The following is a 71774-nucleotide window of genomic DNA, read 5'->3' on the forward strand; positions in this document are numbered from 1 at the left end:
CATGCACTCCCTGTCTGGTCCTCTGTCACTTCAGAAATGGAGGCACACAGTCTCCACTCTTGCTGAACACAAGAGGCCTGAGGTCTGATTTTGACTAGGGAGGTTGTACAGTTTTTGGTTTTTCTTTTTATTTAATTTTCCCTTTTATTGCTCTTGTTGTTGTAGTTGTTGTTGTTATTGATGTCGTCGTTAGATAGGACAGAGAGAAATGGAGAGAAGAGGGGAAGACAGAGAGGGGGAGAGAAAGACACACACCTGCAGACCTGCTTCACTGCCTATGAAGGGACTCCCCTGCAGGTGGGGATCCGGGGGCTCGAACTGGGATCTTTATGCCAGTCCTTGCGCTTTGCACCATGTGTACTTAACCCACTGCACTGCCGCCTGGCCCCCTACACCCAATTCTGATGACTTGTTTCCTATGCTAGTTATCCAGCACCAGGTGAGTGTCCTCCAAGTCAAGTCAGTTCAGACACTACCTGCCTGGAGTTAGCACCAGACCCCACAGGTGAAGTGATTAGAGCTAAATTCTGTGATTCCTCTACCCCTACCCCTTTGGACACCCATCTTACATTCAGCCTGTTACCTGTGTTTCTGAACTACGGGCTAGAATGGAGGTTCCCAAGATCCTTGCGTGGGGACTGGTAGGTAGAGTGCACACATTACCATACACATGTGAGCCCTGGGCTGCCACATGGGGGCGCCTGCCGTGGGGAGGTTTCACAAGCAATAGAGAAGGTTGCACCTCTTTCCCACTTTCTAACTAGAGGAAAGAAAAAAAAAGGAAAGAAAAAAAAAAGCCACCAGGAATGATGGAGTCATGCAGGCATTGAGACTGATAACCCTGGCGGGGGGGGGGGGTGTCATTTTGGCCCTGCAGGTAATACATTAGGTAAAGTGTTGGGCTCTAAGAGGTCTAGGTCCTGGTTCCATCTCTGATGACACACGTCAGAATGGATACTCTGGTTTTCTCTCTTCTCTCTCATAAATAAGCAAATAATCAGATTCACACTTAGGCTCTCACAATTTGCTGGAGAAGCTCAAAGAACTCAAATATTGTTCTTAGCAGATTCCCACTTTACTATAAATGGATATGATCCAGGAATAAGCAGGTGGAAGAGAAGATCCCAGACTCAGGTGAGGCTAGAGGGATGACGACATGGTGTTCCTGGGAATTTTTTTTCTTGCCTCCAGGGTTATCACTGGAACTGCACTATGAATCTACTGCCCCTGGCAGCCACTTTTTCCATTTTTGCTGATGATGTTATGATTGTTGTTACTGCCATTGTTGTTGCACAGGACAGAGAAACTGAGAGATGGGGAAGACAGATGGGAAGAGAGACACCTGCAGACTTGCTTCACCGCTTGTGAATAGAGCCTCCTGCAGGTGGGGAACCAGGGGCTCAAACCAGGATCCAGGATCCTTGTGCGATCCTTGCGCTTCACGCCATGTGGGCTTAACCCAGTGCATTACCACCCAGCCCCCCATGACGTGGTGTACCTATATGCTCAAAAGTGTTCTGATCTCCCCAAACCACCACTGTGTGCTAACCAGAAGCTCTGTGAACTCTGCCCTTTGGGCTTCAAGCACCTGTTTAAAAAAAAAAACAGGAGTAAAAAGGGAGGTCTTGGCACAAAGGGTTAACCTCAGAGAATCCATCTGTTTTATTGGAGAAAAAGTCGCAAAAAACTCACTTGATTACACACCCAAAGGGAAGACCTCATCCAAAGCACTCACTCATGATATATATAAATATATAAATATATAAATATATATATATATATGGCCTCCAGGGCTCCAGGGTTATTGCTGGGGCTTGGTGCCTGCACTACAAATCCACTGCTCCTGGAGGCTATTTTTTCCCATTTTGTTGCCCTTGTTGTAGCTGTTATTGTTGTCATAGCTGCTGTTGTTGGAGAGGACAGAGAGAAATGGAGAGAGGAGGGGAAGATAAAGAGGGGGAGAGATAGACAGCTGCAGACCTGCTTCATCCCTTACTAAGCGACCTCCTATAGGTAGGGAGCCCAGGACTCAAACCGGGATCCTTATGCTAGCCCTTGCGCTTTGCACCATGTGCGCTTAACCCGCTGTGTTACATGTGTGCTGCCCAACTCCCTCACTCATGTTTTAACTCAGGTTAAAAGGTGCATATTAGACCCAGGAAGAAAAGGGAGAAAGGCAGTAAAGCTGAGAGTATGAAGGGGACACTTGAGAATCCGCTTCTGCACACAGGAGCATCTATAATACAATATAGCCTCAATATAAATAAAAAAAAAAAGGAGGTCCATCCAGCTCAGCTTATTTGCATGCAAGCTATAGTGATTGGTGTGTGAGGACAGGGAGGCCCTTTCGAGCAGACAGACAAGATTAGGATTGAATATGGCCAGAAGGTAGTTTGAGCCACATCTGAGGGGAGATGCTGGTGGACTGAGGCCGAGGCAGTAGCACAAGGAAGATGATGGTGGGGGGCAAAGAAAACTGAGAGAAACTGACATTTCCTCAGGACTTATGAGGAATGAGGCTGAGCAAGAAAGAAAGTCTGTAACATGACAGGGTGGGGACGAGAACATGCCAGCAGGTGACTGGTGGGTCCCTCACTGTCCTCATCCTCCATCATTAAGGACTGGGATCTAGTTCTTACCGTCACAGGGGCTCGCAATTGACATGGGAAAGCAAGAACTAAAGGAATGAGAAGTAAACCACTTTTAATATTTTATTGTTATTTTATTAGATAGAGGCAGAGAGAAATTAAGAGGGAAAAGGCAGGTAAGAGGGAGAGATACCTGCAGCACTAGTTCACTTGTGAAGCTTTCTTCCTGCAGGAGGGGCCAGGAGCTTGAATCCAGGTCCTTGCACATGGTAACATGTGAACTTCACCTGGTCCTATAAGGCATTTACTTATGTATATATTTAATGAGAGGGACAGGAGAAGGGAGAAAGAGCCAGACATCACTCTGGTCCATGTGCTGCCAGGGATCAAACTCAGGACCTCAAGCTTGCGAGTCTAATGCTTTATCCACTGCGCCACCTATTGAACCACATATAAGGCACATTTTTTATTAATTTTTTAAAAATTTATTTATTTATTCCCTTTTGTCGCCCTTGTTGTTTTATTGTTGTAGTTATTGTTGTTGTTATTGATGTCACTCTTGTTGGACAGGACAGAGAGAAATGGAGAGAAGGGAAGATAGAGAGGGAGAGAGAAAGATAAGACAACTGCAGACCTGCTTCACCTCCTGTGAAGCGACTCCCCCGCAGGTGGGGAGCTGGGGGCTCAAACAGGGATCCTTTCGCCAGTACTTGTGCTTTGTGCCACCTGCGCTTAACCCACTGTGCTACCACCCGACTCCCAAGGTACTTTACTTAAAGTAGGAATATAAGTGGGTGCTCTGTTGAGTGGATGCCAACCTGTAAGAGTATCAGGGAGTGAAGGAGGGATTAAATGTGAACTTGACAGCTGGGTGCCACTTCCATGGAGAGGGACAAATTGGTCTGGACAAGGTGAAGCAAGAACAAAACAAAACAAAAAAACAGGTGGTGTGTTAAAGGGACTATTTCTTCTATTGCTTTGAATTTCGGGGACCCATTCACATACATCACCACTAGAAAATGACTCTGTTGTCCTTCACAAATCCAGTTAATCTAGGGAACAAACGATCTTCAGTTTGAGAGAATTACCTGAACTCCTATTATGTGTAAATCACTGTTAAGAATCACAGGGTGTGCCGAACAGTGTAAAATAGAATCCCTGACTCCAAGGGCAGAAAGGATTTTCCTTCTATCTAATGTCCAGGGAGGGAGATTCTGGGGTGACCGCAGAAGAGAACTATGTCTGAGAAAAGCATTGTGGGGCGGTGGCCAACCTAGCTGGGCGCACATATTACCATGCGCAAGGACTCAGGTTGGAGCACCTGACCCCCACCTTCGGGGGGAGGGGGAGGACACACTTCATCAGCAGTGAAGCAGGTCTGCAGGTGTCTTTCTCCCTATTTCCCTCACCTCCTCTCAGTTTCTCTGTCCTATCAAGTAAAATAGGAAGAAACTTTAAAGAAAAAAAAAAACATATATATAACCACCAAGAGTGGTGGATTCTTGGTGCCAGCACTGAGCCCCAACAATGACCTGGTGGACCTGGGAAGCAGGGGCGAGCCTAAGGGAACCTGGACTCAGGCCAGCGTCTAATCAGAAAGCTCTGAAAGGTCAGCTGGTGAGTGCAGTTCTTCTCTCGGAACTGGTTAGCAAGCTCTGTCAGTCTCTCAGTAAACCTACAACACAACACAGAAGCTGGTCTGCAGCCAGACACCAGCTGGGAGTCAGAAGCCTCAGCAATTGCAGATGCACCCATACATAACTCATCCCTGTCTGGGATGCTGAGTCACACCCTAATCAACTAGAAGTCTGACTCTGCAATTAACCCTGGAGAGGAAGAGGCTCCAGGCCAGGAACCAAGAACCAAAATAAGGCAATGTGTGTGGGGAGCTTTTTAGTTGGTCAGCCTTCAGCAAAGGCATGTCTGGGCATTTTTACTTGGCCTGAGAGGAACAAAGCAGCCTCATTCTGGTCCTTTGTGTGTGCCAGGTAGGGCTGAGTAGGATAAAAAAACAGGAGCTGTGGGAGTTGGGCAGTGGTGCAGCGGGTTAAGCACAGGTGGGGCACAAAGTGCAAGACCAGCGGAAGGATCCCGGTTCGAGCTCCCGCCTCCCCATCTGCAGGGGAGTCGCATCACAGGCGGTGAAGCAGGCCTGCAGGTATTTTTCTTTCTCTCCCCCTCTCTATCTTCCCCTCCTCTCTCCATTTCTCTACCCAACAACAACGATATCAATAACCACAACAATGTTAAACAACCAGGGCAACAAAATGGAAAATAAATTAAAAACCAAAAAAACAGGAGCTGAGCAGTACACAACGAAATACAGACATATTGAAGGCATCCTCAGTTAAACGTGGTTGCTGTCAGATCTACAGAGAAGTTCTGGAACTCCTGGGATTGCAGGGGTGCGCAGAGTTGCTCCTTACGTGACAGAACTGGCAGCTACCTGTCAGTTCACAAGAGGCATAGGATGCAGGGACATTGAGAAGAAAGCCAACGACTTGAGTCAGACAGGGGACATAAGACAGAAGGTTCTGGGCGGTCAACACTCTGCAGCATGTTTGACCTCCTGCCTCCTCAGGTGACTCAAGGCCAAATGCAGGACAAATAGTGAACAAGGGATTTCTGGAGCCTTGAGGTTCTGGGCTCTGCTTTTTTGAGGTGGAAGACCTCTTTTCAAGGCAAAAACATGCCAAAGGGTATTTGGGAGTCTTTGTAAGAATGTGCTTACAAGAGGAAGTTACAGATCTCATTTTAAGACAGCTGCAGCAAAATCCTTGCTGCAGGCTAATTCTAGAAGAAGGGAGTGCATATTCTAGGTCAGAGCAAACTGATTCCTCAAAACTACTAAGTAGTCAAAAAAAAAAAAAAAAAGAAAGAAAGAAAGAAAAAAAAAGTGTATACAATATTTGTTTATTTAAGGTAAACACAGAGAAATTGAGATGGAAGATAGGGGAAGAGAGAGATACGTGCAGCACTGTTTTACCACTTGTGAAGCTTTCGCTCTGCAGATGGGGACCAGGGGTCTGAACCTCGTCCAGTACATCACCAATCAGCCCCCAACTTAAACAATCATAAGATTCTCTATTTGAAAAAACTACCTCTGAGTTAGGGTACTGTCTAATCAAGCAGGAAGATGCGACTGAAACTTGATAGTTTTGCCTAACGTCTTGAGTGTTAGGGGGAAACAAAAAGTTATTAATCAAAGCCACTTAAAAACCCAAGCACCTCATACCCCTCCCTTCATGCTTAACTCAGAAAACTCCCGTTGCATGAACACCAGGCTCTCAGTGAAGAAGTGAGAACAGAGTCTCCCAAGAAAAGGGTATGTGCAAGGACCTGAGTTCAAGCCCCAACTCCCCAACTGCAGGGGGGGAAGCTTCACAAGTGGCAAAGCAAATACTGTAGGTGTCTCCCTCCCTATCTCCCCCTCCTCTTTCAATTTCTCTTTGTCCTATCAAATAAAACATAAAGGAAAAAATGGCTACTGGGAACAGTGGATTCACAGTGCTGGCACCAAGCACCAGTGATAACCCTGGTGGTAAAAAGAAAGGGGAGGGGAGGGGTGGGGTGCCAGGCTAGAGTCGCTGGAGAGAGACTCTGGAGCACGTGGCTGAGCAATGCAATTCTTTTATTGATCAGATACAACGCCTTTTATATATCTCTTTAACCAGAAGTGGCGAGTGGGGAAAGGAAATGGCTAGGAGAGGGGATGGAGCAAAAAGAACTCGAACATAGAAATCTTCCATAGCAGCTGTTGCGAAGGTTCTGACCAATGGGATCAAACCAATACCCTGCAGGCAGGGCGGGTCTCAGGCAAAACAGTGATTATGTAAATAGACCACAGTATCAAGCAATGCAGGGGACCTAGTGTAATGACCAACAGAGGGGAGAGAAGAAGGGAAGGGAAGGGAGAGGAGGGGAGGGGAGGGGGAAGGGGAAGGAGAAGAGAAAAAAGGGGAGGGGAGAGGAGGCAGGAAAGAAAAGAAAAAGAGGGGAGTCGGGCTGTAGCGCAGCGGGTTAAGCGCACGAGGCGCAAAGCACAAGGACGGGCATAAGGATCCCGGTTCGAACCCCAGCTCCCCACCTGCAGGGGAGTCGCTTCACAGGCGGTGAAGCAGGTCTGCAGGTGTCTATCTTTCTCTCCCCTTCTCTGTCTTCCCCTCCTCTCTCCATTTCTCTCTGTCCTATCCAACAACGAATTGCATCAACAAGGGCAATAATAATAACCACAACGAAGCTACAACAAGGGCAACAAAAGGGGTAAAAAATGGCCTCCAGGAGCGGTGGATTCGTGGTGCAGGCACTGAGCCCAGCAATAACCCTGGAGGAGGAAAAAAAAAAAGAAAAAAAAAAAGAAGTCAACAACTTTTGGCTATACCTCCAATAAAAAAAAAAAAATCTATTAGACCGGCATAAGGATCTCGGTTCAAGCCCCCAGCTCCCCACCTGCAAGGGTGTCCCTTCACAGGCAGTGAAGCAGGTGTCTGTCTTTCTCTCCCACTCTCTGTTTTCCCCCCACCTCTCCATTTCTCTTTGTCCTATCCGACAACAATAATAACCATAACAATAAAACAACAAGGGCAACAAAAGGGAATAAATAAATAAATTTAAAAAAATCTATTAATGAGAGAGAATCACTCTGGCATTTGCACTGCTGGGTATGGAACTGGGGACCTCATGCTGAGAGTCTAACCTTTAACCCACTGAAGCACCTCCTAGACTGCAGTATTCCCAATTCTTTCTCTATTCTACTGAGTACTGTTTCTTCCTTTCCCCCTTATTTTTATCCTTCAAAAATTTTATTTGGGGCCCAGAGCTAGATCACATGCAAGGACCTGGGTTCAAGCCCCAGTCCCCACCTTAACTAGCTGAAGCAGTGGTGCAGGTGACTCTCTTTGCCTTCCACAACCCATGAAGCTTCCCAGTGCAGGTGGGGGCCACAGGCTTGAACCCGGATGCTTGTGCACCGTAATGTGCATGCTCTAGATGCATCACTACCCCGACCCTCTCTATCTTTCTTTACCCTCTCAATCTGTCCTATCAAATAAATGAAAAGTTAAAAAAAAAAAAGCACTTGATGCCACTATGTTTCTGTTTATCAATTTTAGGTGTTGGGTCTACAGGAACAAACAAGCAAAATCAAGTTCCTTCCCCAAATATATTCTAGATAGTGGAAACCAACAAACAAGTTCAGATAGAGAGAGCTAGGAATAAACAGAGATGTTCATTTTCAGGCATGGGGTAGGATAGAGAAGAAGGGATGAGATCACGGAGGGGGTGACAACTTGAAGATTTGAGTGACAAGCAAAAGACTTGAGGAAGGAGCTCTCTGAGGTGCTAAAGAGTTGAAAGGCCTGAAGGCAGGTCTGTGCAAAGGAGAGAAGTGGCTAAGAGCGAGGCAGGGGAGGGGACAGCAGCTGGAGAACCAAGAGCACTGCGCATCATGGGGAGGAGTGGAAATGTCAAGGTGGCACGTGAAACCATAGGAGGGTTTTAAGCAGGAGTAAAGCCATCTCCACCACATGGCAGATTTAACGAGGACCAAATGTATGAAGGCTACAAAGCAACCAATGACGAACAGCTCATCTCTAGAAAGGAACCTCAAGGACAAGGGTGAGATGCAGGGCTTACCTCTGGGCCATCTCGGGGCCAATACTCAGCACCTCCTCTTGCCCAGTATGTGCACTTATTATAACCCCTGACGACTACGTTAAGGCTCTTCCTTATACCGAGCCCCGAGATGACTCTCTGAATTCAACCCCCTGCCTCCCACAGACCCTTCCGGTTCTACCATCAGCTATCACAGCTTAATAATTTCCTTAGGTTATCCTAGGGTAGTACCCGTTTCCTTTACTCATTGGACCTTTTTTTTTTTTTTTAATATATTTATCTTGGTCCAGTTGAATATTCTGATAAGACAGAAATTGAGAAGGGGATATGGAGAGGGAGAAGAGACACACCTGCAGTACTGCTTGACTGCTCATGAAGCCCCCCCCCAAGTGGGCTGTTACTCGAACAATTCTTTATTTATCCGTCATTAGCTTCAACAATGATCAACTCTGCTTCCATTTGACATTTCATTTTTCTTTACCAACTTGAGAATTCCAACTGTTTTACAGATGTAATGTGGTCAGCTCAGTCCTAGCAGTTCACTCACTGCTGCGCCCCACTGCTGTGACTAGTCTAGAGGTGCTATTCCATTTGTGGTGGCCATATGGTTACTTCACTGTGTGAGTTTAGTGGATTCCAACTCTCCCAATTGTGCAACAGGGTCCAAGTGAGAGGATTTATGTTTTCCTAACGATCCTCACATTATCAGACTCAGCCCAGTTTGTTCCAATGCTATTCGTATTGTCTAAGTCTAACCCTTCAAGCTCTGGTCATCTTCTTGAACTTTGAATTCTTTAATACTCAGCATTCCTCCTAGCTTTATGTGGCGCCTTTAACATTTTGAAAAGTAATAAAAGCCAGTTTTTATCTTTTGAGGTTAACAAGAGAAAGACTATGAATCAGATCTGAAGGGACTAGAAAAAACTTAGACGACACTAAGGCCCAGAGAACCTGTATCTGGTTCAAGGCAAGTCAGGCTAGAGGCCCAGCCTCATGCTATGCTCTCTGCAGCTGCACCTGCCTCTAGTTCTCAGGATAAAAATGCCAGCTTACCGGCCAAGCTAGTTGTTGTTTCATGATTAGTAACTGATGTCCGTGGGCCAATATAAGCTGATTTTAACCAATTGTCAAACAGTAACCCACTCACTTGGTAAACAATTACCAGGTGTCGCCCTCTCAGGGCCCACTGTCCTAAATTACTTTCTAAGTTTCTCCCTCCCACCTTCACTTCCAATGAGATTACACTGGGAATATTTTTTTCTCTGCTTATACTTAATTTCTGTGGCCTGAAATTCTATGCAACTTAATTAGTGGCATCAAAAGTATTCATAAATAATAAATTCATTAGAAAATAAAAGATCCATATATTACAAATGATATTCTGCTATTCAAAAACCCACAAAATATCTCATTTAGAGAAGACACTTAACAAAATATTACATTTTTCAAAAGTCAGCTCTCAAAAACAACTTTTACAATGTTCTCCATTTCAGAAACAACAAACTCATTTTTCTGGCATTTCTCCTTAGGTCACCTAACCCTTGTACCAGGGAAGGATGAAAGTTCAGTTGTGTACAGTATAAAGAGCCCCCCCCCCCCCAACAAAGTCACAGCACATTTTGGGGTTTCATTCCCTCAATAAGTGACACAGGGAGATGGAGTTGGCACAGAGGAGGGAGCCTGGGAGCTTTACCAAGAAACATACACTCCAGCTTCTACTCCAGGCTGCTGACATCAACTGTCAAACCACTTGCTCCTCTTTGCAAGAGGTGCTCCTTTTGAGGATCCCAATAACTTCTGCTTATATTGTTCCACCAGGTGGTTGAAGCGGACTTCTGTCTTATTTCTCTTGGCTTTCTTCTTAGGTGCCTGTAAATTTAGAAAAGGAAACTTAGGATCGTTTACCTGAGGCATTAAATATCGTCTTACCTTTGGGACTCCAGAGAAAGTAAGGAGGCACAGAGACCATGTCTGTTGTAAAAGGAGATCACTTGCAGAGAGTAGCCTTTTAAAATTCCACAAAGAAACTCACCCACTGGGAAGAAATCAGACCTCCAATGTCTAGGAGGAGGGGCCCACTAATACAACACTGAGGAGTGTCAGAGGCCTTTCCCCACTCTAAATATTCATCAATTCCTTGTCTGTGAGCAGCAGCAGAGTCTGGACATTATTATTTGACCTTTTCTTGCCCCTAAACATTGCCTACAGAACTTCAGAGTTAGACTATTTTAGGTTAATATGGTCTGCATCAGAGACTTCCTGAAAACACAGATTTCTTGGCAGGATGGGCAGGTAATGCTTCTTTTCCTCTTAAAAAGAAGACTGGGGGCTGGTCAGTGGCACACCAGGTTGAGCACACACATTACCATGTGCAAGGAGACAGGCTCGAGCCCCCAACCCCCAACTGCAGGGAGGACACTTCACATGTAGTAAAGCAGGTCTACAGGTGTCTTTCTTTGTCCCTCTTAATCTCCCCATCTTTCTCAATTTCCTTCTATCCTATCCAATAAAACAAAGAAAAAAACAAGGAAAAAGTGGCTACCAGGAACACTGAGCCCCAGTGATAACCCTGTTGGCAAGGAAGAAGGGGGAAGGGGAGAGGAAGAAAAGAAGGAAGGAGAAAGAGACTAGAAAAGGAGAGAAGCAAGCAAGGATACTACTAAGGACAGGGTCATGTCAGAATGACTCAGGAGTCTGAAGGACTGCAAGGGGCTTCTGCTGGCCTGAGCTGGAACAATGCTAATGAATGCATACATCAAATATGTTAAACTCAGAAATTCATAATACTAAAAAAAAATGTTTACTGTTCACTGCAGGAGGCTGGCAGAACACCAACTCATTACTCTGAAAATTAATAAAGAAAAACAAATCAAGCCATTTATTAAACCTTTCCCACATAAGTGATATTTCATGGTAACCAAATATTATAACTGTTAAGAGAAAAATTTTTCCCTATCAAAAAATAAACAAAAGGATGAAAGTTGAAAATCATAATGAATCCACATAGCAACTACCAATGTGCTAAAACCAGCGGGTAAATGGCTGATGGGGAACTTCACACAAGTGGAAGGAAGGTAAGACAGACAACCCCTAAAGTCAGAGAGAATTCTGAGCATCACTAAAAACAGGTCGACCAGACACCTTGTGGTGTGATATGACAGAAAACTGAGCTTGGAGGGGGCAGGGCAGTGGCACACCAGGTTAAGAGGACAAGGAGCCACCGAAGGAATATGGTTCAAGCCCTTGGCTTCCCACCTGCAAAGGCGGGGGTGGGGGGGTCACTTCACAAACAGTGAAGCAGGTCTGCAGGTGTCTATCTTACCCTCCCATCTCAATTTCTCTCTGTCCTATCCAATAAAATGGGAAGGAAAAAAAAATGGCCGCTAGGAGCAGTAGTTTTGTAGTACAGGCACTGAGCCCCAGCTATAAACCAGGAGACAAAAAAAAAAAAAAAAAGAAAAGAAAAAGAAAGAAAGAAAGAAACTAAGCTGTGACCATGAAGTGGCTCGGTGGTAGAGCACAGACCTTGCATGTGTGAGGTACTAAATTCAATTCCAGTGCTGCATACCCAGGAGAGAAACTTTGGTTCTCTCTCACACATTTATTAAATATTGGTCGAAGGTGTAGTGACCAACACGATCATGTATGGGTGTGGAAGTATGCCTCTGAAATCTTCGGATTTTGTGAAGCACTGTTAAAACACTATTATTCAAAAATAATACATAATTCTTAATAGATCTTTGAAAAAGAGAAGAAGTAAGCTTGAATCTAGTCAAGCATCTGTATCTAACAAGTGACTTATGTAACATGGGGTGTTACATAAATAACAAGGAAGCAGGTGGCTAAACTCATTCTGAAAGCAAATGTCGGGCTTTTACAATAAATTAATAGCATGGGGAAAGGAGATTTGATGAGGGGGAAAAAGACTGACAATCTATAAAAATGATATATATGAACTCTGGATTCTAATTTGTATTAACCAACTATAAAAACGTTTGAGGCAACTGGAACCATTTCAACATCAGATACCATTAGTTTCTTACAAATTTCATTAGATAGGAAGTTGGGTGGTAGCACAGCGGGTTAAGTGCGTGTGGTGCAAAGTGCAAAGACCGGTGGAAAGATCCCGGTTCGAGCCCCCAGCTCCCCACCTGCAGGGTGGTTGCTTCACCGGCGGTGAAGCAGGTCTGCAGGTATCTATCTTTCTCTACCTCTCTCTGTCCTACCCAACAACGATGACATCAATAACAACAACAATAACTACAACAACAGTGAAAAACAAGGGAAACAAACGGGAAAATAAATATAAAAAAAATTTCATTAGATATTAGCATATCAGCATGTGTGAGATCTTATCAGGTAGAGATGCATTCTGGGGTAGTTTGAGCAATATACTTTATTTTCACATGAAGCATAGTCTAATATACTCAGGGTGAGACATAGATCATTGTTGATGCAGGGCAACTGATATATGGGGTTTGTTTTACTATTTCCCCCATTTTAGGACGGTGTACCACAACATCCTCTAACAACCTACAGTCCTGCCATCCAGAAGTCCATGTATTTATTTTTTTGTTTAAATAGAGGCAGAGAGAGAGTGTGTGTGTGAGAGAGATATCGCAGCACAGGGTCAGGCACACATATCACCATATGTAAAGATTCGAGCCCCCTTGTCTCCATCTGCAGGGAGGATGCTTCACGAGTGGTGAAGCAGGTCTGCAGGTGTGCATCTTTCTCTCTCCCTCTATCTCCTCTTCAATCTTAATTTCTCTCTGTCCTGTCAGGCAAAAATAAAACAGAAAAAAGTGGGGGAGGGCACAAGAATTTGTAGTCAACATCAAGCCTTAGTGATAACCCTAGTAGCAAAAAAAAAAAAAAAAAAAGGTGGGGGAGGAAGGGAGGAATCACAACACCAAAGCTTCTTTCAGTGCTGTGGAGGCTAGGTTTAACCTGGGCCGCACACATAGCCAAGCAGCAAACTGTCCAGGTGAGCTATTTTGCTGACCCTAGAAGTCCTTTGTTTTGGGGCCAGGCAGTGGTGCACCTGGTTAAACACAGACATTGTATCATGCACAAGCACCTGCGTTTGAGCTCCTGCACCCCTGTCTGCAGGGGTGAAGCTTCATGAACAGTGAAGAATGTAACTGCAGGAGTGTCTCCTTCACACTCTCCACCTCCCCAGTCAATTTTCTGTTTCTTCAAAACAAAATAGAAAGAAGAAAAGGAAAAAATGGCCACTGTGCGCAGTCAGTTCGCAGTGTAGGCACCAAGCCCCAACAATAACCCTAGAGAGAAAAAAATCCTTTCTGTTTAAATAATTATGGCACAAAAGTGGTTGCCAGCCCCAACAGAGCCATGCCACACCACAGCCTTGTGTCCCACAGAACTCACCTGACTAGAAGATAATGTCTGCTTCTCTTGCTTCCGCTGGTTTATCTGTGGCTTTAGCTTTTTGGGAGGGAGAGATTTGACTTTGCCTTTGTCTCGCAGCCTGCAATAAAATGGTCAAATGAGCACCACCCTGCGTTCCCCCTCTAATTGGCACCTCTGAGAGTCTCTCGGCATGGAAGATAAAACTCCTTCTCTTACACTGGCTTTTTCTTGGCCCATAAGTCACTCTGAAAAGGGTTACTGAAAGAGAATGTCCTATTTGTATACCAGCTTTACTTTTTTGTTTTGACTTAAAGCCACCAGGGAATTTCAAAAATCTTCATTTGCTTAACACACATTTTGTAAAGATCTACTTTAGTTTATAGAGCTCATTTGCTATCCTGAACAGAAAGTACAGGGGGAAAATCAGGTAGGTGGGCCTCAGCTCAAAGAGTCAGTCATCTGGACAGAAGGCCTCTCCTCAGAAGAGGGGGAATGCATGAAAGCCTGCCCTGGAAGGCTCCTCTCAGGTCACCTCCACTAGGCTTGTTCCTGCTTCCATTTGGCCCAGGGCGTTATCTCTGCTGTCACAGAGCCAACTGTATTAACCTAACCTTTCATGTGAGACTAGCATCTCTTTCACCCAAACAAAAGCCACAAATAGGAAAAGGGCTAAGCAAAAGCCAACCCTCCTAGAAGATACCCTCTGCTCTGCTCTACTCCACCACGAACAGCTCACCTAATTTTGGGGCCTCGATGAGAGGGAAGCACCAGGACCTTTCTTCTCTTCTTTCCATCAGGCAGCTCCACCTGCTCCACTTCGGCTTTGGTCTGGAACCCTGACCATGAGGAACCTGCCTTGCCCTTCTGCTCCAGTGGGGCCTTGCTGTGTTTCTGTGAGGGATTCTGAGCTGCTTTTTGCTGCTGCCCTTTTCCAGGCTCTGCATGTTTTCGCTGGGGCTCACCAGTTGTAGAATTAGATTTCATTTTTTGCTGCAAAAAACAAGAGAACTGGATTCATCTGGATTCTGGATGAAGCTTGTTTGCTGAAAACACTCGGCAGATAAATGGCTTGATATGAGGGTGGTGAAGAGACTTCCTTCCCAAGTTACAGATTACAAGAAAGTGCATACAAGCAGACTCTGACGCAGTAATAGATGACTACTGAGGGTATGCATATTGGAGTGGGGGTTGGGTGGGGTGAGGGATCAGGTTCAGAGCATTATATTCACCAGTAAAACAAGTGCCCTCATTCAGCCATATTCATGGGACACACAAGACAGCAAATATTTGGCATATATGCAAGTTTAAGTATAATATCGAGGAGAGCTATAGGAGTTATGACACCAAGGTTAATCCTGCTTTGTATGTACTGGGGGAGAGTGGGTTTTAAAATAAATAAATAAATAAATAAATAAAGGTCTTGAGGGGGCCAGGTGGTGGCTCACCTGGTTAAGTGTACATACACATCACAGTGCGAAAGGACAGAGGCCCAAGCCCCCAGTCCCCACCTGTAGGGAGAAAAAGCTTCACGAGTGAAGCAATACTGCAGGTGTCTGTCTCTCTTTGTCTCTATCCAATGATAAATAAACAGGTCTCAACTGTGTACTGACAATACAGAGTGTAATATAGTTTATGTGTACTGTCTCATTTAGGTCTCATCAATCATGTTGAATGTGACATTGTGAACTCCGTTGTACAACTAGGCACACTGAAACTGAGAGATGATTACTTGCCAAGGAACATGCAGCAAGAAAGAGACAGAGCCAGACTTTGAACATGAGTATTCCAGTTCCTAAACACCATGCTCTTTCCTCTCTAAAATTCAAAACAGCCCCCAAGCTATCAGACACCATGCTTCTATAAGGTAGAGAGATGGAAAGGATGACTGAAGTCTACAGGTGAAATAAAACTGCAATATTGGCCATGAATTTTGCTATGCACCATCACCGAGCACTGTGCAAGAACTGCTGACTGGCAACCCCACCAGTCTGATTCTGCTTTCTCCTCCCTTCATGTTCTGTGGTACTACTGTACACAGGCCAGCAGAGAAGATGGGCAGGAGAGGTCGAAGGTACTAAGAGTAAAGAGTAAAATAGAAACTAGTGAGGTAGAGAACAACTTGAAGAGGAGCCTACAGATCGTTATGCTTGATCTGTATACTTAAAAATGGTTAGGATAGCAAACTTCATGTTACGTGTATTTTATCATAATTAAAAAAAAAAAAGTTCTGTACCAGGCTGCGTTGAGTCCTTAGTTCCTTTATTTTAAGTTTCCTTCGATCTTCTAAAGAGAATTCCACTATTGGTCTCTGTACCAGAAGGGAAGAAAATGCCATTCATTAGACTTAAATCTTCGAGTGCAGTGGACTGAGTTATCATATCCCCTGCCACTGCCCCTTTTAAGCAAGTCAGAAGTCACTGCTCACTCCAATTTCAAGCCATCCAATTTCAGAGCTTCTTCTAATCAGCCAGTCACTTAAGTCACTGTTCATTCCCTCCACCGACTTGTTACTGTTTCCCACCACTCAAATGTCAGAGCACTGAGTAAGAGGAGAGGGACAATTTTCTGCAAAAGGTCCTGAGGAATAACTCTACCCAAAGGATTAGGCTCACCTTCTGAGGCCCGAAGATGTCTGGGTTGTTGTTGATGTGGCGCAGGGCTGCCAGGGCATGCTCATGCTCCTGGAACTCTGCAAAGGCATAGCCCAGAGATTGACCTTTAACCTTCCCATAAATTCCTTTAAGGTCTCGCATCACCCTACACTGTGAATAGAACCAGAAGATAAATCAGTAGTTACAGAATTAGGCACCTTTTCCAGATCTAGTAAGAAGTCAGGTTTCTGGAATAGACTCTTCAACTGTATCACCATCACAAGAATGATACCACGAGAACATTGATGAATGTTTATTTTATTAAAATATACTGACTGAGAACATGTGTGTGTGTGTGTGCGCGCACACATACACGTGCAGATGTTGTGTTATGTACATAAAATTGGGGCCCTGAGTAAATAATGAACACTACTGTGGTTAACTAATCTATGCCCATCTTTATTCTCAAACTCATGATCTTGAAAATATATTTCTTGGGAGCCGGGTGGTGGCACAGCAGGTTAAGCGCACATAGCACGAAGCACAAGGACCGATGTCAGGATCCTGGTTCAAGCCCCTGGCTCCCCATCTGCAGGGGGGTCGCTTATATATATCTTGGGAGCTGGGCGGTGGCACAGCAGGTTAAGTGCACATAGCACGAAGCACAAGGACCGATGTCAGGATCCTGGTTCAAGCCCCTGGCTCCCCATCTGCAGGGGGGTCGCTTCACAGGCGGTGAAGCAGTTCTGCAGGTGTATTTCTCTGCTCCTGTCTTCCCCTCCTCCATTTCTCTCTGTCCTATCCAATAATGACAGCAATAACAACAGCAGTAATAACAACAACGATGATAAACAAGGGCAACAAAAGGGAAAAAAAAAAAATATATATATATATATATGTATCGGAAAGCAAGGAAATTCCGAACAGCTAATTGCCGATACTGACAGTGCATACAAACAAGAGTAGTACATGGCACTTCAAGTTATCACCAAGGATGAAGTGCTGCCCACGTAGCTCATCACTTCAGAAACCACCCAGAAAGGGAACTCTTGAAGGAAAGAAAAAAGGCTTGGTAGTTTCAGATAAGAAAGACATTTCAGGCACGGGTGAGAACCTGCCCAACAGTTTCAGAAATACAGAGAATCTTCAGCTACTTTCACTTAGAGCTCAGCTCCTCTCTGGCGTCAATTTTCCCTAAATGCCTAAGCAAGATTAATAAGCATCCTGGGGCACCAAAGCCCAGCGGGCAATTTGGGAAATGCTGATCATATATATGCTACTACTCCTGGAAGCTGCAGTGAAATGCAGTGGAGAAGTCTGGGCACTGGGGAAACCTGGGTGCTGCCTTGGCAGACATCTAGTAACTACTCGGAGTCTAGAACTGTGTCATCAATGGAGGGGAATCAAGAAAAGAATAAAATGACCCTCCTATTCTCAAGAAGCTTAGTATCTTGCTAAGACATTTACATATATTAAAGAATTAGAAAAATCAATATAATGCAAATACTGCAAAGCATACATAAATTCCTCTAAGTGGTAACATTTTGTTTATTTATTTATTTATTTATTTGGGGGGGTGGGTATAGGCAGGGAGAAATCAAGCAGGAAGAGGAAAGGGAGGACCTCACTGCTCATAAAGCTTTCCCCTTGCAGGTGTAAACTAGGGGCTTGAACCTGGGCCCTTGCACATGGTAACATGCACACTCTACCAGGTGTAATAACAAGTTTAAATGAGCAGACATTTTCTAAAGGATCACTAATGTTAACTGAAATTATATAACTGCCAGTAACATTTTTGAACAGCTTTACAAAAACTGGTATCAGATATATGCTGATGTGTTCACATTTTTTCATGGAATTCCCAAAATACCAAAACTAGACATTTTGATGAGGTTTTTCAAGGGTTAAGAAAAGTCTGTGGCAGTGAAGCAGAGCAAAGCAGACTCATAATCCTGGCAAAGCTACTTTTCCAATAAATACGGAGAGTACTATACCTGTCCTGAAAGACCTCAGTTTACTGCAAAGAAACATCTGGCAGTCATAGGACAGTGCAGCAGGAAGTGTTGTGACAGCAGAATGCAGAGTGCTATGAGGGTGCAGGAGGCTCCTGAACTCACACAGCATCTAACCAAGTCTGGGTGTGAATCCAGTGCGTGATACAACTGCCAGAGAGCTGTGTGGCTCCCTGTGCTCTCCAACAGGCAGAGAACTGAGCACAGGATCAGCAACACAAACACAGATTATTGCCTCTGTTAAGAAAAATAACATCAGGGAGTCGGGTTGTAGCGCAACGGGTTAAGCGCACATGGCGCAAAGCACAAGGACTGGCATAAAGATCCCAGTTCGAGCCCCGGCTCCCCACCTGCAAGGGGAGTCACTTCACAGGCGGTGAAGCAGGTCTGCAGGTGTGTGTCTTTCTCTCCCCCACTCTGTCTTCCCCTCCTCTCTCCATTTCTCTCCTCTGTTCTATCCAACAATGACAACAATAACTACAACAATAAAACAACAAGGGCAACAAAAGGGAATAAATAAATAAACATTAAAAAAAAAAAAGGAAAAGAACATCACAGCACCTGCTATCCTGCTGAGCACACAGCAGGCATTTGGTAAGAGCTTGCTGAGATGATTCAGCAGTGAGGGCAGACTTCCTTATGTTCTTCTGCAATTTGGCCAAATGTGAAAGATGGTTATTAGAAAAAGAAAAGAAGGGACAAGCAAGGAAGATGGAGAAGGAGAGAAGGAAGGAGGGTGGGAGGAAAGGAAAGGAAAAAAAAAAAAAGCCAAATGCAGCCTTATCTACTGACAATGTGTCCAAAAAAACTCTGTTCATTCAACAGCACCACAACCTGAAATAAATGTTTCTTAACCTGAATGAGTCAGGAATGAGCACCAAAGTTTGGAGTGGGCAGAGATTAACTCTCACCTCCTTGATTCGAACACCTTTCTGCCCACTAGTAGCACTGAGTAGCAGCTTTCTGAGCTGTGTGTCATCCATGGCCTTTGGGAGATTGTGCAGGCAAAGCCTGGTCAGGGAGACAAAGATATTCTGGTCCTTGAGTTTCTGATGCTTCAGTAGCTCAAACTGAAAGAACAGCAAAATTGTTAACAATACAACCCACCCTTGAAAACTGCAGGGTCAGAATGCTCTGGAAGGAAAGAAGCATGATCCTCATCCAATAACCACACAGAGGTTTTCTTCTGGGGAGGGACAGCACCAAGCCTAGGTCATCACAATGCTCAACACTGGGACGGAAAAAAGGTTCAAGGACAATGGCTCTGGTCAAACTGTGGGCTCTCACATCAGACGGAATTGGAAAGAAGCTATATAAAGTACCTTCCACCTCATTACATAAAATTGGGGCTCAGAATAAATAATAAATACTACTATGGTTAACTATTCTAGGCCAAATCCTTATTCTCAAACTTATTATCTTGACTGTCCAAAAAGCAGTGGAGATTACAGAATACTTGATAGAGTATTGTCTCAACTCTGCCACCTTGAGGCAAAGAATGTCCATCCGTCATCACAGCCATGGTCTTTCCTGCCAAAACTATGCTGAATGAATCCCAGAGCAAGCTGTCTCTAAAGTGAAAGGGTAGTGATATTCTTTTCCTGATTGGTTTTTGAATATCAAGTTAGTAATGGTCTGAGAAGGGGCACCAGGTAAAGGGCAGGATTTGCAAGAACCAGGTCCTAAGCTCAATCCCTGGGACACTGCATATGCAGATATGTCCTGGCTCCCTCTTTCCCAGTGACAAGCAATAAATAAATAAATAAATAAATAAATAAATAAGCTTAACAGAGTTTTAAATTATTGTTTCCCTGGTGCTTTCCTGTTTCATAAAGGAACTAGTACACCACAACCTCAACAAATACTCTGGAAATGAATATTAAAGGGATCTTGGAAGAGGTTATCATACCAAAGTTTAATGATCTGGTTCTTCTCCCGAGAAAAGCAGTACCTGCCATGAGCTAACTCTAGTGAGCAAATTGCTCGAAAATTCATTTTTAAGAGGAATGGACTTTAAGTCTGTCATTATTCTGATCCAAGTAAGACACAGCAACCCTCAACTATCTTGATTCCCAAAGGCCCACTTCTAATAGGCTGCACTTCCAGGCTCCATAGCCAGCTGTGCTCACAGTCCTGCATCTCCAACATTCTAGGTTGACTTAGCTTTGGAGAAGTGAGTCACATGGGCAAAAGTAAAACTCACCAGAGCTTAATATTACCTTGCAGTAAAGGAACTGAATAGTATTAGCTATCAATGGGAACTCTCGCAATATGAGTTTTTCCTCAGGTGCCTAGAAACTCTGGAGATTTCATCCTCTGCAACAAAATAGCTATTTTAGGGGGCAGGGCAGTGGCTCACCCAGATGAAGCGTGCACAAAGGCCTGGGTTTAAGGCCCCTGTAGGGGGGACGCTTTATGAGCAGTGAAGCTGACCTGCAGTTGTCTTTCTCTGTCCCTCTCTATCACTTCCTCCCCTCTCAATTTCTCTCTGCCCGTTCAAATAAAATAGAAAGAAAAAAGAAAGAAATGCCCACTAGCAGTGGTAGACTTGTAAATCCAGCAATAACCCTGGTGACAATTTAAAAAAAAAAAAAAGATATTTTAGCTACCCCCTGTAAGACCCACATACCTATCTCTATCTCTAATAACTCCCCTCCACACTGATTTTCCTGTCTTATGTTATTCTGATCCCTAGTGACACACAGCCTTAAAGTATCTGCTGCATACCCTAGAAGCATGCAGTTCAGCAAAAAAATTTACTGCTGAGCCACTAGGAAAATCAAGAGTAGACCTGGTTCTTATAGCAGATAATGATGCAATATTATTACAACACTGGGTATTTGCTGTCTCACCTGAGTCTCTTTTCTCTCACAAGACAGTATCTTGGGTCTGTGGCTAGTACTGGTTGTTTGATGAACATGTCTGATGGTCAGTACCTAATATTTACTGATTTAGACTATGCCACACAGAACCTGGAGACCACTCACCCTTTCTCGCTTGGCCATATCAGCAGCACTCACACCCTCTGCAGCCTTCGTCCCAGCGCGAATCACTACAGAAAGAGGGAAAAGGACCAAGACATCAGCAAGGGAATTTTCACTGAGCAACAAGAGGAATGTGGCTTGAGTGATGCAAGCTCTCTGTACAGGGCCCAGAGGACTGAGCTGGCCAGGACACAGTGGCATTTGGGTAGGTCTAGAAATAGGCTACAGGGCTAAGTTCTCTACTAAGAGCTACTTTCAAGGACTGAAACTCTAAACATTTTGTGATTTTGTTCTTCTCCCTTCTCAAAGAAGCTTAATGTGTATGCCAAAGTCAGACAAGAAGGCCTAGACAAAATTCTGAAGTTTATACTAGGCATCTGGAATTAAAAAAAAAAAAAAAAAAAGTTCCACCCTAGAACCTGCTCTTGGGATTTCTCTGGTATATATATATTTTGGAGGGTGAGGTGGAAATAAACAAAGAAATAGACCAGGCTAGAAAACAGCCACACTGCCATGTAGATGTCCAGTGCTGAAGGTTGGCAGACTTACAATACCAGCAGAGGATAAGAGCTGTGCATAAACTGGACCAGCAAATACTACACAATCTTGAGAAAGGGATTCCACTTTTTAATTAAAGCTAATTCTGATTATCTTTCTGACATTAAGGGAAAGGTACTGAATGTACATTCTGAACCCATGAATAATCCAAAAGTGATTTTAGTCATCATTTTCAACTCCTTCGGAAAACCTCTGATTAGAAATGATGACAAGCGGCAGAGGTATTTTGAGTTTTGCCTCCCTCTTTGCCCTGCCAATCCTCTGGTGCAAAGGTATAAAAGCAAGCAAGGCAGAAAAGAAAATAGCACTGGTTGAACCAAAATTAGGTGAAGGGTCCCTAAGAGAAAACCCTGTGACAGAGTGGAATAATAATACAATGCTATTGAAGAAGGCATTTGGATTTCTACTTTGAAATCCAACCCCAAACATATTATTGCTGGGTCACAGTCATGGCACAAGGCTGGGTTACTTGGAAGCCTGGGTCATAATCTCCCCCTACTCACAGCCTTCTCGGGCCAGATAGAGGTTCCGGGTTCCAGTTGGCTTCTTCACCTTCTTTGTCCGAAGCTTTGCAGCCTCGTCACGGGACACTGCCAAGTCAATCTTGAGCTGCCGGCCATCCAATTTAAGTCCACCAACACCCTATAAAAGATTGCAACCCCCTCTCTTAAAATTCATTAACAAAATATGCTGTTATGAACATAGGCATACAAGAACAGGAAGAGTAAACACAAAACTGGGTTTTGTGTTTTGGACTGGGTTAGGTGTATTGCATCAAAGCAAAGGACTCTGGGGAGGAAGGGAACTTTGGGGTCCTTGTGTACGGTGATGGAAAAGGACCTAGGCTAGGAAGTGAGAGCGTTTTGCAGACACTATCATGGTCAGATGAGAAATTTCACTTTTGTGTCAACAACTGTACTGTAAACCATTAACCTCTCTAATTAAAAAAAGAAATCATTAACAAGCAGAAATTTAGCACCTAACAAAGAACACTCCGATTATGCTATGGAGCCAAATCTACCGGAGGTTTTAGCCCAATTGGCTGTAGTTGGCTCACTGAGCTTAACAGTATTTACCACAGGTGTGCAGGAGTTCACATGTGAACAGTCACCAGTAAATAATCTGTTCCATGGGGGTTGATTAGTCCCATAGTAGGCCCAAATTAAGGACAGTGGTCTGTAAACAAGGAATGTTCCAGTGTTTCAAAGAAAGTTAATGGCATGGTAATGTTTACTCAAGAGAATCTCAGAGACAGTGCTGGTACAGGGTAACATCTCAAAACGAACACATACTTGCTAGAGCTCCCCACTATCCTGATTCCATCACTCTTGATTTCACACACACATGGCAATAGAGAGGGTGAAGCGGAGAGAAGTGCCACAGCACTACTCTATCACTTGTAAAGCTTCTCTTTTTGCATGGTGCTTCTACACGGTGGGCAGGGGTAAGTGTGTGTTCTACCAGGTGAGTTTATCATCTGGTCCCAAAGATTTGTTTTGTTTGTTGGTTACCAGGTTCCAGCTCAATTTATGGTAGTACTGGGGGTTGAACCTGGGACCTGGGACCTCTGGCCTCAACCTGGGACCTGGGACCTCTGAAAACCTATTGAGTAAACTGCGGTCCTCTGGCTCTTACCACCCATATATTTTCTTTCTCAAGCATTTACTCCACATCATGCAAGGCCTTGCTTGTCCCAGCCTCTAACATCATCAGCCTCAGAGAGAGGCTAACACACAACAGTGGCCAATAAATATGAGATATGTTATTATATGTCTCCTCACCTATGAGACAGAGGATAGTAATATTACTTACCTTATATACACAAGCTGACATAAACAATGTATGTAAAAACTCAATGCCTAACACACATGATGTGTTTAATAAATTCAGCATTATCGTTCTATATTTCTAACAATAACAAAAAAGTTTGTGTTAAGTACTGAATACTGTCCCCAGGAATCCCTCTTGCCTAAGTTACAGAGTAATAGCAATGTCTTCCTTACCTCTGTCTCTGGGGAAGCAGCTTCAAGGCATTTCTGAGCTGCTTCTTGAGTCATGAACTGGGCAAATGCACAACCTGTACAGAGAGACCAGAGTAAGTGAGATGGTACACTTCCAGAGCTCACCAGGAAGCCAAAGAAAGCACGACAAATGGTGGCAGCCCGACACAATGTGGAGGGTAAGAGCAGCCCTTTATAAAGTACTATGACATGGGTACTGTGTCAGCACTGAAGTTTCAAAGGCAGATAAGAAAGCACATTTGCTTGCAAAGGAATTCTGTTATTGCTTTCTTCAGCTTTTCAATGCTCCACAGAACTTGTCTCCCCACCTCTTGCCTTAATAAGGAAAAAAATAGTAAATTCCGGCTCAAAGTCTAATTTAGCACTAGGGAAAGATAGAAACAGGCTGGGGTACAGATCGATTGCCAACACCCATGTCCAACAGAGAAGCAATTACAGAAGCCAGACCTTCCTTTCTGCACCCCATAAAGAATTTTGGTCCACACTCGAAAAGGGAAAGAAATGTTAGGGGAAAATGACCATAGGGCTCTGAACTCCAATTCCATCTGGACCCAGAAAGAGAAGGGGGGGGGGGGGGCAGAGGGACACTAAGAAGTAGTATGTGTGATTTCGAAAGGGTAAGAAGGTCACAGGAAAAATGGGCAAATATAGAGAAATATAGATAGACAGATATAGAAGTAACAGTCAACCCAAATCTGTGATCTTGGGAGAACTAGTGCAGTTTCCAATGGTGGGAGTAGGGACACATTACTCTGGTGGTGGGAAAGGCTTGGAATTATACCCATTAATCTTATAATTGTATAAATCAATATTAAATCACTAATTTAAAAAGAAAGTCTAATTCAGCATAATTTACTGTATGTGTTTGAGAAGACCGAAAATGAAGCAGAAACCACTTACCCCTGTAATTCATTACAGCTCTCACTGTCATCAGTGTTGGAAGGTATCAGATAAAGACAGCTCTCCCCCTGAGTAAAAGGCCCTGGCCTCTAGCACATGAAGTGCAAATCAAAAAGCAACAAGCTTAATTGTTGATTAAGCTGATTCCTGGTCTAGATTTTCCACAGGCTTAGATGCCGAGTGTTGTATGCTCTCCCCCTGCCAAGAAAATTGGTTCAGTCCTGCTAGTTTTCGCGGGCCCGCTTGTCCCCGCCCCAAGGAACCCCGAGAGAATTCCAGAGTTCGAGAGTAACAGAGTTTGAGAGTGAGAGAGTTCCAGAGTTGGAGAGTGCTTGGCGCCGCCGCGGGGGAAAGAGGCAGCAGAGTTCTGTTTGGTGATTAGTTTGGTTTAGTTTATGAATCGTTGTTCCTGAATAAAGAAATATAGCTTCCCTGCCCAGCCGTGTGTCTTTGAGTCTCTGTTACCCGCCCGTGAAGCTAGCCTGACCAGCTGGAGCCTCCGAATTTTAACAACAAATGGCGCCCACGTGGACCTGACCTGCACATCTCTCAGGTAAGTGAAGACAATTTGGCTACCTATGTACTATGGCCTTCTCTTCTGCTTGTGAAGAGATCTCCAAAGGCCTCTGCCCTTTCTTCACGAGACTTTTTCGCTGTTTCTGGAACATTTATCTCTGGACCACTCTGTGGTTTCCACTCGCTCGGGCGCACTCAGAACAGCCAGCGGAGTCGAGAGGAGCCAGTGGGCGGGAGGCGAGGTGCGGAGCTGCCTTTTCCACCTGGTGGAGCAGCCAGCCAGCCGGCTGCGCCCAGACAACCCCGTGCACCACGCCCGCAGCCCGCAGGAGCCCGACGCCAGCACACAGGAGCCCGACACCAGCACGCAGGAGCCCGATGCCACCACACAGGAGCCTGATGCCAACACGCAGGAGCCCGAGGCCAGCCCACAAGAGCTGGCTCTCTACCGTGTGGCGCAGGGCACTGGACGCGGGACCCCTCCACGCTGCTCGGCCACTGCGAGCAGGGCAGCAGACATGGCAGGGCCATGGAACAGGGCAGCAGACATGGCAGGGCCGCAGCGGCCTATCATGGCCACCACCCCTGGGCACCTTGGCCCGCACCTTCTGCACGGCTGGCCCGCCCACCCATGTGCTATGAATTCTATACAGATCCCGGACCTCCCGGACCCCCCAGGCCCCCTGCTGAAACTGGGCACCCTGGCCGAGATCCTCAGCTCCGGTCTGAAGGCAGACAAGCTGGAGTACGCAGAGATTCGTGCAGAGATCGCAACCTGCAATTCCTTGAAGTGGAGCTGTGCGGGAGGCCATCTCCAGATGGTGACCCCCCCAACAACTAAGACAGTACACATCTAAATTCGTGTTTGAAATGACATGTCTTCATAACAAAGGTTTCTCTCCTTGTGTATTAATGATCATGTTTATGTGTATGTTTAAAGTTTGGTAAACAGTAACTTTAAGGTTAAAAATGTAACTTTAAGGCTAAATTCTTACTAGACAAAGTTAAATGAAAAAGGTTTTCAACATAATTCTCATAAAGATAAAATTAACTTACATTTATAGTATGAGGTAAAAATTAGTTAACAATCAATATATTTTAACTAAGTTGGTCTAAACAAGACCTGCGCACACCTAGGGTGTGTCTCCATCTTGAATGGGTATAACAAAAGGTTAAATAGACTTGTTGATATGTAAAACTCTCGATTACCTTCTCTATTAGAAATGGTAGATTACACAATGGCTATGCTAATTATTCTCATGCCTGAGGTTTTCTTTCCTGCGCACACCTAGGGTGTGTCTCCATCTTGAATGGGTGTAGCAAAAGGTTAAAAAGACGTTGTTGATATGTAAAAGTCTCAAATTCCTTCTCTATTAGAAACGTTAGATTGCGGTATGATTATGCTAATGGCAAGTTTTGTTTCATAGTAAGTAAATTGCAGCCAGCTGCCTTTGGGACTCTAGGCCGTTCCCCGCCCCCATGCAAATGTCCGTCGAGACAAGTACGCCCCCCCAGAGGCAAGAAATGTTTTTTTAAGCTGATAAAGTTTTGCCCACAGAGGCAAAAAAAATGGCCCCCTCAGGCCTTCCCTTGGCAGCACACTGGTTCTTGTTACTTGCTTACATGTTTCTCCATGTTTGTGCCAGTTTCTTTTTTAAAATGCCTGTATGATATAGGTTTCTGTTCACCCCACACCCCTGATACTGTGGTCATTTAGTTAAAAAGAAAAGGGGGAATTGTTGTATGCTCTCCCCCTGCCAAAAAAATTGGTTCAGTCCTGCTAGTTTCGCGGGCCCGCTTGTCCCCACCCCAAGGAACCCTGAGAGAGTTCCAGAGTCCCAGAGTTCGAGAGTGCTTGGCGCCCCCGCGGGAGAAGGAGGCAGCAGAGTTCTGTTTGGTGATTAGTTTGGTTTAGTTTATGAATCATTGTTCCTGAATAAAGAAATATAGCTTCCCTGCCAAGCCGTGTGTCCTCCAGTCTCTGTTACCTGCCCGTGAAGCTAGCCCGGCCAGCTAGAGCCTCCGAATTTTAACAACAGCCGAGCTAATAATCAACTCATCCCAATGTCTGACATAAACCTTTTATAAATGAGAAAAAAGTCTCACTTTATCACAGAATCTAGAAAAGAAGTATAAGTCTCATAATATTTTGTTAGTATTCTTTTAAACTATTATGCCCTTGAATGTGAAAACAATGTATTTCCTCGAGCTACTGGGGCACTCATCTTTTGTCCACTATTACAACAAACTAACTGAAGGACACAGCTGACAGGACACCTAAGAATCACCTAGTGCGATCTCCTCTGTCTCTTCCAGGCACCATCAAAGACTCCACCATACCAGATGCCAACTCCTGATTACTATAGCAAGATTAAGTGCTGCTGTCCCCCTGAACAGATGGAACACCTCGGGAATAAGAAGCCTGCTTCTTCACTACTCCTGTTTGCTGACATCTACCACGGTGATAGCACTAACAGATGCTCAACGTGAAGGAACAAATAGCAAAGAAAACAAATATGATGGGGAAAATGCTTCTAGGCAGATTAGCCTGTTTGCTCAATATGAAGAAAATGGGTACTTTTCTCTGAATGGGCAAGAATTTGATCATTAAAGTTCCCAGAGTCAGTACTGGGTTCAAGCTTAACACTTTTCTAAAACTCAGTCCATGATACTCAGCTAGTCGGTCCATGGAGTGAAGTGGCATGCTGATAGGCACAAAGTGTAGGAGGCCACCAAGCTGTGCGAGTAGGCAAGTAAAGTGACAGGAAAATTTAATAGAAGCTAAAGACAAAGCACTTAGGAAAAAAAAAAAAAGTATGTGTATAAAGATCATTAACTCTTAGCTAAAATTAATAGACTGAGAAAGAGAGCAAGCAAGTCAGCTGCAGAACACATTCTGAAAGCATCAACCCCACATGGTAATGCATTCAAAACAGGATTTTAAAAACTCATCAAAGTAAAGCTATACCCACAGTATTTAGAAGAGCCTATGTAATTTTGGTGGCCCATTTTCTAGTATAACACATGGAACTCAAAAAGGTCCTAAAAGTATAATCGAATAACAGTGCTGAAGTCACCATAATATTCTGGTTGGAGGGAGTCAGGCTGTAGCGCAGCGGGTTAAGCGCAGGTGGCGCAAAGCACAAGGACCGGCATAAGGATCCCGGTTCGAACCCCGGCTCCCCACCTGCAGGGGAGTCGCTTCACAGGTGGTGAAGCAGGTCTGCAGGTGTCTATCTTTCTCTCCTCCTCTCTGTCTTCCCCTCCTCTCTCCATTTCTCTCTGTCCTATCCAACAACGACAACAACAATAATAACTGCAACAATAAAACAACAAGGGCAACAAAAGGGAATAAATAAAATAAATATTAAAAAATATATATTCTGGTTGGACCCACTCATTTGACAGATTAAGAACTGAAGCAAAGACTGGGTAAATCATGTGCCAAAAAGTCACCCAGCTGATCTGTGTCTTGAGGAGGACTATATTCCTGATCTCTGAGAAGGGTTCTTTCTGACACATTGCCTTATTTACCTCCTTTTTAGCTAAGTAAAAACCAAAAACATTCAAGTCCCATCAATTTGGGCAATAAGAATGTTTAGAATGAGGATTCTTAATCCCTGGACAGGTTCCACAAAGCTGTATGAATGAAATTATTCAAGGGGTAGGGTATACTAGGTATCAAAGGAAAACAAAGTAAGAATGAATTACTTCTCTAGAACAATTGCAGCTGATAAAGAAAAAGATTATGAATGGGTTGAAATGATCCTTACCCTAACAATTGTATACTAGAACGAGGAATGGCTGACCCTTGGAGCTCAAAGGAAATTAATTTTGTGTTTTTTATTTATTTTAGAGACAGAAACTGAGAGGGAAGGGGAAGCTAAAGAGGAAGAAAGACACCTGCAGCACTGTTTCATCACTTATGAAAACTTTCCTCCTTGTGGTGGGGGACAGGGGGCTTGAACCCAGATCCTTGCACACTCTAATATGTGTACTCAACCAGATGTGCCACCACCAGGCCCAGGAAATAATTGTTTTATACTACCTTGCGTTCCTTCTGACTGCTGCGACTATGCCAGTTTCTTCTTTTTTAAATTTTTTTATATTTATTTATTTCCCTTTTGTTGTCTTTGTTTTTATATTGCTGTTATTGATGATGTTGTTAGCACAGAGAGAAATGGAGAAAGGAGGGGAAGACAGAGAAGGGGAAAGAAAGATAGACACCTGAAGACCTGCTTTACCACCTATGAAGCGACTCCCCTACAGGTGGGAAGCTGGGGGCTTGAACTGGGATCCTTCCGCCAGTCGTTGCGCTTTGCACCACGTGCGCTTAATCCACTGCGCTACCGCCCGAACCCCCTGTGCCAAAGTTTCTATCAGCTTCCATCTCTAAAAACAACTGAAAGAGAGACCAGTAATTTCAAGCAATGTGGAATGATTAATACCCATGAGATGCTATCACATTTGAAATTCAAAGGAGAACAACAAATGGAATTCATTACTCTAAAGTAAATAAGCAAGAACTTTAAAAGCCTAGACAAAATTAGGACTGGCAGTACCATTAAAGATACTGAGCTTGGCATCAAGGAATACAACCTCAGGGTGTCCTTGGTGCTTCTACAAACCACAGAAAGTCAGGCTAGATAAACTATGGAGCCCTCAGCAAGGCACATACTATGCTCCCATGTAATCAAGTTGGTGTCCATGACAGTGGCCTCAAACCACGCAGCTGACAGAAAATACCTTTAGAATGCTCTGTGTCTGGATGCAAGACGATACGGACATATTTAAGATCTCCGAATTGCTGGAGTAGCTCCCCGAGGTCGTCTTCTTCTGAGTCAAAGGACAGGTTTCTATGGGAGAAAGTCAGGTCAGAGGAAAGGTCACTAACAAAAGTGAGATCCTGTGCTTCTGTACAAATGGAGGTAGCCATCACCTGGAATGGCTCCCTTGCTTGTGACCATATCTCTCTGCTCAGGAATAGCAATGGCTCCCACTGGTCAAGCCTCTAACATACAACTCATCAGCCACAAAAGACTGACCTTTCCATGTCAATCAGATTCTTCCTCCCAGGATTTTAAAACATGAATGAACATATATAGAAGTTCAGAAGTAGTAGACACAGGTAGGGCTAGGTTCTAAAAAGATTTTTCAATGCCTGAGGTCCAGGTTCAAGACAGAGCAGAGCAGTACTCTGGGGTCTCTTTCTCTTTCTCTCTCTCTCTCTCTCTCTGTGTGTGTGTGTGTGTGTATGTATCTCATTAAAAAAATACTTCCTAAAAATCTCAAAATGGCAGTGCCTTATGCAAAGGAAATTTCTGAGGAACTGAAAACATATTTGGATCTGAGTGATATACAGAGAGAAGTGCACGTGTGTATGCATACATATATGTACACAAGCACTCGTGAACACACATACCTTACCACATCATAAACTTAGATTAATGCATTTTATACAACATTAGCCTGACCGTCATAATTGCAGATGCTATCATGATTCAATCCTGACTTGCCTGGGCTGATGACCTCACCAATGCGTCCTAGAACCTCACCTCCCCAGAGCCCCATCCCACTAGGGAAAGATAGAAAAAGGCTGGGGTGGGGCCAGTGGTGGCATGCCTGACTGAGCGCACATGTTACAATGCGCAAGGTCCCAGGTTCGATCCCCTGGTCCCCACCTGCAGGGGGAAAGCTTCACAAGTGGTGAAGCAGGGCTGTAGGTGTCTCTCTGTCTCTCTCCCTTTCTATCACTCCCTTCCCTCTTGATTTCTACCTGTCTCTATCCAACAAATAAAGATAATTTTAAAAAATTAAAGAAAAAGGCGGGGTTTATGGAGTGACCTGCCAATACCAATGTCCAGCAGAGAAGCAATTACAGAAGTCAGATCTCCCACCTTCTAAACCCCTAAAAGAATTTTGGTCCATACTCCTAGAGGGAGAGAAATGATATGGGAAGATAATCAAAGGGCCCTGAAACCCAATTCCATCAGGACTCAGAGGGAAAAGGAAAAAAAAAGGACATTTAGAAGGAGTAACAGGTATGGGTACGACTTGGAATGGAAGAGAGGGCAAGACCATGGAGGAGGGGGGGGGGGGGCTAATATATATAAATATAGACAGTTACAGAAATAATAGTCAGCCCTTGTCTGTAACCTTGGGAGAACTACTGTAGCTCTCAATGGAGAGAATGGAGATACAGAACTCCGGTGGTGGGAATGGTGCAGAATTATACCCATCACCTTATAATTTTGTAAATAAATATTAAATCACTTAGAATATTTTTTAATGTTAATATAAATAAAATAAATACTAGAGTAGAAAAAAAGAACATTAGCCTGAGAGGCAGTACAATAAATAAATAAATGGGATCTTCAAACATGAGGTCTTGAGTTCAATCTCTAGCACGGCATATATACCAAAGTGATGGTACGGTTCTTTCTCCTCCTTCTCACTAATAAATAAGGATGTGGCATATCTTCTATTTTTTTTTTAAATGCGGCGGGAGTATCCTCAAAGTAAAAAGCCAGTCTCCTATAGCTACTGTCCCAGACTCTAGGATCCCAGGCTGAACAAATTTTCATTTCCTCCTTGAAGTCTGCTCTTTTGCAACTTTAATTCTGTAAGCCACCCAATGTCCATCCAATAAACCTGTTCAATTTCATTGAAATTGGTGAAGATTAGTGTCCTCTCCCATTACCCAGAGATATATAGCAGGCTAATGAGAAAAATCAAATGTCTCTTCTATCTCTTTCCCTCAATTAACTATTTTCTCCTTTGCTATAAATCCAGGTTTCAGTTAAAATTTCTTAAGCCAGAAGATTCTTCAAAACCATTCAAACGTCTATATGGGAAAGTTTGCTAGCTAACTAGAAGATGAGGTGATCAATTATATAAAACTATTTATTTCCCTCTATGGAGTAAAAATATGTTGGGAGATTTTGCTCCACTAAAATTTTAACACAGTATGGATTCTTCATTTCCCCAGCAATGTACATCCTCCCAGGGTTAGAAAAACAACACCAAATAAGTATCTACAGTTTTATTTTTCTTGCAATCAGCTAAGAACCCTATAAGTGCTTCTCTATTACAGAGTCACCAAGATTGAGAAGCAACATTCTGCAATAAGATATGTCCTAGTTACATTACTTTGTCCAATTTCCATCACTGTGGACATAGTTTTCTTTCTTCTTTTACTTTCCTTGGTGTCTCATTAATTATATGTGTAGTAAATGGCATCCTTGGTGCCAAGGTCACAGGTTTTCTAAGTGTGACATTTCTTCCTTCCTGTTAGCACCCAGCATCCTCTATGCATACACACTTATTTATAGGGCAATTTCAAATAACACAGTAAAAAAAATTACAGAGAGATATGCTGCTAAGGAAGAAAACTGGCTACAGCACAGCATGTATAGGCTAAACATGTCTCTGTAAATATTTATGGTATGTGTGGGTGTTCTCTAAGTAGTGATTAAGGTTAATTTTTCATGTCTTTTGCTTATTTATTTCCTCATTTTCCTACAATAAACAAATTACTTGTGTAATAATGCCAATATAATAAGGCTGTACAAGAGAATAAAATATACATCTTTTAAGACCCAAATGGCCCTAAGACACTGGTACTTAAGAAAGAATGAGAAGGCATGCTTAAGTTTGATCAAACAAATCCCCAAATTACATATATATCCTCATTCTACTACCCTCAGTAGGGCTAAAACAGCAATGGCAGAATGGAATAAAACTTAATCTTGGGACCAAGTGGTAGTGAACCTCGTTAAATCACACACATTATAATACACAAGGACTCAGGTTCAAGTCCCTGGTCCCAACCTGGAGGGGGAAAGCTTCACAAGTGGGGAGGCAGGGTTGCAGGTGTCTTTCTGTCTCTCCTTCTCCTCTCAATTTCTCTCTGTCTCTATCCAATAATAAATAAATAAAAATACTAAAAAATAAAAATAAAAATAAAAAAATAAACAAAAACCCTTAATCTCTAGCCTAACTGCCACCTTCAGCATTCCTGGAAATGGGAAATCTTATATTATTTGGACATTACTTCAGAAGATACATAAGCATGAAGACAGAAGTCAGTCACTTGAGACAGGTGGTACCACTCCCTCTCTAGCACTCGCCCTAATACAGAGGCTTTTGACAGTTGGAGAATTGGTTTGTCCGGTATGATACACTAATTACAAAGAACAAAATCTAAATGACGACAAAATATCAAGACCCTGCCCATCTACTGTGTAGAGAGTCTGATTTGCCTACATTTCTCAGTATCTGGGATGTTCTTGGGACTAAATGTATTAATGATCTGAGAGGCAAGGCATTTAGATTTCTGGTCTAGCTCAGAAGGTTAGTTCAATAACAACAAAAAAAGTTGGCAAAGGTGGAGAAAAAGAGAGAAAAGAAACCCACAAAGACAACACAAGAGGCCATTCTTGTGGTAGAAAGGTTTACCTGATGAAAACAGTTTTCCCTTCATTCACATCAGAGGGTAATTTCCTCTTCTTTTTCTTTGAGACTGGTATGTCTAAAGTAAAATGAAAAAAACAATGAACTGAAAAAGAAAAACTAAACTATAAGACAAATGAAAAAAATAATGAACTGAAAAAGAAAAACTGTAAACTATAAGACAAAAGATTAATTTCTTTAAATAAAGATCTTGCATAAATCAAAGGAAAAATACTATTAAAATTGAGCTAAGAGACTTGGAAGATGGTTCAGAGGGTAATGTCCATGTCTTACAATGCATAAGGTCCCTAGTACCACAGGGGAATTCCACAGGTGATGAAACAATGCTTTGGTGGCTATTTTTCCCTTCTTCTCTTATCTGAAAATATAGAATAGAAATTGGGGAGGTGGCTTGGTCAATGGCATCACGTATGCGTGAGATCTTGGCTTCATTTCCTTACACCACATTATAAGGAGGAGAAGGAGGAAACTAGGCAACTAACTTGTTCATAGTTAACTGATAGCATTCTTCATAAACAGCCTGGCAAAGCCAAAAAAAAAAAAAAAAGATGAAATCCAATGTGGCAAAGGTTATCAAAGTGTGAGGGGAAAAGAGATTACCATGTACTGCCGTTAAAAAAAAAATAAATAAAAATGGGAGACTTCCGGAGGTGGGGCTACGAGCAGCAGCAGCTGTGTTTCTCTCCTCTCCTTTCCCAGGAACCCACCAAATCACTGGCAAGTGCAAATATGTGTGGCTCATGGCCAGAGAGGAGCCTAAGGACAGATTAAGTAGCTGGTAACAGTATGGCAGTTTACCAGTTGAGACACCACCTACAGTCTGTTTCACCAACAAAAAGACAGCTGAAGGGAAGAGAGGACTCACCTAAGGCTCACCAAATGCAACTGTGAGTCTCCATTGATACTGCCCTCAGAATCTAGAGCAACGAGGGGCAGGCTCTGTGCTGATACCAGAGAACTAACAAGAAAACTCAGGAGAAGATCTATACCTCCTTGGCCTAACAGTGGGACTGTAGAATCTCTTTGCATAACCACTGGATTACCTCTGCTCCACCCTGCTTTATCTCTTGGTCAAGAGTTAGTGATTAAGAAGCCTACTTATAGATTAAAAGTCCTCAGGCTCCAATAGCCTACAAGGAAGAAAAAGCACAAAAGAGGCTTTTAAGCCATTGTGCTTCAAATCAGGGATTAAAATACTACTGAAACAACTGTGAACCCTTTAATTACCTTACCTAAACAACAAATCAATCCAGGTAAGAGTGATCAGTAATTTGAAAAGTACTGTGCGAGGGACCTCATAAGATAATATATAAAATGGTTAAACCAACAAGAAGAAATGTTGAAGAAATGAACCAGGACAAGAGTCCAGCTAAAAGCCCCCCAAAGGGTGAAGCACAAAATAATGAGGTCAATATCCAAACGCTAGTTAAGGAAATAATCACAGGAGTGAGTAAAGAGTTTGAAAGAACTGTCATCAGAAATGCAGAAACAACCAATGAGACTCTGGAAGAAAACACTATTTATCTCACGGTTACAAGCTAAAACAGAATCAGAACGGGGTAACAAAATAGATGAACTCCAGAAAATAGTAGAGGGGAGAGAGAATAGAATCAATGAGGCTGAAGACAGAATTAGCAAGATTGAGGATGAATTAAAGAGAACTAAAAAAGAAGTCAGAGATGTCAAAAAGAGATGAAAAGATACTGAAAACAACAACAGAGACCTATGGGATGACTTCAAAAGAAATATATACGCATTATTGGCTGACCAGAGGAAGAAAGGGAGGGAGGGAAAGAAAGCATTCTGCAGGACATAATTGATGAGAACTTCCCTAATCTAGACAACATAAAAGACATAAAGGTTCTGACATGATAAGACTTTAAAATAAATAAAATTTAAAAAGATAGGGATGGACACTACTTAATGCTCAGAAGATCAGTCAATCAAGAGGACTTAGCAATTATTAACATCTATGCAACCCATTAGAAGATGAGAAGCCATCTAAATACATCAAATGTCTACTGAAAGAGCTACAGCAATATATTAACAGCAACACAGTCATAGTAGGGGGCTTCAACACCCCATTCTCTCAACTTGACAGTTCATCCAGGTAGAAAATCAATAAAGACATGAGAGAGCCAAATGAGGAGATAGATAAACTAGAACTACTGGACATTTTTCAGAGTAATTCATCCCAAGAAACTGGAATACATATTTTACTCAAGTCCACATGGGTCATTCTCAAGGATAGACCATATGTTAGGCCACAAATTCAAGAGCACTGAAATCATTCCAAGCATCTTCTCAGACCACAGTGAAATTAAACTAACACTTAACAATCAACAAAACATTAGTAATAGTCCCAAAATGTGGAAGTTCAACAGTACACTACTTAAAAACTACTGGGTCAAAGAGGAAATAAAGGAAGAAATCAAAATGTTTTGTAGAATTCAATGAAAATGAAGACACAAGCTATCAAAATATTTGGGACACAGCTAAGGCAGTACTGAGAGGGAAGTTCATAGCCATAAAAGCACACATTAGGAAACAAGAAAAAGCACAAATAAACAGCCTGATTGCACATCTTAAAAACCTAGAAGAAGAAGAACAAAGGAATCCTAAAGCAACCAGAAGGACAGAAACAACTAAAGTTAGGGCAGAAGTAATAACATTGAAAATAAGAAAACCATGAAAAGATCAATGAAAGTAAATGTTGCTTTTTCGAAAGAATGAACAAAATCAACAAACCTTTAGCCAGACTCACAAAACAAAAAAGAGAGAAGACCCAAATAAATCGGATAATAAATGAAAGAGGAGATATCACAACAGACACCGAAGAAATTCAGCATATCATGCAAGACTCCTATGAACAACTATATGCCACTAAGCTAGAGAACCTGGAAGAAATGGATGATTTCCTAGATACCTATGAACTTCCAAAATTAAGTAAAGAGGAACTAGATAACCTGAACAGGCCCATCACAGCTAATGAAATTGAAACAGTTATCAAAAACCTTCCCAAAAATAAAAGTCCTGGACCAGATGGCTTTACAAATGAAGTCTGCAAAACCTTCAAAGAGACCCCACCAATGTGTCCTAGAGCTACGCTTCCCCAGAGCCCCACCCTACTAGGGAAAGAGAGGCAAGCTGAGAGTATCGACTGACCAGTCAATGCCCATGTTCAGCAGGGAAGCAATTACAAAGACAGACCTTCTACCTTCTGCAACCCACAATGACCTTGGGTCCATACTCCCAGAGGGATGGAGAATGGGAAAGCTATCAGGAGAGGGGATGGGATATAGAGATCTGGTGGTGGGAATTGTATGGAGTTGTACCCCTCCTATCCTATGGTTTAGTTAATGTCTCCTTTTTTAAATAAATAAATTTTTTTTAAAAAGATGGATGGGAAAAAAATAAAAATAAGCAAACAATAAATGATGAAGAAATGACAAAAAAAAAACCCTTCAAAGAAGAACTAATACCATTACTTTTAAAAGTCTTCCAGAAGATTGAAGACACTGGAATACTTCCTTTCCAGCTTCTATGAAGCCAACATCACTACCAAAAGCAGACAGGGACACAACCAAAAAAGAAAACTACAGACCAACATCTCTGATGAACATAGATTCAAAAATACTGAACAAAAATTTAGCCAACTGGATACAGCAGTATATTAAAAAGATTGTTCATCATGGCCAAGTGGGGTTTATCCTAGGGATGCAAGATTGGTTAAATATATGTAAATTAATCAACATGATCCACTACATCAATAAAAACAAGACCAAAAACCACATGGTCATATCAACAGATGAAGAGAAAGCCTTTGACAAAATACAACATCCCTTTATGATCAAAACACTACAAAAAAATGGGAATAAATGGAAAATTCCTCAAGAAAGTGTAGTCTATATATAGCAAACCTACAGCCCACATCATACTCAATGGTGAAAAACCATTGAGTCTAGTACCTCAGATCAGGTACTAGACAGGGTTGCCCACTATCACCATTATTACTCAACATATTGTTAGAAGTTCTTGCCATAGTAATCAGGCAGGAGCAAAGAATTAAAGGGATACAGATGGGAAGATGCAGATGACATGACAGTATACAAACAGGCTAATCTGCCTAGAAGCATTTTCCCCTTCATATTTGTTTCTGGGGCTTGGTGCCTGCACCACGAATCCACTGCTCCTGGAAGCTATTTTTCCCCCTTTGTTGCCCTTGTTTTATCATTTTTGTGGTTATTATTTTTGTTGTTATTGATATCAATGTTGATGGATAGAGAAGAGAGAAATGGAAAGAGGAGGGGAAGACAGAGAGGGGGAGAGAAAGACCTGCAGACCTGCTTCACTGCCTATGAAGCGACTCCCCTGCAGGTGAGGAGACGGGGACTCAAACTGGGATCCTTACGCTGGTCCCTGCACTTTGCTACACGTGCGCTTAACCCACTGCACTACCGCCCGACCCCCAAAAAAGCCTTTAATGTCTGAGGCACCAAAAGTTGCAGGTTCAATCCCTAGAACCACCATAAGCTAAGCAGTGCTCTGGCAAAAAGAAAGAGAAAAAGAAAAAGGGAGACAGAGAGAGAAAAAGATAAAGTACATGCATACACAGGAGCACTAGCAAGCAAGCTGGATCTGGGTGGTAGAATACAAGAACCCAGTCCTTTTTGTTTCTTTGGCTCTTACCTACCATTTCTTCCTCACAGAAAAAGCTTACCTCCACAGATTTCTTATCTGATGACCAAACCAACATGCCAGACTTACAGAAAAGAAGCAAAAGTGAGTGAGCTAGTGCGTAAAGGCCTCCATTCAGATAAAGTAAGGAACCAATTATTAGCTGGTTCTATAGCGACCTGTCCCCTCAATAAACAAGCTGAACTTACCCCAACATTCTAGAGGTAGCAGTCCAGTTTGGTTACAGGTTCACAAAATGTCCCAAGTAGCCTTTTATCCCTATTTCAAGTCACAGAGCTATTAAGCTCCATGTTGGTATTAGTTGCAACATCCTGTTTACCCAGTTACACACCCGGTGAGGATAAGCAGAGGGGAAAGCCTCAGCACGAGGCTAGCTTTTAAATTCTCAAACAATGACTATTAACCCTAAAACACTATTCCAAACATATTTTTAAACAAAACAAAAGGCCCTTAGTGAAAAAGGAATATAAAGGTTTCCCTTTCAGAATTTAAACAATCTTTTTTTAATATCTTGTTTTATTTAGTACAGAGACAGAGGAATTGAGAGAAGGGGAGACTGGGAGAAAGAGAGACATGTGCAGCCCTGTTTCACCTTGCAGGTGGGGACCCAGGTCCTTGTGCACCATTGCACGTGTGCTCAATGAGGTGTGCCAGCAACCAGCCCCACATTTTCAGAATTTAAACCTATTTATTTTTGCTGCAAAGGTCTTTAAAGGGACTTCACAGGTTGTTTTGTTTTTGTTAGAGAATGAAACAGAGGAGAGACAGAGCAAGAAGGAAAGGTGTACTGCTTGGCTGCTCATGAAGCTTCCCTTTGCTTCTCATGTGGCGGCCTGGGGTGTCGAACCTGGGTCCTCACGAATCTGGTAAAGTAAGATTTACCTGGGGGTAATCTCCCTGCTCCTGAACTTACATTTCACACCTTAGGGTCTTATTGAAAAGGGGACCTGGGCTGGGATGTATATAGTTCAGTGGTAGAGTACACACTTCTCATATATGATCTTCTGGGTTCAATCCCTGGCACCAAGAATATGAAATAAAATATAAATAAAGAGACCTGGGAGGGGCTGGGTAGTGGTGCAACTGGTTGAGCGTGCATGTTATAATGTGTGAGGACCCAGGTTCAAGCCCCCAGTCTCCAGCTGCAGGGGGAAAGCTTCACAAGTGGTGAAGCAGTGCTGCAGGTTCTCTCACGCTCTCTATCCCTCCCCTCTCAGTTTCTGACTCTCTCTATCCAATAAATAAATAAATATAATTTAAAAAATTAAAAGAGAGAGAGAGAGAGACCTGGTGGCCAGAGGGGTAGCTCAGTGAGAAGAGTGTCTGCCTTGTATGGATGGCGCCTCGAGTCTGATCACCAGCACCGCTTATGACCACAGCACCTCTCACTGGGTTCTTTCCCTTACAAACAAAAAATATACTAAGAAAAAGCTTTTAAGAGGCCTGAACTGAACTGATCCACTCTTCGGTTACTGGCTTAAATGCCCCAGGCAGACCTTCACCCTCTTGCTCTTCAGTACTGCTGTCGCTCTGGGCCAGGTCCTCGCCACTGTCCACAGTGTCTCTGTCCTCCAGGTCGCCATCCTCACTGGCACCATCCTCTTCACTGCTTTCTGATAATGCCCTCTTGACGGCCCTGCAATCAGAATTCAGAACTAAGGATCTGGGGAAGAGAGTGGCTTCTCCAACTTCTTGTCAATTCTGCCATGGTGGCAGCAAGGAAAAACAGGTGTGCTGGCACAGTTTCAGGGGCGATGTGAAATTATACCCATGCAACAAGCGTCTTGTAAAACAACACTTCCCCAATACAAATAGTGCTAGGGAAATAGCATAATGGCTATGCAAAAAAATTTTATTCCTAAGGCTACAAGGTCACAGGTTCAATCCCCAGCACCATGATAAGCCAGAGCTAAACAGTGCTCTGGTAAAAAACAAAAAAATAAGTAAGTTTAGGGGACCGGGCAGTAGTGCAGCAGGTTAAGCGTACATGGCACGAAGCAAAAGGACCAGTACAAGGATCCCAGTTCAAACCCCCAGCTCCCCACCTGCAGGTGAAGACAAGAAGTGAAGCAGGTCTGCAGGTGTCTATCTTTCTCTCTGCCTTCCCCTCCTCTCTCAATGTCTCTGTCCTATCCAACAACAATACAATAATGATAACAACAACAAAAGGGAAAAATGGCCTCCAGGAGCAGTGGATTCGTAGTGCAGACACCGAGCCCCAGCAATAATCCTGGAAGTAAAATAAATAAATATGTTTACACACACACACACACACACACACACACACACACTCCCTCTTTCAGACATTTCAAATCTTCCTCTAGGGGACCATGGAAACTGTACTGCAGCTTAAGCAACACATTTTCATGCCTGCAGTTTACCTCTTCTGACTATGCACAGGTTTAGTGACCTTTGATTTCTTATTCTCCTGCTCCTCATCATCATCTTCCTCTTCTGTATCATCACTATCATCCTCTTCCATATCACCATCATCTTCCTCCTCCTCTTCCATATTCTCTTTTCCCCTGTCATTCTTTTTACCCAATTCCTGGTGCCTAGCTGCAGGCTTCTTCTCCTCAGCTATAAAAGGAGGTAAAGAAAGTTAGGGATGCATTTAATAGGAAAAAAAAGGGGGGTGGGGGTGTTAAATCTGACTGTAGTTGACTAACACATCTAGTTCCTAGTTCCTTTACTTTTACAGAATCTCTTATTTCTGACATAAAGAAGAGGAGGAAAAGAAAAAAAAAAAAAAAGCAAAAACAACACCCCCCCCCCATCATCACTGAGATTACCCCGTAGAGTCTATGCCATTCATCAGGAATTTAAAGGTCACTCTGGCTTCGAATGAGAGAAGAAAGGAAGAAGGAAGAGCAGAAAATAAGGAGGAAGGGAAGGGGAAAGAGGGAGGGGTTGGGCCTGGCTAAACAGTTTACCTGGGAGAACACTTATTTTGCCATGCGCACAACCCAGGTGAAGTTCAATCCCTACCACAATGGAGGAAGCTTTGGTGCTATAGCATCTTTCCCCTCTCCCTCGTCTCCCTTTCTGTCTGAAAAAGCTGGCCCAGAGTGGTGAGGCTGACAGCATACACCACACATACAACTGACTGTAGAATAAGAGGAATGGGGAGTCAGGCAGTAGCACAGCGGGTTAAGCGCAGGTGGCGCAAAGCGCAAGAACTGGCATAAGGATCCTGGTTCGAGAGCCTCCGGCTCCCCGCCTGCAGGGGAATCGCTTCACAAGCAGTGAAGCAGGTCTGCAGGTGTCTTTCTCTCCTCCTGTCTTCCTCTCCTCTCTCCATTTCTCTCTGTCCTATCCAACAACAACATCAACCATAACTACAACAATAAAACAACAAGGGCAACAAAAGGGAATAAATAATAAATATAAAAAAAGAGTAATAAGAGAAATAGCAACTGAGCTTCAGCAAACTCACTACCATACAGCATTTCTCAAGAGTTGAATCTTGGTGAGTTGTCTGAGCAACTAGTGGATTGAGTCAGTTGTTTCTAAATCAAACTCAACTTTGAAGTTTCCATACTCTCAGTTCACTATAACTCCCTGTCATGAAAGATTAGGAAAGGACAGCAAGAAGAGGTGATGAACTTGGGTCCCAGTCCTCACACTCATACCCAGGAGTGAACTTAGATGTCAAAATACCTGTTTTAAGACCAGAGCACCAGATAGTACAAGTCTGCACCAGCAGGATTTCAGAGATTTCCTTATTCTTTGGTCTTTTGGTTATTCTTATGTGTTTCCTATCTTCAGCCCAGTATTCTAGCTGACAGGTGTGGCCCCATACTTTCAATGTAAAGTTGTCCTGCATGTACCCTCCTGCCCAACACAACCACATCTTACCAGGAGCAGAGACAGAGGGGGCACTGTTGTATTTATCCTTTGCCACGGCCCAATCCACAGCTACTGTCCGTCCTGTTAGACAGAAAAGTATCATCAAAATGGTCTTGCTTTTTTTAACATTCCTATTCCCCCCACCACCAGGGTTATTGCGGTGGCTCAGTGCCTACATTACAAATGCACTGCTCCTGCAGTCATTTATTTATTTATTTATTTATTTATTTATTTATTTATTTAGGATAAGACAGAGAGAAAATGAGTGGGGAGGGGAAGACAGAGGGAGAGAAAAAGACAGACACCTTCAGACCTGCTTTACAACTTGTCAAGTGATCTTGATGTAGGTGGGAAGCTGGGGCCTCAAACCAGGATCTTTGCACAGGTCCTTGCCCTTCTTAGTCTGTGCACTTAACCCAGTGCTCCACTGCCCAGCCCCCACATTCCTATTTCCCACACACAACTTCCTATTCATCATAGACAGAACAAAGGATTCACTGAATTACTAGTTCAGTACATGATGATTCTGAAGTAAAGATCCCAGAAGCTACTTACAAGTTGTAACCAATAGCCTTTTCTATCAGAAAATATACCTTTCCACACCAGGAGTGAGATAATTAAAAAATAATAATAATAATAAAGAACATGTATCAACACTGTCCTATAAACCATTATTCCCCTGAATAAAATGATTTGAAAAAATAACAACAAAAAAAAATAGAATAGTGCTTCCAATTAGACCAACCAGTTTTCAATTAGGCTAGCAAGAAGCAAAATTAGGAGTTCTAAACAATCAGACATCAGGGGATGTCTAAAGCAATCTCTTCTACAGGTATAGCACGTGGTAAATTTATACCTCGAGTAGCCTCAATGCCAGTTTAATAACTAGATGCTACAAAAGGATCAAAACCAATACAGAGGGACCAGAAATCCCATGTCCCTCAGACAGAAATTTACATTTATCAGTTGACATTTTCAGTGATATTTTTCATTATGGATCTGAAAGGACAAACATCACCAAAGAAAATAGATTAATGACACTAGTTATTTTGAGTTTCATCCTAAATTCAAGTATAAATAGTTAAGAACATACCTGCTTAAGTGCTCACGTTAAAGTGCACAAAGACCCAGGTTCAATCCCCTGGTCCCCACCTTCAGGGGGAAAGCTTCACAAGTGGTAAAGCACGGCTACAGGTCTCTGTCTCTCTCTCTAGCTCCCCCTTCCTCTTAATGTCTGTCTCTATCCAATATTAAATAAATAAATAAAATGTTTTTTTTTAAATAGTGAGAATATTTCACCAAAGCAACTTCTGGATTAACAGTGAGACTCTCAAGAACACACCTACTTTTGAAAATGTAGAAAGTGGGTTACTGTGTTAAATCCATTTAAACACCAGAAGTATCTGGGACAATGGTAAAGATATATAATAGAAAACTTACCTTTTATCTCTTTCATGTTCATGATTTTGAGAGCTTTTCCTGCTTCTAGGAGATTTTTGAATTGAACAAAAGCAAAACCACGCATCTTCCCGTCTGTGTACAAATGTACAAGGTGAGAAGCAGCAGGTGGGAAACCAAGAGACACAGAAAAGGATATTACAGCCACCAGCAACACCAATGGACAAAAGGCCCTAAGCCCGCCAAACAGTCACTCTCATGCTCAAATTAGTAGTATGTGTCCTACTGAGTATACCCTGACTCAGACATGGAAAGAATAAAACATTTTCTCAAATAGTAACTCAACTTTTAATACCAGGTCTTTTTATTTTGTTTTCTATTCAAAAGGCGTAGGTTCTTTAAACTCCAGTGGCAATTAATTTTCCCCCTAATATCACGGCCTCTCAAATGCTCAATTTCATCGCTATTTCTGGAATTTTTTTTTTTCTTTTCTGCCTCCAGGGTTATCACTGGTGCTTGGTGACTGCACTATGAATCCACTGTACCTGGAGGCCATTTTCTTGCCCTTGTTATTGTCGTCACTGCTGCTGTTGTTGTTGGATAGGACAGAGAGAAATCGAGAGAGGAAGGGAAAACAGAGAAGGGGAGAGAAAGATAGACACCTGCAGACCTGCTTCACCTCTTGTCTTCACCTGTAGGTGGGGAGCTGGGGGCTTGAACCAGATCCTTATGCTGGTCCTTGTGCTTCATGCCATATGCACTTAACCCACTGCACTACCGCCTGGCCCCCTTTTTTTTTTTTTTAACTAGAGCCCTGCTTAGCTCTGACTTAATGGTAGTGGTGCTGGGGGTGAGGGGCCTGAATCTGGTCTTTGGCATCTCAGGCATGAAAGACACTGCATGACCATATGCTATGGCCCCTGACCTGACTTTTTCAGTTTTTCTATTTCAGAGAATCAGAGGTCAAGATATAGATACACATGTGGTCTGGGAGGTGGCACAGTAATAAAGCTCTCGAGCATGAGGTCCCGAGTTCGATCCCGAGCTGCACATGTGCCAGAGTGATGTCTGGTTCTTTCTCTCTCCTCCTTTCTCATAAATAAATAAAATATTAAAAAAAAAAAAAAAAAGATATAGACACACAGAGAAAGCAACAACCTTCTAACTACAACCTTCTAACTCTAACTTTAAGTTAAAATACTAACAAGGGAATAAGCACTAGTGTCTGAGTTTTTACTGCCTGCCAAGGACTACAGCTGTTATTTTAGATACATCATGCCATGTGGGGCTTAGAAAGAGTACAAGGGGGCACGCCAGGTTAAGCGCACATGGCACGAAGTGCAAGGACCGGTACAAGGGACCTGGTTTGAGCCCCCGGCTCCCCACCTGCAGGAGGTCACTTCACAGGCAGTGAAGCAGGTGTGCAGGTGTCTCTCTTTCTCTCTCCCTCTGTCTTCCCTTCCTCTCTTAGTTTCTCTCTGTCCTATCCAACAACAACAGCAGCAACAATAACAGCAGCAACAACAACAACAAAAAGAGTATGAGTATGAACCTTGTATTTCTATTTCAAATGGTATTAGTTCAAGGGTGATAATGAAGATGACCATTATGTTCAATAATGATAGTCTAGTCCATATCAAATGAAGGTAATGCTAATACCTGGCTTCCTAGGAATATTTACTTCCAGGACAGTACCATGCTGAGTGAATGCTGTCTTCAAGTCATCTTCTGTACACTAAAGTCAAAAATGAAGGGAAAATATACCATTATAACAAGTAAGCATGAAACAACAACTACTAAATTAATTAGGAAGAACTTGAATAGTTCTACTCTTATTTTGACAGGAAGACATCAAACATTTCTGAGAAGACATTTTGTGCTGTACCAAAGAGGTAAAAAAGTAAAAGACATCAGGGTTTTTTCTTCCCCTGCTTTTCTCTTAGTATTTTTCCCAAAAAAGGCATCTGATGGCTGAGGAAGTGGTGGGTGGATAAGATATTAGACCCTCAATCTTGAGTTCAATCCCCGACAGCATGTATGCCAGAGTGATACTCTGGTTCTCTTTCCCTCTCTTTCTCATTAATAAACACATGAATATTTTTTAAAGGAGGAAGAGGAGGAAAAGGAGGTATCTTTGCACTCAGTGTCCTTAATAAGTTCTTTTTTATTCAGGTCTATTTTCTAAATGGTTCATTTGCAAAAGGAATTAGCTTGATAATACCAGCCCCATGAGGCGATCCATTACTGAATACAACTTGGCTCCCAGCAGTCCTAGAATAAATAAGCAGTGTTGGCTTTCTCTGTCATTTACCTTGAAGCTCAGGTTCCGAATAATTAATCTGGCTTTCTTATCTGCCACTTTGGCTTTTTTAGTTGTCGGCTCTTTCTTTGAGGTCCCTGGATTTTCTAAATAAATAAACAAATAAATAAGAGACAACAGGGTAAATCTATGCTCCAAAACCACCCACCTCTAGGCCTAGACCAACTCAGGAAAGGAGCTACTGACAACGGGTTTTAAAAATGGATATACCCAGGGACACCAGATTTTTCAGACTTAAAACAAACAAAGACTAAAAACAAGTAACAAAACCCACTGGATGATTTTGGAGGTTAAAAGAGAATTCACATGTTAAGGTATGAATCTACTCCAGAAGTATACACAGTATTGCAAATCAATAATAAATCTATACTTTTTTTTTTTTAAGGAAATCTAGGGTATTTCAAGTCTAGCAGTTACTTCCCTTACAATCTCTCACCTCCACCTGGAGAAAAAAAAACTCCCACCAGAAACCCACCATTCTCCTTCTTTTCTTTTGATTTGTTCCTCAGTTTTTTCTTGGCCACTGTCACACTGATCTTGCAGCCTTCAAAGGTGGTGATCTCCTTGAGAGCCTTCTGAACATCTTCTGGCATAGAAAAAGTCACATAGCCAAAGCCTCGACATGTCTTATTCCCTGGAATAGGAGGGAGGAGTTAATCCAGTACATTCTCAAAGTCCTAATCAAGGAGATACACAGCCAGGCCGTCCTTTTATCTGCCTTCCAAAATTCTCAGGAAAGAAAGAAACAAGACTGGTGGGCACCAATGGCTCCTGTCCCTCCCCAGCTCCGGTTAAGAGTTCCTCTTCTAATTTGGTATTGTCTTCCTCCTGCTTTCCTGATACCCTTAACAATATGGAAGATGCAGGGAGTCAGGCGGTAGCGCAGCGGGTTAAGCACATGTGGTGCAAAGCACAAGGACCAGCATAAGGATCCCAGTTCGAGCCCCGGCTCCCCACCTGCAGTGGAGTTGCTTCACAGGCAGTGAGGTAGGTCTGCAGGTGTCTATCTTTCTCTCTCCTTCTCTGTCTTCCCCTCCTCTCTCCATTTCTCTCTGTCCTATCCAACAACGACATCAATAACTACCACAACAGTAGCTACAACAATAAAACGAGAGCAACAAAAGGGAATAAATATTTAAAAAAAAAAAAAAGAATACAGAAGATGCAATATATACATATTACACCCGTAAAGAAGAACTCACCATCCGATATAAGACATACAACCAGAAAGGCAGGAAAGGTAAATACAGGAGTATTGAAAATAATAATAATGTCAAGGGCGGGGAAGATAGTTTAATGGTTATGCAAAGACTTTCATGCTTAGGCTCTGAGTCCCAGGTTCAATCCTCCATACCACCATAAACCAGAGCTGAGCAACTGGGAGGTGGTAGGGTTAGGGGAAGAGGAGGAAAGAAAGGAGGAAGGGAAGGAGGGAGGGAGGGAGAGAGAGAGAGAGAGAGAAAAGAAAACTAAAACTACAACGTACGGTTAAGAGTTGGGGGCCAGGCGGTAGCACAGCAGGTTAAGTGCTCATTGCACAAAATCACAAGGACCAGAGTACAGATTCCAGTTGGAGCCCCCAGCTCCCACCTGCAGGGGGATCACTTCACAAGAGGTCAGCAGATGTCTATCTTTCTCTCCCCCTGTCTCCCCTACTCTCCCCATTTCTCTGTCCTATCTAACAACAGCAATGGCAACAATAACAACAACAAGAGCAACAAGGGCAATAAAAATGAGGAAAATGGGGAGGCGGAGCTACGAGCAGCAGATCGCTTTCTCTCTTCTCCTCTCCTCTCCCGGATCAACTAGGAATACCAGAGGAGACCACCCGGACCGAAACAAGACAGGACTAGAATGACCACAGAAACCCAGTAAATCACCTGTGAGTACAAACACACGTGGCTGGTGACAGAGAGGAGAGAGGGGCCTAAGGAGAGATTAAGTGACTGCTAACAGTTCGACAGTTTGTCAGTTGAGACACCACCTCCAGTCTGCTCCACCAACAAGGGGACAGCTGAAGGGAGGAGGAGGCTCCCCAGAGACTCACCAAGTGCAACTCTGAGTCTCCATTGCTACTGTCCTCAGAGTCTGGAGCAGCAATAGGGAGGGACACCAGGGTACAGAGATCTGACCGGGGAAACTCAGGAGAAGACCTATGCCTCGGTGGCATAGCTGAGGGGCTGTGAAAGTCTCTTTGCATAACCACTGGATTATCTCTGCCACACCCTGCTTTATCTCTTGGTCAGGAGTCAGTGATTAAGCCAAGAAGCCTATTGATAGTTTAAAAGCCCTCAGGCTCCCATAGCCTACAGGGAAAAAAAAAAAGGCTTTTACACCACTGAACTCCAACTCAGGGATTGAAAAAACTGTTAACTTATATAAAATGGTTAAAACAACAAGAAAAAATATTGGAGACTCGAACCAGGACAAGAGTCCAGCTAAAAGTCCTCCAGAGGGTGAAGCACAAAATGAGTTCAACATCCAAACATTAGCTAAGGAAATAATAACAGGAGTGAGTAAAGAATTTGAAAAAATTGTAATCAGAAATGCAGGAACAACAAATGAGAATATGGAAGAAAATTCTAATTATCTCATGGTTATTAGAGAGCTGAAAGCTGAAATCGCTGAGCTAAGAAGGCAACTAACTGAACAAGCTAAAACAGTATCAGAGCAGGGCAACAAAATAGATGAACTCCAGAAAGCAGTAGAGGGCAGAGAGAATAGAATCAATGAGGCTGAAGACAGAATTAGCAAGATTGAGGATGAATTAGAGACAACTAAAAAAGAAGTAAGAGATCTTAAAAAGAGAATAAGAGATGCTGAAAACAACAACAGAGTCCTATGGGATGACTTCAAAAGAAACAATATACGTATTATTGGCTTACCAGAGGAAGAAAGAGAAGGGGAGGAAGAAAGCGTTTTCCAGGCCATAATAGCTGAAAATTTCTCTAGTCTAGACAACACCAAAGACATAAAGATTCAAGAAGCCCAGAGGGTCCCAAACAGAATTAACCCAGACCTAAAGACACCAAGACATGTCATACTTAGATTGGAAAGGAATAAGGATAAAGAAAGGATCCTCAAGGCTGCAAGAGAAAAACAGTCACCTACAAAGGAAAACCCATAAGATTAGCAGCAGACTTCTCCATACAAACACTACAGGCCAGAAGAGAATGGCAAGATATCTATCGAGTGCTCAATGAGAAAGGCTTTCAGCCAAGAATACTATATCCTGCTAGATTGTCATTCAGACTAGATGGAAGCATCAAAACCTTCTCAGACAAGCAACAGTTGAAGTAAGCAACCATCACCAAGCCTGCCTTGAAAGAAGTTCTGAAAGGTCTCCTATAAACAACCAGACCACCACAAATAGAACATATATCAAAAAACTCTAAAACTCTACAAGAATGGCGTTAAAATATCTTCAATCTTTGATATCAATAAATGTCAATGGCCTGAATTCACCTATTAAAAGACACAGAGTAGGAAGATGGATCAGAAAACACAACCCAACAATATGTTGTCTACAGGAAACTCACCTAACGCAACAAGACAAACACAGACTTAAAGTGAAAGGATGGAAAACTATCATTCAAGCCAATGGCCCACAAAAAAGGGCAGGAACAGCTATTCTCATATCTGACATGATAGACTTTAAAATAGATAAGATTAAAAAAGATAGGAATGGACACTACTTAATGCTCAGAGGATCAGTCAATCAAGAGGACTTAACAATTATTAATATCTATGCAACAATGAGAAGCCATCTAAATACATCAAACTTCTACTTAAAGAGCTACAGCAATATATTAACAGTAACACAATCATAGTAGGGGACTTCAACACCCCACTATCTCAACTTGACAGATCATCCAGGCAGAAAATCAGTAAAGACATAAGGGAGCTAAATGAAGAGATAGATAAACTAGAACTATTGGACATTTTCAGAGTCATTCATCCCAAGAAACTGGAATACACATTTTACTCAAATCCACATGGATCATTCTCAAGGATAGACCATATGTTAGGCCACAAAGACAGCATCAGCCTATTCAAGAGCACTGAAATCATCCCAAGCATCTTCTCAGACCACAGTGGAATTAAACTAACACTTAACAATCAACAAAAGATTAGTAACAGTGCCAAAATGTGGAAGCTCAACAGTACACTTCTTAACAACTTCTGGGTCAAAGAGGAAATCAAGGAAGAAATCAAAATGTTTCGAGAGTTCAATGAAAATGAAGACACAAGCTATCAAAATATTTGGGACACAGCTAAAGCAGTCCTAAGAGGGAAGTTCATAGCTATACAAGCACACATTAGGAAACAAGAAAAGGCACAAATAAACAGCCTGACTGCACATCTTAAAGACCTAGAAGAAGAACAACAAAGGAATCCTAAAGCAACCAGAAGGACAGAAATTACTAAAGTTAGGGCAGAAATAAATAACATTGAGAATAGGAAAACCATACAAAAGATCAATGAAAGTAAATGTTGGTTCTTCGAAAGAGTAAACAAAATCGACAAACCTTTAGCCAGACTCACAAAACAAAAAAAGGAGAAGACCCAAATAAATCGGATAGTAAATGAAAGAGGAGAAATCACAACAGACACTGCAGAAATTCAACATATCATGTGAGGCTTCTATGAACAACTATATGCCACCAAGCTAGAGAACCTGGAAGAAATGAATGATTTCCTAGATACCTACCAACTTCCAAAACTAAGTAAAGAGGAAGTGGATAACATGAACAGGCCCATCACAGCTAATGAAATTGAAACAGTTATCAAAAATCTCCCCAAAAATAAAAGTCCTGGATCAGATGGTTTTACAAATGAATTCTACAAAACTTTCAAAGAAGAACTAATACCTCTACTTTTAAAAGTCTTCCAGAAGATTGAAGACACTGGAATACTCCCTGCCAGCTTCTATGAAGCCAACATCACCCTGATACCAAAAGCAGACAGGGACACAACCAAAAAAGAAAACTACAGAACAATATCTCTCATGAACATAGATGCGAAAATATTGAACAAAATTCTAGCCAACCGGATACAGCAGTATATAAAAAAAATTGTTCATCATGACCAAGTGGGGTTTATCCCAGGCATGCAAGGTTGGTTTAATATACGTAAATCAATCAATGTGATCCACCACATCAACAAAAGCAAGACCAAAAACCACATGGTCATATCAATAGATGCAGAGAAAGCCTTTGACAAAATACAACATCCCTTTATGATCAAAACACTACAAAAAATAGGAATAGATGGAAAATTCCTGAAGATAGTGGAGTCTATATATAGCAAACCTACAGCCAACATCATACTCAATGGTGAAAAACTGGAAGCATTTCCACTCAGATCAGGTACTAGACAGGGATGCCCACTATCACCATTACTATTCAACATAGTGTTGGAAGTTCTTGCCATAGCAATCAGGCAGGAGCAAGGAATTAAAGGCATACAGATTGGAAGAGAAGAAGTCAAACTCTCCTTATTTGCAGATGACATGATAGTATACATGGAAAAACCTAAGGAATCCAGCAAGAAGCTTTTGGAAATCATCAGGCAATACAGTAAGGTGTCAGGCTATAAAATTAACATTCAAAAGTCAGTGGCATTCCTCTATGCAAACACTAAGTTAGAAGAAATTGAAATCCAGAAATCAGTTCCTTTTTCTATAGCAACAAAAACAATAAAATATCTAGGAATAAACCTAACCAAAGAAGTGAAAGACTTGTATACTGAAAATTATGAGTCACTACTCAAAGAAATTGAAAAAGACACAAAGAAGTGGAAAGATATTCCATGTTCATGGGTTGGAAGAATTAACATCATCAAAATGAATATATTACCCAGAGCCATCTACAAATTTAATGCTATCCCCATCAAGATCCCAAGCACATTTTTTAGGAGAATAGAAAAAATGCTACAAATGTTTATCTGGAACCAGAAAAGACCTAGAATTGCCAAAACAATCTTGAGAAAAAAGAACAGAACCGGAGGCATCACACTGCCAGATCTCAAACTGTATTATAGGGCCATTGTCATCAAAACTGCTTGGTACTGGAACATGAACAGACACACTGACCAGTGGAATAGAATTGAGAGCCCAGAAATGAGGCCCCACACGTATGGACATCTAATCTTTGACAAAGGGGCCCAGACTATTATATGGGGAAAGCAGAGTCTCTTCAACAAATGGTGTTGGAAACAATGGGTTGAAACATGCAGAAGAATGAAGCTGAATCACTGTATTTCACCAAATACAAAAGTAAATTCCAAGTGGATCAAGGACTTGGATGTTAGACCAGAAACTATCAGATACTTAGAGGAAAATATTGGAAGAACTTTTTTCCGCATAAATTTTAAAGACATTTTCAATGAAACGAATCCAATTACAAGGAAGACTAAGGCAAGTATAAACCTATGGGACTACATCAAATTAAAAAGCTTCTTCACAGCAAAAGAAACCACTACCCAAATCAAGAGACCCCTCACAGAATGGGAGAAGATCTTTCCATGCCATACATCAGATAAGAGTTTAATAACCAACATATATAAAGAGCTTGCCAGACTCAACAACAAGACAACAAATAACCCCATCCAAAAATGGGGGGAGGACTTGGACAGAATATTCACCACAGAAGAGATCCAAAAGGCCGAGAAACACATGAAAAAATGCTCCAAGTCTCTGATTGTCAGAGAAATGCAAATCAAGACAACAATGAGATATCACTTCACTCCTGTGAGAATGTCATACATCAGAAAAGGTAACAGCAGCAAATGCTGGAGAGGGTGTGGGGTCAAAGGAACCCTCCTGCACTGCTGGTGGGAATGTCAATTGGTCCAACCTCTGTGGAGAACAGTCTGGAGAACTGTCAGCAGGCTAGAAATGGACCTACCCTATGACCCTGCAATTCCTCTCCTGGGGATATATCCTAAAGAACCCAACACATCCATCCAAAAAGATCTGTGTACACATATGTTCTTGGCAACACAATTTGTAATAGCCAAAACCTGGAAGCAACCCAGGTGTCCAACAACAGATGAGTGGCTGAGCAAGTTGTGGTATATATACACAATGGAATACTACTCAGCTGTAAAAAATGATGACTTCACCGTTTTCAGCCGATCTTGGATGGACCTTGAAAAAATCATGTTGAGTGAAATAAGTCAGAAACAGAAGGATGAATATGGGATGATCTCACTCTCAGGCCGAAGTTGAAAAACAAGATTAGAAAAGAAAACACAAGTTGAACCTGAAATGGAATTGGAGTATTACACCAAAGTAAAAGACTCTGGGGTGGGTGGGTGGGTGGGGAGAATACAGGTCCATGAAAAATGATGAATGAAATAGTGGGGGTTGTATTGTTAAATGGGAATCTGGGGAATGTTATGCATGTAAAAAAAAAAAAAAAAAGAAGTAGAAACGCAAAGCAGAAATTGACTGAGGTTGGAGTATGGCACCAAAGTAAGAAAGCAGAAGTACACTAGAGTTTGCAGTGAGTACCTCCCTAATACTTCCTCTCCACTTTTCCAAGCTTTGGGTCCATGATTGCTCAACAATTTGTTTGGCTTTGTATGTTAACTCTCTTTTCAGTCACCAGGTTCCAGGTGTCATCAGGATGCCGGCCAGACTTCCCTGGATTGAAGACCCCACCAATATGTCCTGGAGCTCAGCTTCCCCAGAGACCCACCCTACTAGGGAAAGAGAGAAGCAGACTGGGAGTATGGACCGACCAGTCAATGCCCATGTTCAGCGGGGAAGCAATTACAGAAGCCAGACCTTCTACCTTTTGCAACCCACAATGACCCTGGGTCCATGCTCCCAGAGGGATAGAGAATGGGAAAGCTATCGGGGGAGGGGGTGGGATATGGAGATTGGGCGGTGGGAATTGTGTGGAGTTGTACCCCTCCTACCCTATGGTTTTGTTAATTAATCCTTTCATAAATAAATAAATAAATAAATAAAAATGAGGAAAATGGCCTCCAGGAGCATGGATTCGTAGTGCAGGCACCAAGCCCCAACAGTAACCCTGGAGGCAAAAAAAAAAAAAAAGTTAGTTCATCAGGTAGAGTGCACATTTTGTCATGTATAAGGATTCAGGTCTGAGGCCCTAGTCACGCCGTGTGTGTGTGTGTGTGTGTGTGTGTGTGTGTGTGTGTTTGTGTGTGTGTGTGTGTGTGTGTGCGCGCGCGCACGCGCGCGCACGTGCGTGTGTCCCTCTCTTTTTTTTTTTAATTTTTTAATTTTATATATCGATCAGAAAGAGAAAAAGAGACTAGAGCACTGCTCAGCTTTGGCTTATGATGGGGTGGGGACTGAACCTGAGATGGGGAGCCTCAGGCATGAGAATCTTTTTGCATATCATTATGCCCCATGTGTCTCTATATACTCACCCTCTATCTAGAAAAAGGAACAGAGTCCACTGGGAATGAATGGCACCACACAGATGCAAGACCCCAGCAGAGAACTGGCAGCAGAAGAGAAAATGACAATGTAATCACACAGTCCCTCCTCAGAACAAATCAGCAATGCTTTCAGAGGCTCTAAGGTTAAGACCCTCAACCAGGAAACATTGTTTCAAGAGCCTGCAGACACTATTTCCCTGACTGCAAAGCCTTAGTTATCAGTAACAATGTAATCCTTTTCAAAACATCTATAAATCTCTTCTACTTTATCTTCAGCATACACCAAGGTATGTAAAGTGAGTATTAACTGACCCTTCCTTCCAAATGAACAATTTGAGATGAATAAAAATAAATGAACTGGCTAATGGTCCCCAGAGCAGTGGTAGCTGTGTTAACTCCTCGTCTGCCAATCTACTAGCCAAAGAAGATATCAGGAACAAATTAGATGAACAGTTGCAGATAACAATTACAATATGTTTCTGCATTTGGCTGGAATAAGTTTATTTATTTTTTATATATTGCCAATGCTTATACATAGCAAATTTTTAGTAATGTATGACATCAGAGGAAAAGGACAGGCCAAGTATTCTGCCTTCTATCCAAAGAAGAAACTCCTGCTTCTTTTTCAATTATATCCAAAGGTACTTTGCAAGGATACAAAGAACTGGGTGCTCACTGACATTAAGCTGGTTAAGGCTGACACCTGACACCAGAAAAACAGACTGTGATAGAGATCCGAATTCTTTTTCGCTGGGACTCCTCACAAAAGCCTTCCCACTCACATTTCAGAAAACAAGAAAAACCAGGGCCTTCTTGATCAGTACAAGCAAAAACAACACAGCTGCAGTCTGAAGGAGCTTAGTGCTCCCCAACCCATGGACTCACAATAAAGGCCACGCATTGGTGGCATCTGCACAAGGCACTCTCTCATGTTACCTGAATGCTTGCACCAATCCTGAGAAGTTATTCCCATCTTAAACAAGTTAAATGGCACTACCAAAACCTTAGCCCATAGCCCACCCTCCCACCCCACCAAGTACAGTGCTCCTTGCAATACAGCTCATCTAGCCAGAATATATATAATATTGTGTGTGTGTGTGCGTGTGTGCATGTTTACCAGATTGCTCAGCTCTGGTTTATGGTGGTGCTATAGATTGAAACTGGCACTGTGGAGTCTCAGGCATGAGAATCTCTTTGCATAACCATTATGCTGTCTACCCTCACCCTATATAGGTTCTTTAAAAGGAATATGATGGAGCCAGGTGGTGGTGCACCTAGCTGAGTGCACATATTACAGTGTGCAAGGACTGCGGCTCAAGCCCCTGTCTCCACCTTCAGGGAGTTTCAGAAGAGGTGAGGCAGTGCTTCAAGTGTCTCTCTCCCCTCTTTTTTTTTTTTTAATTTATTCCTTTTTGTTGTCCTTGTTTTACTGTTGTTGTTGATATCCTTGTTGTTGGATAGGACAGAGAAATGGAGAGAGGAGGGGAAGACAGAGGGGAAGAGAAAGATAGACACATACAGACCTGCTTCACCACTTGTGAAGCGACTCCTCTTGCAGGTGGGGAGCCAGGGGCTCAAACTGGGATCCTTGCACCGGTCCTTGTGCTTTGCACCATGTGCGCTTAACCTGCTGTGCTACCACCCAACTCCCGGAAAAGATTTTCTCACCCAAAGCTCCAAGATCCCAGGTTCAAACCCAAGTACCACCCGCAATAAATCAGAGCTGAGCAGTGCTCTGGTAAAATAATAACAACAATAATAAAATATATAATATTAATTTTTTTAAATCCATATTCTGGGCAGAAGAGATAGCATAATGGTTATACAAAAAGGCTTTCACGCCTTAGGTTCTGAGGTGTCAGGTTCAATCCCCAGAATCACCATAAGCCGGAGCTGTGCAGTGCTCTAGTAAAATAAGTAAATACACATACACACACACACACACACACACACACACTTCCATATTGTAAGGCCAGAAGCAAGGTTAGCCAGTAAATCACATTCCCAGTTGCACATGAGACCCTCAGTTGGGGGATCCCAACTCTACATGGGAGTACTATGGACAGCACCAGGGAAGCTCCATGGATGGTGGAGTCGTGTTGTGTGGTCTCTTTAAATATTAAATATCCTTGAAATACAGAAGAGAAATTTGGTTGGGGTGGTCTTTGAGCAGTCTTGCACAGGTGCCTCATAAAAATAAATTCAAACGGAGCCAGGTGGTGACGTACCTGGTTAAGTGCACACATTACAGTGCACAAGGACCTAGGTTCAAGACCCTGATGCCCAACTGCAGGGGAAAAGCTTCACAAGTGGTGAAGCAGGGCTGCAGGTGTCTCTCTGTTTCTCTTCCCCTTCCCTTCTCCATTTCTGTCTCTCCAATAATAAATAATATTAAAGTTTTTATTATTTATTGTATAAATTATTTATTATTTATTTTTATTATTTATTATTATTAATAATAAATAAATTCAAGCATTCAATTCTTTTTTTTTTCCATCCAATTCTTTCAATCATTTTACCACGTGGACTGCTACCATCCTGGTCCAAGCCACGATCTCTCTCACCTGAGTTGATGCAAGAGGTCAGCCAATTCACACTCACTGCTCGTTACTTAAAACCAGCACCTTCCCATCTCCAAGTAAAAGCCGACGTTTTTACAGTGACCAGTGCACTCCTGCATGATCTGCTACTCTATATCTCATCCCCTAATTCTTTACTCCTGTCTCCTTGCTATTCCATTAACAGGCCAAGCTGCTGGGCCACTCCCCCAGCCCTCAGGCCTTCTCTTCTATACTCTACATAGTCAACTCTCATCCTCCCACACCCCTCTGCACACATATACAGAGTCCCTACTCTTCTTCCTGGCTTTACTTCTGATGAGGGGATCACAGGGGGGAAGGTTGCTTTTTGTTGCTGTTACTTTGGAACCCTGGGTCTCATATATGCAAGCCATGTACTCTACTGAGTGGTTCTATCACTGACTACACACCCCTGGTCACTGACAATAGTTTTCTTAGCATTCATCACCATGGTTGCTATATAGATTTTGATTATCTGTTGTTGTCCATCTTCTCCATCTCAGAGCCACAGAGCACTACTTTTTGCCAAGACCTACAACAGTGCCTGAAAGCACTGGGTGAATGAATAAACACACTGGTCTGGCAATCAAATTCAGGGTCTGCTACTTAGTCACTGTACAAACTGCCCCCTAGCCCCTCCCCCCACACACACAACCTAAGTTGATGCTCAGCTCTGATGGATGTTGGTGCTGGTGATTGAGTCTGGGGTTTCAGCGCCTCAGGCATGAAAATCTGTTGCAAAGACAGTGCTATTTCTTAGGCATCACACACTTAATTTTTAGACTTTAAATTTCCCTAGCTTCTGGGTCTATAGAAAGAAAAGGACTGATAAAACTGAATGAGGGGAGTCCGGCGGTAGCACAGCAGATTAAGCGCACATGGTGCAAAGCACAAGGACTGGCGTAAGGATCCTGGTTCGAGCCACCAGCTCCCCACATGCAGGGGAGTCGCTTCACAGGTGAAGCAGGTCTGCAGGTGTCTGTCTTTCTCTCCCCGTCTTCACCTCCTCTCTCCATTTCTCTCTGTCCTATCCAACAACAACGACATCAATAATAACTACAACAATAAAAAAGGGGGGCTACAAAAGGGAATAAATAAATATTTTTTAAAAAAACTGAATGAGAGGGGCTGGGTGGTGGCCCACCTGGTTGAGCTGCACATGTTACAGTGCACAAGGAGCATGGGTCGAGCCCCCCCGCCCCCACCTTCAGGGGGAAAGCTTTGAGAATAGTAAAGCAGGCATGCAGGTGTCTCTGTGTCTCTCTTCTTCTGTCTCCCCTTCCCTCTCGATTTCCGTCTCTATCAAATAAATAAAGATAATAAAAATAACAAAACTTGAATGAGGTTCGATCACGGTCTGCCCCCGCCCTCCAACCACCACCACATAAAAGGAAGCTTCGGTACTGTGATCTTTTTCAGTCTCTGTCTGTTTCTATATTTACAGAAAAAAAGAAAACAAAATTGGATGAGGTGACACTGTGGCACTTAGCACGACCGACCCTGGCGACTTGCTGTCAATACATCTTAGGAGTGTTGCACGGATGCATAGTCAACGACTGCCACCTCTCCAGATTCAAAGGAGGTCTCGAAACTTTACATCAGGCTCAACCTGATGCTGTTGACTGGCTACGGAAGAAGGGCAAACGCTAGAAGAAGAAGAATTGGATCGACCTTCTCGTGGTGCATCCCGTGAGTACCCATTCATTGGGGAAACTGACGATCCTTCCTAGCCGACTGAATCCACATGGATCCCAGTCACTTTCAAAGCCAGCAACAAGCAGCTCCTGACAGCTTTCAACCTGACCTGTTGACTGGCTACGGAAGAAGGGCAAACGCTAGAAGAAGGAGTGTTGCACTGTAACCTACCTTTTCAAATATCAGAGATCCCTGGGAAGCCATCTAGAGAAAAGTAAGTTTGGAAAAAAGAGATGCATAAGGGCGGGGGTAGATAGAGTAGATAGCATAGTGGTTCAGCAGAGAGACCTTCATGCCTAAGGCTCCAAAATCCTAGGTTCAATCCCCTGCACCACCACATAAACCGGAGTTGATGATTCTCTGGTTTAAAAAAAAAAAAAAAAAAAAAAAAAAAACAATGGCCGCTGAGACTTATAGGGACCCCTGAAATTTGGGGAAGAGTCCGGAACCGCCCCCCGTCCGGCTCCCCCCGAAAGCCCAGCCCGATGCGCGGCCACCCCGCCCCCTACCTTTCTCGGTCACCACGAAGCACTGCTTCACCGGCCCCACCTGACTGAACAGCTCCTCCAACTGCTCACTGCGGGCGGAGGGCGGGAGGCGGCTCACAAACAAGGTCGAGCCGGCCATAAGGCCGAGCAGCAGGGGCGCCGAGCAGCGACAGAACCAGGCCAACGAGCACGAGTCTCAGTTTGGTCGGCCACTGGCGGAAGTCGCCCAGGGCCGGGAAATGACGAAAGTGCTCCTCACTCAAAAGAGTCCAGAGGAAAACGTGGTGAGGCAGGGGAAAAGTGTTCCGGAATCTAAACAGGGCGACGCCAGGGGCGGGTTTTTTTCTGTGGGGGTGTGGCCAAATAATGCCCCGCCCGCTCCGCCCCTGTATTCTTCGAGGCGGGGAAAAAGCAATCTTTTTTTTTTTTTCTGTCCAGGCCTAGCCCAGTACTTGACATGTAAAAGACGTTGCCATCAAAGACTTGCATAAAATGCTGTCAGAATGGACAGAAACACAAGTACAAGACAATTGAACAATTCTCCTGTTCTCAGAGAATATGGAGCGACATCTGCCACACTATAACAGATCAGTAAAACTGTGCTTGTAACTCTTGGCAGACGAAATATATCTACTAAAGTACAATGACACAGATCATCCACGATTATTCCGGCACTAGAGACAAAAGTGGTAAACGGAGCGTAAATGAGGAATATTCAGATTTTACTTGGAAATAAATTAGGGCAAGATTACAAGAAAGCACAAAACAAACGTAACATCCAGTTTATACACACAAATCAGAACCTAGGTCTTCCCACAGGCAGATCATTCCCCAGGTGAACCTGACGGTGAAAGCCAAGACCAAGAACTGTCACTGGTCCCAGGAGAGGTAGCCGCTCCTGAGTGTTTGCCACCCCTCCTGGATTCAGGGGCTGATCTGTGTACGAGGTTGCAGCACTATGCAGAAAACTCAGTTGAAATGGAATACTACTCAGCTATTTAAAATGGTGATTTCACCGTTTTGAGCCCATCTTGGAGGGAGCTTGAAGAAATCATGTTAAGTGAAATAAGTCAGAAACAGAAGGATGAATATGGGATGATCTCACTCACAGGCAGAAGTTGAAAAATAAGAACAGAAGAGAAAACACAAGTAGAACCTGGACTGGAGTTGGTGTATTGCACCAAAGTAAAAGACTTTGGGGTGGGGGGGAGGGAAAGTACAGGTCCTGGAAAAGGATGACAGAGAACCTAGTGGGGGTTATTATGTGGAAAACTGAGAAATGTTATGCATGTACAAACTATTATATTTACTGTCAAATGTAAAACACTAATCCCCCAATAAGGAAATAAAAAAAGAAAAAGAAAAAGAAAAACCAGTTGAAAAAGAAGTATCCGATGTATTTTTTTTTTTTTTTTGCCTCCAGGGTTATTGCTGGGGCTCGGTGCCTGCACCACAAATCCACTGCTCCTGGAGGCTATTTTTCTCCCTTTTGTGGCCCTTGTTGTTTTTTATTGCATAAAATGTTGTAGTTATTATTGTTATTGCTGTCCTTGTTGTTGGATAGGGCAAAGAGAAATGGAGAGAGGAGGGGGAGACAGAGTGGGGGAGAGAAAGATAGACACCTGCAAACCTGCTTCACCCCTGCAGGTAAGGAGTCGGGGCTCGAACCAGCATCCTTAAGACGGTCATTGAGCTTGGTGCCACATGCGCTTAACCTGTTGCGCTACCACCCCACCTCAACCCCCTCCAATGTATTTTTAATGTATCTTATTTATTTCATATGAATAAGAGAGAGGGGTAGAGAGGAAGTTTCACGTAGGAGAGAGAAGGCAGAGTAGCACTCTGCTAAGTGCAATGCCGGTGGTCAAATCAGATGCCTAAGCCATGCAATTCCAATGCTCTTCCAGTTTAATTATTTTCCCAGCCCACCTGGTGTTTATCAGCTCATCTCTGACTTGGGGTGGTGCTGGTGATTGAACCTGGGACCTTTGATGCTCCAGGCATGAAGCCTTTTACATAACCATTATGCTATCTCCCCAGCCCTAAAGTAATTATTTCTTTAAAGAGAAGTAATTTGAACACATGGTGGGCAGACAATTCAGAAAGTACAGGTTAGTTTCCTTTTCTCCTCAAACCCTGTCCACTTTCAGTGCATTCTAGATAAATAAGTGGCTGGCTGAGGAAAGGGAAATAGGACCTCACACCAGAAAGTCTAATTGTTCCACCTCCTAAGTGCACAATAGGTTTTTGTTGTTGTTGTTGTTTAAGTCTCCAGGTTAATTCTGTTGATGGTAATGAGACATAACTAGGCAAAGGAACTAGGATGCTTGTGTTTTGAATTAATTAAAGTTGATTTGGAATTCCATATCCCCTCCTCTTGTGTCTCTTCTCCTTCTTGCCTCCTCCTCACATTAGAAATCAAAGTTCTGGGGCTGGGTAGTGGTTCACCCAAGAGAGCAACACATATTACCATACACAAGGACGTGAGTTCAAGCCTCCAGTCCCCACCTGCTGGGGGGAAGCTTCACAATTCTTTCTCTCCTTTTTTTTTTCTCTCTCACCCTCTCTATTTCTCTCTGTCTCTTACCATCTATCAGAAGTAAAGAAAAAGGAAAGAAATGACTGCTGGTAATGATGTTGTCATGCAGGCACCAAGCCCTAGCAATAATCCTGATGGCAAAAAAAAAAGGGAGGGGGGAATAGCATAATAGTTATGCAAAAAAATTTTGTGCCTGAGGCACCAACATAAAAAGAGCTGAGCTGTGCTCTGGTAAAAGAAAGAGAGAGAGAGAAAGAAAGAACAAAAGGTAGAGCCAGATAATAGAACATTTCGTTAAGTGTACATATTACCATGTGTGCAAGGACCTGGGTTCAAGCCTCTGGCCCCCCCCCCACCTGCTGGAAGTAAGCTTCACAAGTGGTGAAGCTGTGCTGCAGGTGTCTCTGTCTTCTGTCTCTCTCTCCCTCTTCCCTCTCGATTTCTCTATCCTATAAAAGTAAATAAAGTTTAAAAAAGAAAGAAAGAAGAAATCCAAGGTCTACCACACCCATCCAAAGATTAAATTGCAAGCTTCTATTTCTGGAGAGGCTTGCTCTGCCCCAGCTACAGGGGAAGTCTGTGCCAACATCCCCCTGGGGGCATCACAAATGCCCCCCCCCCCCCCCCCCCCGCCTCACACCCCATTCTAAGTTTTTAAATACTTTGGACCCAATCCTTTCTAAAAGGACAAGAGGAAATCCTGTCCCCATGCCCATCAGGGGGCAGCAGCCACCCACTGTGTAAAGGGAGGACTTCTGGGCCCCAGTGTAGCTGACTCTAGGCAAGTCCCAGGTCTCAGTTACCTCCCCAGCTCCCCTTCCCAGCCTCAGCCTTGGTCCTTCCCTCCAACCACTCAGCCTTTTCTAGCAGGGAGGTCACGTGGTGCTTTGATCAGGACTATTTGCTCATTCATCTACCCAGGACACATGCGGCGTTCTTTATTAAATAGCAGGAGTCACAGTGCCCTGCACCAAACCAGCGTTGCAGCTTCCAGAGGAAACAAACTGCCGGTCTCACCCTCATTCATCACTGTGCAGGAGCCCCAAAAGGAAGCATGAGAAGCCTGGGCTGCTCAGCCAGCACCTCCGACTCCGAAGCCGCCCCCCCCCCCCCCCCCCCCGTCTGCCTGGCTCCATGCCCCCTTTCAAGGCAGACCTTCTTGTAACACCAAATACATCTTGTTCTCAGCACTCCTCACAGCTGTATTTAGTGGCATTGTGCTGTTGGGATAATTTATGCAATAATCTGTTCTCTGCAGAAGCAAGTCTTTCAGCTTCATACATTGGGGTTAGTGCCTGCCTCGTTCACCTCTCTGTCCCCAGAACCTAGCATACTGTGAGCACCCAGTAAAGTGCTCTCAAGAGGCTGGATGAAAGCAAGTTTGTCTTTCATTTCCATACAATGCCTAGAGTTTGGACTGAGAGATGAGTGCATGCATGAGGATCCAGCAGGACTTCTCTAGAAATCTACTTTGGGTAAAGCTGAGGCATGAGACAGAGGGGAAGAGATGTCTCACCAAAGGTTCTGCCACTTTATAAAGTCAAAGGACTGAGAGTGGTTGCCTGATGCAGGTAATCAAAGAGCTGGGAGGATTGGAGGAGATGGCATAGTGGTTTTACAAAAGACTTTCATGTTTGAGTCTCTGAGGACCCAGGTTCAATCCCCAGCACCATCATAAGGCAGAGCTGAGTGGTGATTTGGTCTCTCTGTACCATTCCCTCTGCTTCTGCATACCATTTCAACTGCTCCATTCAGAGAAAAACGAGGGGGGGAGGAAGAGGGGGGAGGGAGAGAGAGGAAGAGATCAAGAGGCAGCTGATTAGGGAAACTGAGGGTATGAAGGGCTTCTACTGCTTTATGGGAGGCATATGTTTGGATTCTGGGGGGGCACAGGTAACTGGCAAGAATGGAGGTGAGTTGCCTTGAAGCAGAGGTTGATGAGAGGCCAGTGGAAGAGGAAGTAGGGGAGACAGGGAGCAATTTCTCCAGGCAACAAGCCCTCCTGGCATGACACAAAGCAGCTCTGCTACACCAGTGAGAAATGCCTGTAATTAGAAGGCCAGCAGTTCCCTGGGCCTCAGCCCAGAGTGACGATGCAGCAAGAATTTCCCAGCCAGGCTGAGTCCAGTGACAAAGAGGACACGGTCCCAAGCACTTCCCTGAGCCAAGCCTGCAGCACTATCCTTCCATTTCTCTAGCCCTGACTGCTGACTCCTCTGCCCCTTCTGAGCCAAGACAAATGTGACTGTGAAGGAACTCTGTGCTCTGTGCTCTAACTCTCCCAGGGGTGCATTGCCCCTGTTCTGACCCAGGACCCGCCCACTTTGGGTCTCCCAGCCTACTTCCCCCTGGAAGCTCCCTGGCCTCCCTTCTCTAGCCCCGCTGAGCTAGGCTGGGCCAGCTTGGGCTGAGGTAGGGCTGGGGCTGGGGCTGGGGCTGGGGCTGGGGGAGAAAGGAACTGATTGCTGCTTTTCCACTTCAACCCTAGCATTCGTGACCCCCCCCCCCACACACACACCCAAATCTCCCACGGGTCTCTCTGAGGGCACCTGCCAAAACACTGTCAGCTTTTCATTTCCAGACCTAATCAACTAGCCTGTTTAGTGCCACTCTGAATGGACTGCGTTTTTTCAGTGGAGTGACAAATGCCCACTGCAGAGCTGGAAGTCAAATGTTCTAACAAGGGAGGGATTACAGAGAGTCCAGTGACCGGATGTGACTATGGCTACTTGCATTGCAAATTCTGCTTTGGTAGGTAGGATGGGGCCACAGAGGTGGGGGTGGGGGGCTAAGCATCAGACTTTCTGCAGGAAGGATTTGCACCTATGGGAAATGAGCATTCTGCAAGATAAGGGGGCCTTGGCACCCCCAACCTTGAAGATCCCCTATTGGTACATGGAGCTGGCAGTTTCCTTGATTACTTTTATGCTATGAATGGAAATTGCTGGGACACCCCCCCAACACCCCCCTTCCTGGTGGCTAAGCCCTTGATGTGTGGGTATCAACCTTCCCATAAAGCATATTACCACTAACTCCTTGGCCAGCTATTCACTTGAACTTGAGGACATTACTTTTTCTTTTTTTCTTAAATATTTTATTTTATTTATTTATTTATTGGATAGAAACAGAGAAGTTGAGAGGGAAAGGGGAGACAGAGAATGATAAACAAAGACAACTGCAGCACTGCTTCGCCACTCATGAAGCTTTCCCCCTGCAGGTGGGGACTTGAACCTGAGTCCTTGTGCACTGTAGATGTTCATTCAACCAGGTATGCCATCACCTGGCCTGGAGGGCATTTCTTCAATGACTGGAGAAGCTTTGTGTCACCTGTCACCTCTCAGGATTGTAGATCATCCCTGGAAAGTTACTTCCTGGAGAAGTCAAGGGGCTTCAAGGTACCACTCCCAGGAACCCCAGTCATCCCAGTCACAGGAAGCAACCAGTCTGAGATGTAACCACCCATCCAAACAGGGCTTCTCTTCCAGGCCTGGTGAAGCTACTGCTGCCTCACTGAACCTTTCCCAAGAGACTCAGAACTTCCTCTTCTGGAAATATTTTATTGATAAATTAGCTCTAAAAGCTCCCACTGGCTCTGAGGGCTCCTAGATGGACCATGGACCCCTTTCTGGGGGGAGGGTGGTGTGGAGGGCAGGACGTCTCACTACCTCGAGGGTGGGACTGCTGAGCGTGGCAGGGGTGGGAATGGGAACCAGGGGAGCCAAGATCCTGTCCTCCCAGGACAGGCCCTCTCACCCAGCACCAGAGTGGAAAGTGGTCTGAAGTGGAGCACCTTGCAGCTTTATTGCTGGTGAATGCCAAGGGCTGTGTGACGCCCTGGCCAGCCTGGAATTGCAGCAGAGGGCATCCGCGCCCAGGGCTCCGGAGAAGGTGGCATTAATTTCCCATCAACAGAGAATCTGGCTGTGCACCCACCCAACCCAGGAACCCCTGGGTGGGGAAGGAAGGCGTGAAAGGTATCTGGCCAGGCAGGGTCAAGGAAGAGAGGTTACAGTGTTCAGGTCTTGGCAGAGCAGGCGCCAGAAGGGGACGCACGGCCGGCGCGAGGGGATCACCTCTTCACAGGTCTATGGTGTCGCTGCCCACGCTGAGCTCGTCGATCTGGCGGCAGGCGTCCAGGAACTGCTCCTGGAGCAAGGCCTCTTCGGTCTGCACCTGAGGAGCGGGTTCTGGGGAGTCGCGGGAGGGCGGGGACAGGGCCTGATAGGATCCAGAGGCGGGGAGGCTTGGGCTGCTTCCCGAGGGCCGTGGGGGGGTGAGGACGCAGACCAGCGGGCAGCGCGGGGGCCTGTCGGGGCTGGAGCACAGCAGCATGGACGAGCTGTCCCGGGAGAGTCCGCACAGCGAGCCGGAGGAGGCGCTGCTGCCCGCGGGCCAGGCACCAGGAGAGGGGAGCTCGGGGGGCGCAGGCGAGCCGGGAACATCCTCCGACCTCTCACTGGGCCCGGGCCCCGACGTGGCCCCCAACGAAGCTGTACGGTAAAGGCTGAGGCTGATCCCAGGCAGGGCCTCCCCGAAGGCGGGGCCCTGGAAGAGGCCCGGGACGAGCAGAGCCTCGCTGCAGAGCGCCTCCTCGATGCTGCGTCGCAGGTTGATGGGGGACGGGGGCCGGAAGTCCACGGTGAAGTCGCTGCAGGGGGAGGAGGCAGGGGACGCGGCGGGCTGGGCGGCCGCGCCCTCGAATCCCCGGCAGGCGCCGCCCTGGAGCAGGAGGTCCGGACCTGGGCCGGCCAGCGCGCATAACTGCAGCAGCTCGGCGTCACCGCGCGCAATGGCACCGCCCAGGGGCTCCTTGTCCGGGGGCCGGGGGACCCAGCCTCCGGGCAGCAGCGGGGCGGCATGGCCAGGGGATAGGCGGAAAAGTTTGGCCCAGCAGCGCGGCGGCACACGGGGGCTGCAGAGCGCTGGGTAGAGGCCCAGCAGTGCCAGCGGGAGCGCCACGCCCACCTCGCCTAGGCGCAGGCCCAGCTGGAAGGCCCACCAGGGCCAGGGCCCTTGCAGGCCGGGCTGGCCGCCGTAGCCCAGGGCGTGCAGCACCTCGTAGCCCTGCAGGACACCGCTCAGCAGCCCGAAGGTGCCGGCCACTGGGGCCGTGCGCGCCGCGCGCCGCCAGGACTCCCGCGGAGCGAAGGGGCTGCGTGCCTGCGGCAGCGGAGTAATGCCCTTGAAGGCTGAGCCCCCCAGTGGCGCCCCGGCCCTCCTCCGCCGCCGCCCCCGCCAGCAGGACAGAGCCAGCAGGAGGCTGGAGAGCAGCACAGCCAGGAAGGCGTGCAACCCGCGGGAGGCGAGCCGTAGGGGGCGCAGCGGGCGGTGGGCGGCGCTTCCCAGCGCAGCGGCGGCCGCCAGCCCCAGCCCCAGCAGCAGCAGGCAGGCCAGGCCAGCAGGGCAGCGCGGGGGGCGCGGGCGGGCCAGCAGCAGGCAGGCCAGGCCCAGGCCAGCGGCCAGGCAGGGCAATGGCAGGTCCTGCAGCAGCAGCCAGGCGAGCGTGGGCAGGCGGGCGCGGTGCCCGTAGGCGTCGTAGAAGAGTGGGAAGGCGCGCGTGGTGCCGGCCGAGAGCAGGAGCACATCGAGCAGCGCCAGGCAGGGGGCCCCCGGCGGGCAGCGCCAGGGCAAGAGAGCCAGGGCCAGCAGCGCCAACAGGGCCACCAGGCCGAAGAGCGCGCCCACTCCGTACACATGGGCTTCCCAGGCCAGTCCCCAGCGAGCCCTGGCCTCAGCCCAGTCGGCCTCCAGGCTTAGGAAGAAGAGAGGCAGAGGGGCTGCAGGGGCTCCACCGGCAGGCACCTCTCCAATGCTGCAGGACTCCGATTCGCACTCTGGCACTGACGGGTTCCCAAGGCTGGCAGGAGTTGGATCATCTGGGTCAGAGGTAGGGAGGGTGGGACCTGTGGGCATAGCACACTTGCATAGGCTGGAGAGATAATAGTTATCCAAAAACACTTTCTATGCAAAAACGCTTTCATGCATAAGGCACCAAAAGTCTCATGTTCAATCCCCAGCATCACCATAAGCCAGAGCTGAGAAGTGCTCTGGAAAAATAAAAAGTCTGATTATTTGGGGGCTGGGCACTGGTTGCACCCGGTAGAGGGCACTTGCTACCATGCACAGTGACCTGGGTTCATGCCTCCAAACCCCACCTGCAGGGGGAATCTTCATGAGTGGTGAAGCAAGTCTGCAAGTGTTTCTTTTTCTCTCCTTCTCTACCTCCCCCTTCCCTCTCAATTTCTTTCTTTCCCTACTCAAAATAAAAGAAATAGGGGGGTTGGGCGGTAGTGCAGCAAATTAAGCGCACATGGCGCAAAACGAAAGGACCCCATAAGGATCCCGGTTGGAGCCCCCAGCTCCCCACCTGCATGGGAGTCACTTCACAGGCGATGAAGCAGGTCTGCAGGTGTCTGTCTTCTCTCCCCCTCTCTGCCTTCCCTCTCGTTCCATTTCTCTCTGTCCTATCCAACAACGAACGACATCAACAATAACAATAATAACCACAACAAGGCTACAACAAGGGCAACAAAAGGGGGTAAAATGGCCTCCAGGAGCTGTGGATTCATGGTGCAGGCACTGAGCCCCAGCACTAACCCTGGAAGCAAAATTAATAATAATAATTTTTAAAAGAATGCTTATATGAGGCCACTGTACTGCCCTTCCACTACCCACTAGCAGCCTGTATGCCAGTCACAGTCCTCTGAGTACCCCCAATGCACCTGTCTTAAATGTCAGGCTCACCCCACCTCTCAGCTTCTCCCCCTTCAAGTCCTCAAACTGGAGTTTCAGCTCTCAACCCTTCTGCCCTCCCCAGCCCACCCTCTGCTCCTGGCTTTGTTCAGTTCCCTTCATCACACCAGGATGCTGTTGAAAAGGGTTTTGCTTAAGAAGGCACAGAATTTACCAGGGAAAGAACTATAAAAGCCCTCTTTAGTCCAACCCTCCCACCAGAAGGGAAGCTCTACAAGAACAAGAGTTTGTGCTTGCTTTGCTCACATCTGAACCCAAGTGCCTGACATGGTGCCCAGCACTGAGTTCAGATGGAGCAGCTAGCCTGTGAGTTAGTGTATCTGCATTGCCAGGTGAAGATACGGAGGCTCTGCAGAGAGACAAAGTGGTTTGGCCAAGGCTATAAAATAGCACTGCCGCTGGGGGTGGGGAGTGGCAGTGACACACCTGGTTAAGCACACACATTACACAATGAGCATGCAACTAGGGTCTAAATCTGGACACCAGTCTGAGCTTCTGTGCATGATTCCAGGGCCCCTTCATGATGTTAGTTTGCTTAGTCCTTATCCTGCACCCCAACTCCCATCTCCTGCTAGGAGAAGCTGTCCTTTGCCAGTTCTTTCCCCCGCCCTTCTCCCTATCCCTTTAAGAAAATCACACACACATACACACACACATGAACACGTATGCAGTGTGCAAGAGAGCACAGAAGAGACAAGATAAGATATGCCTGCCTCCTGCTCAGTCTTTCTTGACTCCTGCACCTTAATCCTTGGTCTACCCAAGGCCTTCATACCCATGCTGACTTGACCACAAAACCATTGGCCTCGTGTTCTTTTTTTTTTTTTTTAACATTTATTTATTTATTCATTCCCTTTTGTTGCTCTTGTTGTTTTACTGTTGTAGTTATTATTGTTGTTGTCATTGTTGTTGGATAGGACAGAGAGAAATGGAGAGAGATGGGGGAAGACAAAGAGGGGGAGAGAAAGATAGACACCCACAGACCTGCTTCACCGCTTGTGAAGCGACTCCCCTGCAGGTGGGGAGCCAGGGCTCAAACCGGGATTCTTAAGCCAGTCCTTGTGCTTTGCACCACCTGCGCTTAACCTGCTGTGCTACAGCCTGACTCCCAGGCCTCGTGTTCTTAGTATGTATTTGTTTCATATGAGAGGAGAGAAAGTTTCATGAGAGAAATGCTAGATTACCATTCCAGAACATACAATACTGTGGATTGAACCTAGAGTCTCACATATGCAAGTCCTGTGCTCTACCAGCAGAGCTATTTTTCCCAGCCATTAGTATGTGTGTGTATGTATGTATGTATGTATTTATACTGTAGCACTGCTAAGCTCTGGCTTGTGGTGGGGGGGATGGAACTTGGGACCTCAAGAGTCTCAGGCATGAAAGTCATTTGTAGAACCATTATGCTATCTCCCCAGCTCTGGTCTCTGTCCTTTATATAGATGTCCCTTTGACTCTTATGCCCTTTCATAGAGGGTGACTTTGGAATGGACTCCCTGGGTCTCAAGGCTTCTCTGGAACTCCTAGGAACAACTGAAACTATCATAGTGAGATAAAATGCCATCATAGCAAGTGATGTGCTCCCCTACCCCCCATGCTCTCCAGTTTGCTAGCTCAGCCCCTCCCCCCCAAATCCTGTACTTTAACTTCCCATCTTGTCTTAAGCAAAGGAAAGTCTTGGGCAAGGAGGAAGATCTCTGACTCTATTTTCCTGGAACAAGAAAGGAGGTCCAAAGAATTAGCTCTGAGGAATCTCCCTGTGGCCAGGCAGCAAGAGAAGATACTGGAGACTGAGGGAAGAGGATAGGGTAGGGGACAACCTGGTTGTGGCAGGAGAAGGTCCATGGGAGACAGATGTAAAATGGAGTTAGGGGAGCTATTCCTAACATCCAGACTTCTGCTCCATCTGCCCAGTCATATCCCCAAAATGCCCCAGCCATGCTGCATCTGGACAAGCCAGGAAGCACCCTGGAGCACCCCCACACCAGACAGTGCCAACTCACCCTGCAGGCATGCTAAACACAGCAACCTGAAGCACATGGGTACGGGGGCAGGAAGCAGCTCTGAAGAAAGGGGAAGGGAAGCCAGAACCGGGCAGAATGAAAACAGATTCAATAACCACAGCTCAGTGCCCCTGCAGATAGCAGCATGTGCCCTGGTCCCCATGCCAGAGCATCCCTCAGTCTGAAGTGGGAAAGGGCACTTCCTGGAAAATGGGCAGCTTGGAAGATGCCTGAGTGGTGTGTGCAAAGATCTTCCAAGTACCTGCTGCACAATAGATATTATGCATTAAGCACCAGAATAATAAACATATATGTATTTCCTATTGGTACTATCGGCATACGTTTATTGATGACCAGCCATCAGTGTGCATGTGCATGTGATCACTACTGGCCTCAAATTCATTCTTTTAAAAAATATATATGGAGTTGGGATGACAGCATAAAGGTTATGCAAAAGGCTTTCATGCCTGAGGCACCAAAAGTCCCAGATTTAATCCCCAGGACCACCATAAATCAGAGATGATCAGTGCCTTGGTTAAAAAAAAATAAATAGGGAGTCGGGCTGTAGCTCAGCGGGTTAAGCGCAGGTGGCGCAAAGCACAAGGCTGGCATAAGGATCCCGGTTCGAGCCCCCGGCTTCCCATCTGCAGGGGAGTCGCTTCACAAGTGGTGAAGCAGGTCTGCAGGTGTTATCTTTCTCTGCCCCTCTCTGTCTTCCCCTCCTCTCTCCATTTCTCTCTGTCCTATCTAACAATGACAACATCAATAACAATAATAACTACAACAACAATGAAAAACAACAAGGACAACAAAAGAGAAAATAAATAAAATAAAAAATAAATAAATAGGGCATCAGGTGATGGCACACTGGGTTAAGCACACATAATATGAAGCACAAGGACCTGAGCAAGGATCCTGGTTCAAGTCTCCAGCTCCCCACCCACAGGGATGTTGCTTCACAAACAGTGAAGCAGGTCTGCTGGTGTCTGTTTCTCTACCTCTCTATTTCTCTCTCTCCCTCTCTTTCTTCCCCTCCCCTCTCAATTTCTCTCTGTCCTATCCAGTAAAATGGGGGGAAATGGCCTCCAAGAACAGTGGATTCATAGTTCTAGCAGTGAGCCCCAGTGATAATCCTGGAGGCTAAAAAGAAAGAAAGAGAGAGGGAAAGAAAGAAAGAAAGAAAGAAAGGGAAAGTAAGTAAGTAGAGGGCATGCAGGAAAGGAAGAAAAGGAGAAGGAACTAATCGATTTGAGAGAGAACCAGAGCATCACTCTGGCACATGCAATGCTGGGGATCAAACTAAGCACCTCAAGCTTGAGAGTCCAGTGCTTATCCACTGTGCTACTCCCTGAACTACAAACACTTTTTTTTGTTGTTTGTTTGCCTCCAGGATTATTGCTGTGGCT

The 71774-nt window shown here is 44.4% G+C and overlaps 2 protein-coding genes across 3 annotated transcripts in view; both read right to left on the bottom strand.

Moving 5' to 3' along the window:
* Positions 1 to 6202: 6202 nt before the first annotated feature.
* Positions 6203 to 59295, bottom strand: RBM28 (RNA binding motif protein 28). Of its 2 annotated transcripts, none has more exons than XM_016189645.2 (19): positions 59095 to 59295; positions 46369 to 46527; positions 45885 to 45979; positions 45233 to 45308; positions 43616 to 43708; positions 42185 to 42256; positions 40708 to 40906; positions 39823 to 39962; positions 33614 to 33686; positions 29903 to 30012; positions 23723 to 23796; positions 22223 to 22361; positions 21165 to 21229; positions 19089 to 19247; positions 16187 to 16336; positions 15808 to 15882; positions 14311 to 14564; positions 13593 to 13692; positions 6203 to 10070 (listed from the first exon to the last, which is right to left on the bottom strand). In XM_016189645.2, exons 1-19 carry the CDS (start codon positions 59210 to 59212, stop codon positions 9936 to 9938), a joined length of 2286 nt encoding a protein of 761 aa, XP_016045131.1. In that variant the 5' UTR covers positions 59213 to 59295; the 3' UTR covers positions 6203 to 9935. The 2 variants fall into 2 exon arrangements, with proteins under 2 accessions (XP_016045131.1, XP_016045132.1); XM_016189646.2 differs by having other exon boundaries at positions 59135 to 59265.
* Positions 59296 to 64675: 5380 nt separating this feature from the next.
* PRRT4 (proline rich transmembrane protein 4) overlaps positions 64676 to 71774 on the bottom strand; it is a 16083-nt gene continuing 8984 nt past the window's right edge. Inside the window, exon 5 of the mRNA XM_007526292.3 lies at positions 64676 to 67515. Coding sequence (XP_007526354.1) covers positions 65690 to 67515 — 1826 coding nt within the window. The 3' untranslated portion in view covers positions 64676 to 65689. The remainder of the gene's footprint in view (positions 67516 to 71774) is intronic.

This window comes from Erinaceus europaeus, chromosome 8 (genome assembly GCF_950295315.1).
Source record: "Erinaceus europaeus chromosome 8, mEriEur2.1, whole genome shotgun sequence".
NCBI lineage: Eukaryota > Metazoa > Chordata > Mammalia > Eulipotyphla > Erinaceidae > Erinaceus > Erinaceus europaeus.

Excerpts from the sequence above, each read along its gene's own strand:
- RBM28 (XM_016189645.2), bottom strand. The coding sequence starts at position 59,212 with ATGGCCGGCTCGACCTTGTTTGTGAGCCGCCTCCCGCCCTCCGCCCGC. Across the intron at positions 39,963-40,707 it reads CCTGTGCATAGTCAGAAGAG|GGCCGTCAAGAGGGCATTAT; the intron begins GTAAACTGCAGG and ends TTCTGATTGCAG. Across the intron at positions 14,565-15,807 it reads TAAGGACTCAACGCAGCCTG|CAAAAAATGAAATCTAATTC; the intron begins GTACAGAACTTT and ends TGTTTTTTGCAG.